Source organism: Ceratotherium simum, chromosome 24 (assembly GCF_057802395.1).
Source record: "Ceratotherium simum simum isolate JZ-2026a chromosome 24, ASM5780239v1, whole genome shotgun sequence".
NCBI lineage: Eukaryota > Metazoa > Chordata > Mammalia > Perissodactyla > Rhinocerotidae > Ceratotherium > Ceratotherium simum.
Window position 1 is genome coordinate 11,983,052 of NC_141923.1, and position 62,469 is coordinate 12,045,520.

A 62,469-nucleotide genomic window follows, 5' to 3' on the forward strand; every position below is an offset into this window, starting at 1 on the left:
ATCATGTGTCAGCTTAGTTGAGGAAAAGAAAATCAGGCTTAGTTGATTTCCTAAGAGCAGTTGATTCAACCAAAGTCCATTTCTCCTTGAGGCATTTTTTTTTTTTTTTCAGAAAAGAGTCCCTGGAATTAACATGGCAAATTATTTTAATAATTGATTTTAACTAGGTCATGCAATCTTAAGTAGCGGGCCTGTGTCTGATTCATCTCTAGTATTCTCAGCCCTAGGACAGTGCAGAGAAATGGAGAAGTGCCGGGACAGATGGGATGTTGTCGGATAATTGGAAGGGAGGAATGTAAGCACCGTTGTGTAAGCTCCAGGAGGGCAGAGATTTTTGTCTGTTGGGATCATTGTTGTATCATAGCGCTTGGAAGAGTGCCTGACACACAATAGGTGCTCAATAAATAATCTCTCATTTAATGATGCATGCATACACGTATAGATAGGCCGTGTGGATTGGAAAAATGAATTGTGGTTGGTTTGTTGGATAGATAAATGTATAGATGGATGGATGGGAGGATGGGTGGATAAATGGAAGCATAGATGGGCAGATAGATCAGAGGATGGATAATGGAGGAATGGGTGGATGGTTAGATGATAGATACGTGAGTGGCTGGCTAGGAGCGTGGATGGTTGAATGGATGGATGATTAGCTAGTTGGATAAATGGATGGATAAGTGGACAGATGGGAGGGTGGATGGATAAATGAGTGGCTGGATAGACAGACGGATGCATGGGAGGATGAATAAATGGACAGATGGGTGGCTGGTTGGATGGATGGTTAGATAGGTGGGTGGACTGGTGAATAGATGAGTGGATGGGTGGATGGATATGTAGATGAATGGGTGGTTGACTTGATCATATGACAAAATAAATGGATAAAAAACGATTGTGTGATTGCCAGAAGAGAGCACAGCCTTCCCCGTGGGTAAACGTAGCTATGTTGCAAAACTGTTAGTGACCAGGATGGTTTTGGTCTCCTCACAGGGTTTTCTGATTTGCGGTTTCCTCCTCCCCTCTGAGTGTCTCTCCTGGAGGCTGGGCTGAGAAGTGGAGGAGGATGGCCACTGAGATCCGTGCTCGGGGCGGACAGCGTACCATTGGGCACGAGGAGTACAGCCTGTACAGCAGCCTGAGTGAGGATGAGCTGGTCCAGATGGCCATCGAGCAGAGCCTGGATGACAAGACTCGGGGCCCTGCCACTGCTGAAGCCACCGTGTCCACACGTGCCAATCGCCAACCTGCCCATTTCTACCCATGGACCAGGTGAGCGAGGAGAAACCAGCTGGGTCATCCATCAGGTGCAGATCCCAAACACTGTTAATCCAAGGCCAAATTATCATGATCTCTAGGCTGCACTTTAACACCTTAATGCCTTACATTTGTTATCTGAACGTACTGAGCTCTGATGGTGCCAAGTGCTGTGTGAGGTGCTAATCCTGTTAAGGACCTTCTAGGAGGCTCTATGCTATATTCCCATTTTACAGATGAGGAAACTGAAGCTCAGGGCTGAGTAACTAGTTCAAGGTCACACAGCTAGTAGATGGTGTTGCAGAGATTGGAACTATCTGGGTCCAAAGCCCATGGCTTGGCCTGCACAGCTGACTCTATGTTTGAATACAGTAAAACCAATGTTCTGAGTCTGGCCAGAGCTTCCAACCCCGTCTATGCAGCCTCTCTGGGACAACACATCTGAGACGCAAACGACAGCTACCCAGCAGAGCCATCCTGCCTCCTTGTTCTGGCTCCCCCGTCTCAGCATGACCATCCCAGATGCAGGACCATCTAGAGCAGCACCACGTCGCGCCAATAGAAATACGGCGTGAGCCACAACTGCGGCTACACATATGCAGCTGTGAACATCCTAGTAGCCACATTACAAAGAGGAAGAGGGGAAATTAATTTGTGTCTAAAATATTATCATTTCCACACATCACCGATATAAAAATTGTAAATGAGATTTTCACATTCTTTTTTACATGTCAAGGCTTTGGAATCCACTGTGTATTTTGCACTCACAACACCTCTCCATTCAGACTAGCCACATCTCAAGGGCTCACTAGCCATATGTGGCCAGTGGCTACCGTACTGGACAGCACAGACCTAGAGGACACCTTCTCTGTAGGAGGTGGAGCCAGAGAGGTAATTAGGTCTTGGATCTTAAAATGCTTTTAGAAAAGAAATATACACATTTTTAAAATGTTTCTGCTCACCAGTGAGTCCAAGTCAAGTGTGTATTTTGGGGTTGGTGGAAGGGGCTTGGGAATTGCTGTGACAGTTGTGTTGGTGTTACCTTGGGGCACGGGCCTCAAATCTCATTGTCTCCAGCAGCCAGCTGACTCCCTGTGTGACCTTGGGCAAGTCACTTAACCTCTCTGAATCTCAGCTTCCTTCTCTAATAATAATAATAGTAACAACAGCAGCAACAATAAATAGACTTTTTCCAATGTCCAGTCCCAGTTGACAGGGATGAAGGTGGGTGACAGTCCATCTCAGCCCTGATGAAACCTACCAGGGCGCTTCCCAGGTGACTTTGGCCCTTACTAAGGCTGGACCACCTCTGCCGGGCAGGCTGGGCAAAGGCCTGGGAGGCCCAGCCCTGAGGAGCTCCTTCTAAAGGGGAAGGCAGGCAGCCTCCTCGGGCAGCTGGAGGGAATGTGAGGCTCCAGGTTACTGAGCTGCCCCAGAGGACGCCCCATTCTGCAACCCAACCAGAAAAACAGGAGCCCAGAGCCGAGGACTCCTCATGGGGGTGCTCTCGGAGGCCTTGGTTCCTGTTCTGGCCAGTTCAGCCGGAGTCAGACCACAGGTTCCCCTTTCTCAGTAGGGCATCAGATAGACAGAGAGCACCCTCCCACCTACTGGGCCTGCAGCACAAGCCGGCACGTCCCGGGGCGTCTGCAGCCTTCTCCCCAGCATGGGGGCCCCACCCAGGTGTCCCAGGGACACTTAACATCCTTAGAACTGAAAGGGCTCTTGAGGTTGGGTCCTGACCCCCTCCTTCCTCTAGAGGGTAGGGAAGCAGAGACCCACTGTGGGACATAAACATTCACCCAGTCTCCTAAAAAAAAAGCTCTCACAGAGGGGCTGGCCCGGTGGCGCAGCGGTTAAGTTCACACTTTCCGCTTTGGTGGCCTGGGGTTTGCGGGTTCAGGTCCTGGGTGTGGGCCTACTCACCGCTCATCGAGCCACGCTGAGGCGGTGTCCCACATAGAAGAACTAGAAGGACGTACAACTAGGATATACAACTATGTACTAGGGGCTTTGGGGAGGAAAAAAAACTCTCACAGAGAAGTGAAATGACTTAGCCAAGGTCAAGTGGCGCTCACCTAAGATCCAGGCACAAGTAATGTAGGGGAGAAGGATTCGGCCTTCATCTCACCCTTGATGTGACCTCAAACCTCCTAGGTTTGGTTCTGCCCCTTTGTCTCTGGAAGGAGGCTGGGCTTGGGCCCTGCTGGGGAAGTAAATCCCTTTACTCTGATTTTTGTGTGTGTGTGTGTGTGTGTGTGTGTGAGGAGGACTAGCCCTGAGCTAACATCCGATGCCAATCCTCCTCTTTTTGCTGAGGAAGATTGGCCCTGGGCTAACACCTGTGCCCATCTTCCTCTACTTTATGTGAGACGCCACCACAGCATGGCTTGATAGGCGGTGCGTTGGTGCGCGCCTGGGATCCAAACCTGCGAACCCCGGGCCTCCAAAGCAGAGTACACACACTTAACCGGTGCACCACCGGGCGGGCCCCCATTACTCTGACTTTTAACGTAATTCTCCTCCTCCTGCCCCGAATGCACACTGAGTGCTTCCCACGTGCCCGGCACACAGCCATTCAGTGATCCTTACGAAAGCCACACATGCTGGATATTTCTGTGCCCGCTTTACATATGACAAAACATGCGCACAGTAGGACCAGGAACGGAACCACAGTCTGGCCTGATCTGAAGTTCAGACGTGTCACCAGCTCTGCCGATTCTGCAAAAGCCTCTTCTGTTTCCTCTCCCTCCTCCACCTTGAAGTGGGGTCGGTCTCACTACATCCGCCTCCCACCCACAGAGACTCAGGGTCCCCAGAGACATGAGACACACAGGCTTGTGCCTGACACCAGACAGGGCATCACAGTACGTGCAGGACCCGACAGAGTCCTTGTTTGCTTCTATCCCTGAATGTCACAGTTTCCATCCAAATAGACTCAGAGCAGGTGTAGGAACAGGATGTCACACATGTCCCCAGAGGTCCCACATGGTTGGCTCCTTCTCATCCTTCAGGTCTCAGATAAACTGTCACCTCTGCAGCAAACCCTGCCTGACCACCCTCCCAGGTCAAGTAGGTCGCCCCTCTTATCCCTCTCCGGACTGTTTGCTTCACCACCCTGACTCCGACTTACAATTTCTATGTATTTGTTTCTGCCATTAACCTGTGACCTCCTTGAGGGCAGGGGCCTCACCATCTTCCCTCCTGTGAAGCCTCATGTCTAGCACACAGTGCCTGACCCATGGCAACACCCAGTAGCTGTCTGTGAGTGAATAAATGGGTGAATAAAGGAATGAGCGAAGAGGCAGCAGAGGAGAGTGGAAAGAGAAGTGGGTTTGGAGGTTCGAATCCTTCCTCTGTCACTTACCGGCTGTGTGACCTTAGGCAAGTTACTTAACCTTTCTGAGCCCCAAGAGCCTTATCCCTAAAATGGCAATAACAGAAACGTGCCCAGCCCACCGTGCGGTGTTCTTATGAAAAGCAGATGAGATGAGGTAGGTGTTGGAGCCTTCCCCACCCACATCCTGCAGCGTGAATTGACCTCCCCCACCTCCTCCCTGAGTGCCCACGTCACGACTGCCTCTGCCTCATAGCCAAGCTGTCTTGTCACCCTAGAAAGGCATTACCTGGCCTCCTGAGAGAGTCCCCAACTGCACTGTGTGACCTCCTTGGGGTCAGGGAGCAGATATTGCTCACCTTTGTATCCTCAGGGCCCGGCAATTGTAGGTGCCCAGCGAATGTTTTTAGGCAAATAAATGCACTTCAAAACCAATAACATTCTCTAGGAACATAATTTATTGTTATCATCTTGTGACCAAAATGGTGACCGTGGACATACAGGTCAATTGAGTCTTTGGGATCCTCGAAATGAAAGCCAGGTCAGCATCCCACAGAAAAGATAGTGTTCCCTCTTAAAGCCATTTTCCCATTGGCTTCTCTCCCACCACAACGTAAGGGATGACGTTTGAAACGTGCCTGAGGATCCTCTGCCAAGCGTTGGCCCACTGAGGGCTCCCTAAAACGCAGATCCAACTTCCCGGCCCACGGAGAAGTAGCGTCCGTGCACTCATGCAACAGGGGCCCCAAGGTTATGTGATGGCCAGCTGGAGTGGATCCAGGAAGCTGGGTCTTCACAGTCTTTGAACTTCTGCATTCTATTTAAGGTTACATTTCTAAGAAGACAAAGGAAGAAAGCATGAAGCAGGAACTTGCTTGGGCCGATGTGTGCACAGCAGCAAACAATTCAAATCAACCTACCCACACTTACTGTGCATTTATGATGTCAGTCAGGCCTGGTCTTTGCTCTCCCCAAGCTCAAAGTCTAATGTGGGTAAAGGCCCAGGTACATAATGGCCCAATAGGAAGGGCACAGCAAAGATACCTGCTTAGTTTCAGAGGGACACAAAAAGTATCGATTTACTTAGTCAAGGAGTGGGCTTTGCAGGATGAATAGGAGTTCACCAAGCAGGCTAGAGGAAGCGAACCTCTTTGCAGTTTCCTCATCTGCAAACGGGAGCCGATTACATCTCCTTCACAAAGTGGACTAGAGGTTGAGATGAGATGCTTTGTGCCACGTCCCTAACACAAGTCTTGGCACATAGCTGGCGCCCAACACATCTCAGCGATGGAGGAGAAGGCAGAAGTTGCTGCAGCTTGGAGTCCGTGTTCTCCTCCACGTGTGATTCCTCTCTGGCCAGCCCAGAAATGATGGACTGGCCAGTGGGTGAGGGAGACACAGAGCTCGCAGGGTGGGAGGCTGACTCCGGAGCCCCGCGGGAACGAGGGTGGGGGGGGCTGTACCGTATGAGCCCCTCCTCTCTCCACCCAAAAGGGAGGGGGCTGGTTCTCCAGGAATCTGAGGTCTTGGTGTGAAACCACACAACACCAAGAATACCATACGGGATATCACTCCTTCATTTGTTTGTTTTGTTTTGTTTCATTTGTTTCATTCATTTAAATTTACCCAGTGCCTACTGTGTGCCAGGCCCTGTACTCATGACACCTGTGCTTGACATGGGGTTGGTGTGAGGACCAGACGAGAGAGCACATACAGGACCCAGGCCCGGCAGTGGGCATGGGGGAGCCTCTTGATTTGTTAGCTCCCTCCCCTAGTAAGATGTCCGCTTGCCACCTGCGTTCAGCCAGGTCCAGCCCAATTTAACACCCTTCCTGGGGCTGGCCCGGGCTTCTTATTAACTCAGACAGGCCTCACCGAGAAGTTAGGAGGTATTGCCATCATAGCCCTGCTCCCCACTCTCACCCAGCCTGACCCGTGTCTGAAGCCAGGACCAGCTGGACTCCAGGAGAGGGCTGTCGGGAGCTGGGTGACAGGGATGCTCTCCTGACCCCCACCTGCCCGCCCACACAAAGGACAGGGGCCCTACCTGGGCCTCCTCCAGGGCATGACCTGCGCCCACATCCCGCCAGGCTCCTCTCACTTCTGATGACTCAGGCCTGGTGGTTTTCTCTGCTGGTAATTCCCCCGCTCTGGGCCCGAGGGGAAGTGGGGCCTACAGCCTGATGGCAAGAGCACAGAATCCAGGCAGGGGCCTGGCTCCGCCTCCAGCTTGAGACTCACAACCCCGCAGCTCTGAGCACCCACCCTGCCTGCCCCTAAAACCAAGATAACACACCCGATTTCGGGGCTCCCAGAACGAGTCCTCCTGCCTCTCTTTCAGCCTCTCCCCTGCGGCTCTCTGGTTGTGTGTGTCCTTGTCTCCCACCCCGTTGGCCTCTGAACATCTTGAGGATCAACAAAGAGAAGTGTCCTATTGATCCGCATCCCCAGGCTCTCGTTCAGGGTGTGGCACCGAGCAGGAGCTGGGAAGTTCTCGTTGCGTGGAACTCGTCTGTCTGTTTCCTCCTCTGCAAAGTGGGAACCACACATCCCCTGCCTCCATCCAGGTGGCGGGGAGGATGGACATGAGCGATGCCCTGCACAGTTGTGAGGGGATGTCATCGTCGCCATCTCGCTGCCACCCCACCAGCCCCACTGTCCCCTTGTCGCTGGTATGATTATGCCATCAGAGACAGGTCCTAGTTTTAGGGTGGTGTGTGGGATTTTACCGGCGCTTATTACCTTGCTAAAAACATTCTAACAACAGTGAGCGATGAGAGGTCGCACATGGACCAATGATGAGGGTGCCCAGGACCCCAGGACCTTGGGGAGACAGAAGCCCAAGGCTTTGTCAAGACCCCAGGGCAGGGGACCGCCGAGGCCCCAGGCTGCTGCCCACCCTGCCCAGCACTCTCCCCTTTCCAGGGCCAGGAGCAAGCGCGGATAATGACACTGAACCAGCAGCTGTCCGGGCCGAGGAGAGGGGCCTTGGCAGGGCCAGGCTCTGCCCTCCTCCCAGGATGTGGTCTCTCAGGTCTGCTTGACACGCTGAGTCTCCACGTGAGTTCACTTCAGCGGAGGCCCCACGGCTACAGCAGCAGTGAGGAAATCCCCCTCTGGTCCTGCCTGCTCACTCTGCAAATGAGGAAACTGAGGCACAAGGAGGGGCAGGGGCTTCTTGGAAGCGGCAGGACCTGTCAGGATGGAGGCCTTGGAGCTGGGGAGAGGATGAAGATGCGGGAGGAGACCAAGCCTCTGGAGGAGGGAGCGCCTGTCAGGAGCTCCGCGGACAGACCGAGTCCGACTCTGCTCCGCTCGCTTACCTGCCGTGGCCGCGTGTGACCCGGGGGCAGAGAGCCACCTCTCAGAGCCTCAGTGTCCTCGTCTCTAAAACCCAGCAATGTGGACACCCGCTCTAGGGTTAATGAATGAGGACTGACGAATGGGGCTTGTTGTGGCGCCGAGCTCGACCTAGTGGGCGCTCAGAAGGTAGGCAGTGACGAGTGGGAGGGAGCGAAGGAAGGTGGAAGATGCTGACAAAGAAGAGAAGGAGGAAGGGGGCTGGCCTGGAGCCCCCTCGAGATGTCAGCTGTCCTTCCCTTCTCTCTCTGCCCACTTGCCCCTCCCACCAGGCCCTGGCCTTGCTGCGGGTATCTACGGACCTGTAGCTTCTGACCTGTCCTGGAGAGGGTGGGTCCTTCCCAGGGTCACAGTTCCATCACCTCCATGCCCCACGGGGTGCTGGGAAGCAGTAGCAATGTCCTCCCCAATCCCGCTGGGCACGCCCCAGAGGGGCACAGGAGACCAGACCTGGCCTGCTGGGGTGTCCATGGCACCAGGGCCTGACCTGTGGGGCTGGCATGAACCCCATGTCCTGCTCTCACTACGACCCCAACCAATCCAGACTTGTGGAGTGCCCACTACACCCCCTTTCACCCCTCTCATCCTCATAACAGCCCAACGAGGTAGGGAAACTGAGGCTCAGAGAGGCGGAATAGTGATAAAATAAACGGTGGACACGTGTCAAGCCCTCCCTGTGCCTGGCCCTCCACTAAGCATTTCACACCGTTCACTCACTCAGGCCTCACCAGCCCTCTGATACTGGGCTGTTTGGAAAACTAAAGCCCAGAGAAGTTCAACCTATCCAAGGTCACACAGCCAGGAAGTGTCTGAGCCTGGATTTGAACCCGCGTCGGTCTAACTCCAAGCCCTGGCCCCAGCGAACTTCCTCACGCATCCTTTTGCTGTAAACTCTATACTCTTTGACCCTGGGGTGGAAGGACGCTCTAATGAGGAGCCAGCGAGGTGGGGGTGGGGGCACAGACCTGGCTTGGCTTCCCAGCTGTGCTGCCCTGTCCCCCCACCCCCACGAATCTCTTCTCCATCCCTGTGGGAGCCCCGAGAATGAACCCCTTTCATCCTGGAACCTGACCACTTCTCACATCCTCCTGGGTGAAGAATGTCACCTTGCTTCATATCTGCCTCCCGCGTGGTTGGCTGGGGACGGGGGCCTGCAGGAGTGGGGGTGAGGTTAACCTCATTGTTGTCTTATATGGTCATTTAAATCTCCCAGGGCTTCCTCCAAGGGCCAAAAATAATCCGGAGACACAGCAGCTGTGTCCAGCACACAGAGAGGACCCAGCCATCTGCTTTGGTTCAGAGCCCTGTGTCTGTCTGTCAGTCTCGCCCTCTGGCTCTCTCTCCATCCTCTTTTCTGCCTCTGGCCATGACCCGCTTCTCATATGCAGAGTATTTTTCCCTCTTTCACTCCTGCCCTGCACCCTCCAGGTCCACTGTGCCGCCGGAGAGCCCGCCGGCCTCGGCCCCCAGGGGCCTGTTCCAAGAGGTCATGAAGAAATACAACCGCGGCAAGGCCTCCCAGCTGGCGTAAGTGACCCCCAGCCTGGCCCCTGAGACCATCCAAGCTCACTTTCCCAACTGGTTGGTGGGGGTGGGGAGTGGGAAGCAGACCCACAGCCCCCAGGAGGGAGGACACTCTGGAGGGACCTCCCAGGCACGCCCCTCTCAGGTGTGTCTCCCTGAGCCCAGCCGCTCCTGCTGAACTGGGCTAGGTGGTCACAGACTCTGGTCCCCAAGGAACTGCCAGCCAGGCTGTGCTGGCGATTAACCCCTCAATGCCCCCAGAATTCTGTGTGCTGGAGGAGCCCCGAGGGGCTCAGAATCTGGGGACCCAGCAAGAGGGAGATCGGGGAGACAGCCCTAAGACCTCAGAAGCCCCGAGGGGCTCAGAGCCAAAGCCGAGGACTCAGCCACACCTCTGTTTGTCTCAGTTTCCCCCATGCCATCACCGGCGGTATATCTGAGCACATCCACACCGCCCACACCCACAGGTTTCGTTTTGCTTTGTTGCCTTTATTTGTTCAGTGCCAGGTGCTAAATCCTGAAATAATCCGAGTGGCAGCGGGGGTTCTGTTTGCCTGGCACCAGGGTGCTGGGATGGGTGCGTCCTTGGAAAATTGCTCTGTGCTGTTCTCTTCTCTGCTCCACTGTACTGACCCTAGAAGCAGCTAAAGGCAAAAGAGGGGCCCCATCGCTGGAACCCCTATTCCTTGCTCAGTTATGTGGCAGAGAGGGGAGGAGGCAACTGGGCAACGTTTTGTTTCTCCCTCCAGCCCTTTTCAGACCCTGCTGCCCTCATTTCCTTGGTGCTGTGGGGGAGATTTTGACAGCCTGGAAAAGAAAGCCCCAGGTTCTGGTCTGGGCACCACTGCCTCTTCCTGTGTGACTGCTTGTGAGTCGCTGTCCCTCTCTGAGTCTCCCTTCTCTGTGAAAGGAGGTTGGAGAGAAAACAGAGTGGCTTCCAGGGTCCTGTCCAGCTCCTTAGTCTCCGATGGCCTGACACCCCTAGCAACCTCCCCTACCCTCGGGGCGGGGACTTTGGCTGAGACCCTGAAGAAGCTGTCAGAGTGTGTGCCCGAGAGCCCCAGGGTCTTTACGCTGCAGCTGGATGAGACCCACACTGGGCGGCGGGTCCTGTGAGTGTTCTCATGACACTGCCCACCCCCCACGGCCACAGGAGCCCTCCCTGTGTTTCTCCCCCCAGCCCTCCTCCCTTCCACTTCAGCTGGGGCCCCGCGGGAGACCTTCCAGGAAAGACGGGACACATACCCCACTGGGGCTTTTCCTGACGCCAACGGGGGCTGCTCTGGCCGCTTGTAAGAGGAACGCCTCAGGTGGCAGTGATGGCGTTGTTGGGGACTTCAGGGCTTATCTGGTCAGTTACCCATTGTGCTTGCCAGGTCTGTAACTTAACCGGCATTTGCACTCTGCAGCTATTAATAACCAGGGAGGCTGCAAGTCAGGAGGAAGTGCCGTTCACGCTGGAGGAAGCAGCGGGAGGGTAAAGGGGCTGGCCCTGTACACCCTCAGGGCCTATCCTGGTCCCTGACACAGGTGAGGGCCCTGGGGACAAGGCCTGCCTCCAGTCCCACCTTCTCCATCTGGCAAATGGGACCATTTACGCAGAACCTTCCCCAGGAGTGGATCTGGAGTCACAGCAGTCCTGGTCCTCACTGACTCTCCAGGGATGGAGGGAAGAGGGCTCAGGGAATGAATGAATGAATGAATGAGCAAAGGAATGGCTTTAATGAGCCAGGAGAAGAGGTTAGCATTCCCATTAGCCCTGAAGCCTTTTTGAAATTCAGAAGTTTTAAATTGTAATGGCTTCAAATTTATTAGTCCTTCAAGTACTTCAGTCCTTCAGCAGCTAAAAGTTCTGGAGGTGAGGACAAGGGTCAGGAGCAAGGATGGGGGTTGGGAAGAGCCCAGAGAGATGCTCACTGTAAAGAGTCCCCTCTGAGGTCTGTGCCTTCGTCTCAGAGCTGCCCGAAGTGCCAGAGGGCCCGAGGGTGGAGGACTTTGTAAATGCTGGGGCACCATGCTCAGGGAAGGTGTTAATTATCGCTGAAACCTCCCATGGGTTGGTTATCCATCCCTTCGGAGGCTGGCATTGTATGCCCGACTCCTCTTGGTAGAAATGGTCTTGGTGTAACATTTGATGCAGCCACTGAACGCCACAGGGATGGAGGGGTCCCCTAATTCTCTTTCAGCCACCAAGGAGCTCTGTCTAAAAGAGACCCTCAGTTTCCACCTACGGAAGTGAATGAGCTTGCCGTGTTTCAACCTGTTTCTTGTCGAGTTTCCCTAAATGGTGCTGGACTTGGGGATAAAGACGTGGAAATGCTCCAGGTCTGGGGGGCGCACAGGGGGGTGGAGCACTGGCAAGGCTTGATCCAGAGCCCCTACACTTACCTTATGGGCCAATTCTTGCTCCAAACACTCAAAGGAAGCCATTGCAAAGACTGTTTCAAACAACATATAGATAAAATTCCCAAAGGAACAAGCAAAACTCTTATAGGGAAGAGGCTGTCTTTTGTAAATAGAAGAGATAAAGGAGTGAAATAATTGTTGGGGTTCCTCGGTTCTGAGTCCTTCTTTCCTCCCTCCCTCCCTCCTTCCTTCCTTCCTTTCCTCCTTCCTTCCTCCCTCTCCCTTCTTTTCTTTCTCTCTCTCTCTCTTTCTTTCATGCAGCAAATATTTATTAAGCACATGTTATGGACCAGCCACTGAGCTGGGCCCTGGGAATCAAATCATGAGGGAGAAAAAAGACACCGTCGCGTCTTCTTGGAGCTCCTAGTCCGGTGGGGGAGACAGAGAGGGTGAAATAATCATCCAAAGACATAAAGGGCTGTGGTTGTGTGAGGGCGTGTGGCCGGAGGCAGGGAGAGGCTGACCTGGGCAGGCAGGCTGAGGAAGCCATGATGGAGCTGGGAGCTGGGGGGGCCAAGGTCAGGGCTGAGGTTGGGGCAGAGTTCCCGGGCACCCCCATGAGGGTTAGGAAGGATTATTCTCCTGGCTGAGGAGGACGCTGGCTGCAGGGGCTGAGCACCGGCCCCAGACCAGCAGGGACGAGCAGGACCGAGCGAGCCCACAGCCCGCCCCTCTCCTGGCCCCGGGCAGGCCCTGCATTCATTCCCTCCGGGAGAGAGGCTGCCGGGCTCTGCCTCTGCCCTGCCTGGGGACTGACCCGGCCCTTGCTCTCACAGGCCCGTGGACCCCGTGCTGAAGGCCATCAAGGATGGTGATGACGAGGCCTTGAAGGCTATGATCAAGGAGGGGAAGAACCTCGCAGAGCCCAACAAGGACGGCTGGCTGCCGCTGCACGAGGCAGCCTACTACGGCCAGCTGGGCTGTCTGAAGCTCCTGCAGCGAGGTGAGGGGCGGGCTCTGGGGGCGGCCAGAGCGGGGACGGGACTCAGGGGCAAGGGCTCGTTCCTTCTACAGCTTCATGTTCTTCGCCCCACAACAACCTGGGCAAGGGGGCAAGGTGAGGGTGTCACTCTCCTTGCAGAGTTACAGTCACCAAGTTGGGAGAGGAGAAGTGACTTGTCCCCATCCCACCCCCAACACCCCCACCCCGACCCCCCATCCCCTGCTGCCTCCTCTCCAGGCCTCCCAGGACAGGAGAGCCTAATTCCTAGAAAAGGAATGAGGGTGGGCTGACTTTTGGGAGAGCCACTGCCAGCTTGTTCCAGAATGTTCCAGGGGCTGATTTGGTGTGGAAAATACTGCAGCTGTGCCTGTGCCCCGCCAAGGCCATCCCTCACAGCTGTGGGACCCTGGGCGAATCGCGCTTCCTCTCTGAGTCTCGGCTTCCCCCCAAGCCATAAGTGGATGGATACCACCTACAGGCAGGAGTTACCTCTGCCCTCAAGCAGCATGGACCCCAGACAGCCCACCATCACTCCAGGACAGACACAGCTGCATGACACTGAGCTCCCAGCAGCGGCTGGTGGGAGTGTAAGAGAAGGACAGGGTCATTCAGAGAAGGAGGGGACTCATCCAGGGAGGGCTTCCCAGAGGAGGTGACATCTGAGCTGGATTAATATGACCAGGAAGCTGAACCAGCCCTGTAAAAGTGACTGAGTCCAGGGCCAAGAGGATGAAGGTAGTCTGGATGGTAAATTTAGGAGGATGCCACACATGTCTGTCCTTGGAATGGGGAGGAAATGGGGACCCCCACTGTGTTGTGAGGGGGGATGGGTATCTTCATACTTCGTGAATTTCCTGGTCTGTTCTCCCCAGCATACCCAGCAGTCATCGACCAGCGCACCCTGCAGGAGGAGACGGCCCTTTACCTGGCAACGTGCAGGGGACACCTGGACTGCCTTCAATCCCTGCTTGAGGCTGGGGCTGAGCCCGATATCTCTAACAAGTCTAGAGAGACACCGCTCTACAAAGGTGAGGCCCCTGCTGGGGGGGTCCAAGAACTAGGTGGGCAATCAGGAGCATTGCTCCCATAGGGCATAACCCTGAAGGGGTCTACTTTGAAGAGGGCGACCTTCTTTGAATGTGTATCTTATGTAATTGAATCATTCATTCGTGCACATATTCAGTCAACATCCTCCAAATCCTCCCATGGGCCTGGCATGCTGAGGAGCACTGGGGACTCAGACATGAAAAGATACGTTCCCGGCCCACGTGCTTTCCCAGTCCGGTGGGCATCGACTCACAGACAACGTGACAGTCAGCTCGTGGTTGGCCCAAGGCACCTGGGAGCACAGCGGAGGGGCCCTGACGTGGGGGGGGTACCCATAGGATGGGGTGCCTGAGCTGAGCCTGAACAGGAGGAATTTACCAGCTGGACAAGCAAGGGGAACAGCACAGGCAAAGGCAAAGAGGCATGAGAGAGAATTTGCACCTCTGGGATGTTTAAGAAAAATAAAAACGCTTGGCTTACTCAATACGTCATCAAGGACATACCCTGGCCACCCTAGCAGTGCCCAGAGTCACAATCTGAATAATTACAACAGCATTTGTTGAGCGCTTACTCTGTGCCAGGCTCTGCTCTTTTGTTTATATCCATCTACATGTGAGGTAGGCCTGCTAGTACCCCCATTTTACTGATGAGGGCCTGAGGCACAGAGACTGAATGAGGTACCAGGATCACACACCCAGCCAGGGACAGAGATGGGATTTAAACTCTGGGGTGGCCGGATGCCAGCACCACACTCTGACCACCACATTATAAAGCATCTAGTTCATGCCCACATGCTAAAGCAACCAGCCTTGCGTCTTGCAAAAATGATAGGGCTTTACACTATGAAAAACGACAGAAATCCCCGATTTCCCATGTGTCTGTATGCAGCACCTGGAACATTCCGTGGGAAGCAGGAACCAGGTAGCTGGTAACTAGGTCCACTGCAGGCTCACGGTGGAAGCATCTCCCAGAACCCATGTCCACCTGGGCACCAGAGCCGTCATCTGGAGCCTCGGCTGTCCCAGAGAGAGTTCCCAGGATGCTGGGTGACTCACAGCCAAAGCGTGGGCCCTGGACTTGTATGCGCTCCTACTGTGTGCTAAGCCCCGTGCTGGAGCCTTCCATGCACTACCTCACTCTTCTCCCACGGCATCCTCTCAGGAGGGTTTCATTACCCCCATTTCACAGGCTAGGCAACCAAGTCTTCAAGAGGTGGGGCGCTTCACCTGGGGTCCTATTTGAAACCCTACAGGCAGCCCCCTCTTCCTTCTCACCCCCCCGCCCCCAACTGGCTCGGAGAAGCTTCCAGGGGTGATTAATTTGGACAAGTGCCCAGCCTCCCTGGTGAAAACTCTGGCCAGAGCCAAGGGTGCATTTAGGGTCTAGAGAGAGGAGGCTGAAAAGCGAGGTTTGAGGGCCGGCCCCGTGGCTTAGCGGTTAAGAGCGCACGCTCCGCTACTGGCGGCCCGGGTTCGGAACCCCAGGCGCGCACTGACGCACCGCTTCTCCGGCCATGCTGAGGCCGCGTCCCACATACAGCAACTAGAAGGATGTGCAGCTATGACATACAGCTATCTACCGGGGCTTTGGGGGAAGAAAAAGGAGGAGGATTGGCAATAGATGTTAGCTCAGATTCCGTCTTCCTCAGCAAAAAAAGAGGAGGATTATCACGGATGTTAGCTCAGGGCTGATCTTCCTCACACACACACAAAAAAAAGCGAGCTTTGAGCAGATTGAGAAAGACTTGATGAGCTGTACTCAGAAGATAAATTCTACCCCAATTTAAGGGAGCAGCCTTGAGGAGGGAGGTTGAGAGGGAATATGACCCTGTCCTCTTCTTCCAGCCCTGGCAATGGGGAGGACTGAAGCAGGCAACACTGGAAAGGAAGACGAGTTAGGGGCATCCTGGAACATTCCAGGGACAGAGACTCTGGACCTGACTACCTGGGCTTGAATCCCAGTTCTGCCACTTACTTCTGTGTGACCTTGGGCAAGTCACTTAACTTCTCTGTGCCTAACACACCATCCTTTAAGGGTGGTTGGGAGAATTAAATTAGTTAATCCTGTACAGGGCTTAGAACAGAGTCTCCGGCACAGGACCAGTGCTATATACACATCAGCAAACAGCATGTGAATATGGGTATTACTATTCCTTTTAGCGTATATCCGAGGTTTAATGCAGGGACTGGAGCTTAGTACAGACCCAGTGGGTATTTGTTGAATGAATGGCTGATGAACGAATGGGTGAATGGACCAATGAAGTCTTGGCTGGCCGGGTCCTGCCAGGGGCCCCGCTGACCGTCTTGCTTCTCCCCGGGCACAGCCTGCGAGCACAAGAACGTGGATGCCGTGAGGATTCTGGTGCAGTACAATGCGGACACCAACCACCGCTGCAACCGAGGCTGGACGGCGCTGCACGAGTCCGTTTCTCGCAACGACCTGGCGGTCATGGAGATCCTGGTGAGCGGAGGCGCCAAGGTGGAATCCAAGAACGCCTACGGCATCACCCCTTTGTTCGTGGCTGCCCAGAGTGGGCAGCTGGAGGCCCTGAGGTTCCTAGCCAAGCACGGTGAGTGCTTAGGGTCCCTGGGTCCTGGAGCCCCCAAGGGGCTCAGCTGGGAAGGACCTCAGAGATCAGCTCTAAGGGAAGGCAAGTTTAGGTGTCATCTTGTGGACATGCTCTGACTGAGTTAATAGTATCTTGCTGGAGTACTGTGTTGAGAAGGATTCTGAGGCTGTGTCTAGGCTCAGTGGGAAACATGCTGAGATCTACAAGTGATGCCTGCAGTTAGGCACAAACCTGGGGGGAGTGGCACATGTGCCACATATTTGCCGTCTCTAATCTAGCCCAACATCCTTGTTTTACAAATGAGGAATCTGAGGCCCAGAAAGTGGAAGTGACTTATTTATAGTCACGTAGCACATTAGCGGTAGAACTAGCCAGATCTTGGTCTCTTGACACCCCAGCCACTTCTCTTCCCATCACGTCACACTTTAGGGCCAGAAGGAACCTCAGACAATGTTTGGGTCACCTCCTCATTTTGCAGGTGATGAAACCAAGGACCAGGATGGGAAAGTGATTTGTCTAAGGTCACAAAGAAAATTAGTGGCAGGGCTGGCATTTGAACCCTGGTCTGTGCACTCTTTGCCTGTGAAAAATCTTTGTTCTCTTAACGGGACAAAGATTTGCCTACATTACGATGTCCCAGTAACGGAAGACCCCGAGACAATGGCAGATGTTCTTTTGGTTAAAGAGCATTATATTCTGATCTCCCCCAAGAACACTTTTGATTTCCTCTCTCTCTCCGCGGAAGTGACCCTCCCTCTCTAGCAACAAAGAGGCCAGAGGTAAGCCAGACCTTGGGGCTGAGTTGGAATAATTTGTTGAGGACCTGCTATGTGACAGACACTGTGCTAAGCATGAACACAGAATAGGCCAATGGGGTTTTCTCCATAGTTGTAGAAGGTCGGTGGTGCCCTCATCCCATTTTGTAGATGAGGAGAATGAGGTTCAGAAAGGTTAAACGACCGGTCGCAGTTGGAGCCTGGATTCTGACCGTGTCCATCTGACTCAACTGCATGCTCTTTGCACTCAGCCACGCCACCCCAGGCCTCCAGAGTTACCACCGTGGGGCTTCACCCAGATAAGCATCCACTTACTCAGCATGTGCCTGAGCCGTTGGGAAAATAGACCCAAGGCACCTCCTTGCAGCCGGGGACAGGTCTGGACTGACAGCTTGAGAACAAAGGGGCCCAGGCAGGGTCCCGGGAGCCCAGGCCAGGAGGCTGGGCGGAGGGAGGGTGCTCAGCGGGTGAGGGGAACGGCTGACTCTGAACCTCCGCCCGGCTCTCCTGCCGACACTCTGAGTCAGGGTCTGCTCCCTTTGTGAGCCGAGTCCATTTTCAAATCCAAATATTTTTCTTGTGTGAGCAGGCGGCTTTGCTGGCGGGGTCCGGGCTTCCAGGGGGCCTGACTCCGAGAGCTCGGCAGGGTTAGCGCTGCTCGCCGACTATCCCTCGGGGGGTGGAGGCCTCTGTGCCCGGCCCCTCGGTTCTGGAGAACCAGCATTTGCTGAGCCCCTTCTCCGTGCCAAGCATTGTGCAAGAGACTGTCTCAGTGCACTCAGGCTGCCATGACAGAACACCACAGACAGGGGGAGCTGATAGACAGCAGGGGTTTATTTCTCACAGTCGGGCGCTGGGAAGTCCAAGATCAAGGTGGTGGCAGATTCGTGTCTGGTGAGAGCCTGTTCCTGTTGACAGACAGCCATCTTCCTACTGTGTCCTCACGTGGTGGAAGGGGTGGGGAGCTCTCTGGGGTCTCTTTCTTTAGGGCACTAATCCCATTGCTGGGGGCTTCACCCTCATGACCGAATCACCTCCCAAATGCCCTACCTCCTAATACACATGGGGATTAGGTTTCAACATATGAGTTTGGGGGACACAGACATTCAGTCCATAGCAGACATTTACTTACATGATCTCATTTACTCCTCCCTGATTATTAGGTACTATGATTCCTGGTCACAGATGAGAAAAAGGAGGCTCCTAAAGGCTGCCCGGGGCCCCAGAGCTTGTCAGCCATGAGCCAGAAACTTCAGCTGGTTCTTGGCTGTCACAAAAGCCTGTGCTCTTTCCTGTAGACCACAAATCAGTCATCAAAAATAAAAAATTACCAGGAAGCCTGAGATGAGCAGAATGCCCAGAGAGCGAGGAGCCGTGGTTAACAGGTGCTTTTGATTTCAGCCTTACTGACAGTTCACTGCTGGCTCAGCTCTATTTCCCTCCAGAATAAGGAGCGCCTGGTGATCAGGCTGCACTTCTTTTTGCAGAGAAACCCCTGAGTTCTCTCCATTGCCACCAGGAGATGGAGAAGATGTAGGAGATTGGGCTGAAGGGAGACTGTCCCCAGGCTTGAATCTCCTTCTCATCAGCATGGGGTAGTGTTTTCTTCAGAGGAGCCAGGAAGTAATTCCTCTCTTATTCCTTGAAACGGAAGGCAAGAAGAACAAATCCCAATTAATAAAGTTATCGGGGTTTTCTTTACTGGGGGCTCTGTACTCTCCTACAGCTGTGAGGGCCTTCCTCGGGGCAGGGTCTGGATCCTTTTACATGGAGTGAGGGTTAAGAGCATGGCCTCTGCCATCAGACCATCGGCCAGGGCCTCTGCTGTCAGACCATCTGAGTTCAAGCGTTGACTCTTCGCTTATGGGCTGGGTGGTCCGGGGCAGGTGCATAGGCTCTCTGTGCTTCAGCGCTCAGACAGCTCATGAAAAGCACAGAGCCCAGCACACAGTAACTGCTCAGTAAACGCCAGCATCACGGCAGCAGCTTTCAGCCTCTAGGAGGCTTCTGCTCCGGCCGGCAGGCCCCGGGGTCTTGATGTTGCAGAAGGGAGCTGGGGGTCCTCCGGGTGGACCCCTTCTTTCTTAGGGTCGTTGTTAAATGATCCCATGTGTCACGGTGGTTAGCACAGGGGCCGCCAGCTGGGTGTCACATCAAGGACAGTGATCGCCCCATCACTCACCGCCTCTCCGCCCCCAGGCGCTGACATCAACACGCAGGCCAGCGACAACGCGTCCGCCCTCTACGAGGCCTGCAAGAACGTGCACGAAGAGGTGGTGGAGTTCCTGCTGTCGCAGGGCGCCGACGCCAACAAGGCTAACAAGGACGGCATGCTCCCACTGCACATCGCCTCCAAGAAGGGCAGCTACAGGTCAGCCCCGCCCGCCACCCCCCACGCGGCTCTCCCCCGCCCGCACTCGGAGCGGGGCTCCCAGGCCCAGCCCACAGGGTTAGGAAGGCCCAGGAGAGGTCTAGTGGAAAAAAGGAAAACCACTCAACAGTCAGCAAGCTAGAGGGAATGCCTACAACAGCAGCAACAGAAATGAGAATAGCACACACTCACGTAGCCCTGCTCATCACTTCACATTATAAACTTATTTAATCCTTTCAACAACTCTACTTTCCACAATTCTTTTAACAAATCTACTGAGGTAGATATGATTATCTTTGTTTTTCAAATGAGAAAGCTAAGATGCAGAGAGGTTGGGCGACTTGCCCAAGGTCACACAGCTTGTAGATAGCAGGAACTCACCTGCTCCAAATGTCACATCTATAGGAATTCCACTCAGGGGACCAGATATGAGTCTGGAGTAGTGGATATTTCTGTTGGGGGGGCAAAGATAACCAACCTCTCAGGCAATTAGCAAGCACGCAGGGGATATCTACGATAATACAAATAGTGCCAGTGATGACAGCTAGCCTTTACTGAGCGCTTACCATGTGCTGGGGACTTTGAGCGAGATGAGAGAAGCTTCAATTCCCAGGGGGCAATCTGACAGGAGGGAAGATGCCCACGCACACGCGTGCACACACACGCGTGCACACACACAGAAATTCATGGCATAATGAAAGAGCATGAAAGGTAAGCTCCGTGGTGGTACTAGAGGAGACAGACTGGCGTGGGCTGGAAGCAGAGATGTGCTAGAGCTGGCTCGTGCTAGAGCCGGATTGTGCTAGAGCTGCCTCTCACCAGCTCACGTGAGCCGATTATTCACATCAATAGCTGAAATTGGCCTTGGTGAGAGTATTTACACCACGGAAATTGGTGAATGATATAAATCAGGGCCCCCTTTTCCCCCTGGAGAGTCAGTTGTTAAACATCTACCAGCACCACCACTAGCTGGAGGGGTCAGAGAAGACTCGCCCGGGGGCTGAACTCTAGCTGCCTGGGAAGGATGACAGGGCCCAGTAATTTCCACCTGACCAGCATTCCCCAAACTTTGACAGTTCACAGACTTTCTTCCTAATTTTAAACATCTATATTCTCATTGCTTAGTATTTTCCTTTAAAGACATTTTTACTTAAAATGAATTTGTTTTTAAAAGGAAATGTTTATCACACTATCATTTTGTTAAAATTGCTAAACATTTATCACACTATTATTTTGTTGAAATTACTAATTTACAATTAATAAAAAAAACTTCTCACCTAAAATCCCATCTGTGTACCCCAGATGACACACTTTGGGAAACTCAGCCCTGTCCTCAGCGGGGAGAAGAGGGAGAGATATAGATGGGGCCTGTTGGCGGGTATTGGTTGTCTTTGCTAAGGCAGAGGGAAATGGGGGTGAGAGTGACATCCTAGAGAACAAAATGGAGACACAAGGAGCCCCAGTTCCTGCTCTGCAGGCTGCCCGCACAAATGACCAACCAAAGATGCCCTCCCGCCCCACCTGCAATGCATGCACAGAGGAGACCCAGCCTTCTCAAGGCAGATAGACCTGGGTTTGAATCTCTGCTGAGGCCATTGGGCAAGTCGCTTAACCATTCTGAGCCTCAGTTTCCCCTTCTGTAAAATGGGAAGTAGTTACACCTGCCTCTCGGGGCTGTTGTGGAGACTGGTGACATGGACATATGCAGATACAGAATGGAAATAAAGCACTCAGCAGAGCACCCGGTGCATAGTAGGTGTTCAGTGGGGCTGCACTCACTCTCTGACATAGGGAGAGTACATCCCATCATTTTTCAGTTAAGCCAATGGAGGGAAGAAAGCAACAAGGCGGGCAGTGGTGATGGGCAAGACGGCATCTTTCTCTTCCGCTCTGGAAAGATGCCGCATCAGTCAACTGACGTGGTTTATCTTAGCCTGACCCCAGAGAGATCCAGGGGAAAGTGAGGGAAGGGGCTGGCCCTCGGAAATCTCCCGCCCTCTGGCCCCCCATACTTGCCCGTACAGCATAGGCACCCTGTGCAATTTTTTAAATGACACAGAACAACTGAACCTCCAGGACAGAAGGAGCCCAAGCCTGTATCTTTGAAAAACACCCTGAGCCAGCCAGATACAGCCCAGCCACGCCTTCGGGGGGGACCACTGATCTAATCCAACTCCTGATTCTGCAGAGGAGGGAGCCCAGGCCAGAGGTGGGAAGTGGCTTGCCAGAGAGAGGCAGAGCTGGGACTGTAGTGTGGCATCCTTCAATCACACCCGGATGCCGTCTACTGGAGCCAGATGTCGGCAGTCTGGCCCCAGCTGGGGGGGCAGTTTGAAGGAGCCCTGGGTGTGCCTAAGGGTGGCCAGGGAGCCAGGCCGGTCCTCTCTGGAACCACCTGCATGAATGGTTTATGTTCCCCCAAAGACTCCTGCTTTGGATTCATGCTGGCCCCCAAAGCAAACCCCCTGGTTACTCACCCTCTATTCTCAGGCCCCATTTCCTTCTGCCTCCAAGACTGAGACGGGCCAGGCCATTTTTTGAGGGCTGCCCAACACAGGGTTAAAGCCAGGTTCCCAGCAGCTTCTGCCACTCCCTGAGCATGTGGCATTAATGGGCCGCTCCACGCTGACCTCCCATAGGCCGCTCGGGGATTTGATGTGACATTCCATAGGCGTTCCACACTCAGCCACCTGCCAACACCCCCTGCCCGTCTGTAGCCTGGAAAGCAGCTCCCAGCAGCTGGTCTCAGTGTCCGCCAGATGGTGCCTTCTCTTCTGCACATTTAACTGGAGGGTGCAACATGCAGGCATGGCTGAGAGAGGAGCCCCCAAGATCCCAAAGTCTTAGTCACCTCCAAGGCACACTTCTTATTTTTCACTTCCAGTTTAGCAAAGGCACCTTATAAGATGAAAGTTCCACCCCAAAGACAGATTTATTAAGAAACTGTTTGTATTAGACAAGATGCCCCAAGGTTCCTTTAAAATGAATGCAGAATAGCACCAAAACCAGCATTTCTCAGCCTTGGCTACACATTGGAAGCCCCAGGTGGGCGGTGCTTTAAAAACCCTGATGCTGGGGCCCCACCCTCAGAGATTTCAACATGGGCCGTCTGGGCTGCGGCTGGGCTGCGGGGTTTCTAAAAGCTGCCTGGCTAATTTCACGGTGCAGCCCAGTAGAGAAACAGGATCATGGAGTCTACTTTGTGGCAGATGTGTAACAGATACTTGTATTTTGGGCCTCATTTCTGACTCCTTCATTTTTAAGTATTCTTTCTCCTTTACTTCTAATTTATACTCCCTTTGCAAGCCACTTAAAACTGTTTCTGGAATAAGGCAGAATAGAGAACTGTTAATACATTAAATTAAAATGCAGTTTAAAAAGCATATTCACAAGCAAGTTAGTATCCCCATTAATTAGAAGGGAAACTGAGGCTCAGAGCGCAAGGCCTGTTGGGAAATAAGAGGGGAGATCTCAGGCACAGGGCCCTTTGCCCACCCCCATCCACTGCAGGACACTGCTTTGCTGCCCGTGTCTTCTGGAGAAAAATGATGAAGGTTTGCATCCAAGTTTCTCAAGACCTGGTGCATGGGCCACCTGCATCTGACTCCTAGGCCCCTCCCCAGACCTGCGGCATCAGCCCCTGGATGGGGCCCAGGAATCTGCATTTTTAGTGATTCCCTGAGCAATTCTGAGTTGCACTATGATTGAGAACGGGCAGTTTGCATCCTCTGCAAGCGCTATTCTCTCTCTGAAGATCCAGAAACCTCCAGACCTGCTCATTCACTGCAGGAGCTGCTGTGTGCCTGTGCTTCCTCCTTCACGGAGGAACTGCTCCCCGGCTCCAGCCCCCGGCATCTCCTGAAAAAGCCGCAGACTTTCCCCGGGAAGGATCCCGCGGGGGCAGGAGTCCCACTGTGCCCTGGGGAACACCCTCAGGCAGATTCTCCCCTGGTGTAGCCTTTTCTGGCCCCAGCATGAGCAACACACGGGCTCAGAAAAGAGGTAATCCCCCCAACACACACACACGCAAGCGCACACACACACGTCAGAGGTGACAGTGCAGCTCAGTGGTATTGGCAGCGGAGCATCTGTGGGCGGCTGGTTCCCTTGTGAAAGTCAAGTCCACCCTCAAGTTTTATACTGAACACTGACGAAGGTCACACCACCGTGACCCAGTGACCTGGAACACCTCCGTGTTTGGTGTAGCAGGGCCGTGCGCTGCAATCACCATGGTGGCCAAGACGCCAACAGCCACCATTTACTGAGGGCCTACTACACGCCAATCAGCTTAATGTGTAACATCTCACTTGATCCCCTAAAGCAGCCTCTGTGAAAGATATCATTAACTGTGTTTTGTAACCTGGGCATAGCAATTGCAGCTTGCTGGGTTGTTAGGAAGAGTAAATGAGCTCACAGGGTCATTGCCAGGATTGGATGAGGTACAGGTGTGAAGCACATAGCAGTGGTCTGCAATATCATGGTGATTATTATTTAGGAGGGTAAAGTGCTCACAAGTCCTAGGGACTCATCCTCCTCAGCATCTCTATTGTTATGATTAATTACCCTCTGTTATAGATGTGGTTCAGAGAGGTTAAGTGACATGCCTGAGATGGCCCAGCACTGAGAGGCAGAGCAGGTGTGGCACCCAGGTCCACTGCCCTATGTGGGACCCCACACTGCTAAGGACAGCCTGCTTTGGCACAAAGCTCTCTGCTCTGTCCCCTGCTGCTGGGCTGGGGTTGAGGCAGGACACCAGAGCCGGGGACAGGCAGTGTGGCAGGACAGAAGCCTTGAGGAAAGTAGCATCCTGGGTAGGGAGCCAGGGCCTGGAGCAAGGAGAGTGGGGCTGCCTGGGACAGGGAGAGTGGGATTCAGTTACTGGTGGGTCCCAGGAACAAGACAGGGGCTCAGTCATCAGGACTGGGATCCAAGGTCACCTGCTGAGCTGCTGCTCTGGGCCTGCTTGGAAGAGCCCTGGGCTGGGTCAGCTCTGGTCTCAGGGCCTGAGCTGGTAGGTGCAGCCCCCACACTGGAGAAAGAGAAGGGAGAGGCAGGAAACCAGGCCTCCAAGACAGCGAAGTTTCTATTCGGCAGTGGGCACCTTGTTCCTCTTCATAAGGTGCGCTTTGAGCACCTGTGGTCCCAGGAGAAGTGGGAGAGCCCCAGCCTGTTTGGTGGGGTCGCCCCCTCATCCTCCTGTCTTCCGTGCCATAAAATGGGCTGGAGGAGAGAAATAATGATATGCAGTGGGGCCGCCAACACTCCCAGGGCTGGGGTTCTGGAGCATCATGGAAAGGCCTGGCCCTGGGCAATGTGGTCACCTACATTCTGCCCTGGCTTTGCCATCACCTCTAGTCCAACCTCACTCTCTTGCCCACCCCACGCCCGGGCCTCAGTGTCGCCCTCTGTGAAACAGAGGGCTGGACACACCAATCTCCAGCTCTGTATACTTTCTGACTGGTGGAGTCCTACGGCAGCGTATGACAATAAGATGATTCTACTGCGTTATTAAGACGATGCTTCATGGGACTCTAGGCAGCATCCAATCGCATCCCCACATTTCTACCACTTTCCCTTGGTTCGGCAGGAGATTGCTGGAGACCAGCTGTGACCCGCTAGAGACACCAGCCCCATCTGGCCGGCGGCCCCGGCAGTGCCTCTCGCTGTTCTTTCCCGTGCCTCGGCATGTTACGGCTGTTAGGGAGCATTTGTTGGCGATGGCCGTGGTCCAGGGTGAGGCCCCAGCCCTGCCTTTGACCAGCACCTCTACAGAGCGAGGTCAGGCCTCCCGTGCCTGCACAAATAGAAATTAGGAGGCAATTAGCCCCCCTGGGTGTGTGAATTTCCTTTTGAGGTTTTAGAGGACAGATTTTAGGCAAACACAGTATCACTTACAATAATAATACTTTCCACTGAGATACTAGCGGGAAGTCACTGGCATCAGATTTCCAGGAAGCCGGGAAGCCAGCGTGCCAGGAAGCAGAGACGCGTGGGAACAGGCCTGGTGGCACCTGTTTGCCCAGCCACGGTCACCTCCTTGGAGCCCTCACAGGGCCGTGAGGTCACCTGTCAGCAAGGATTGGATGGATTAGGGTGTAGAATTACGACGGTGGCCGGAGCTTGTTCTTGCAGGTGGCAGAGGCTGAGGGAAGAGAGCAAAGATAAGGGGTCAAGAGTCCTGGGGCTGAGCCCCCCACCTGCTTTAGGATCTTCCATTAGTCACTTTCTCTCTCTCAGCCGCATCTGTGAAAGGGAGGCCACAGACTTGCTCTGGCTACCCCACAGGGCCGCAGTGAAGGTAAAATGGGGCAGGCAAGTTAATGCATGATAAAGAATGCAAAACTCCATGGCATCTCAGCTGTGTCCCTGACTGCTACACAATAAGAGGGCAGTGGTTAAGATGTGGGCAGGGGGGAATCAGACTGCCTGTGTTCAAATCCTGGTCCATCACTTACTGGCTGTGTGTCCTTGGGCAAGTCACATACCCTTTCTGGGCTTCCGTTTCCTCATCTGTAAATGAGGATAACACCAGTACCCGCCTCACAGGGCTGTTGGGAGGATATACAGTCACGTGTGCATAATGACGTTTTGGCTAGCGACGGACCGCATATACGCCGGTGGTCCCATAAGATTAGTACCATACAGCCTAGCTGTATAGTAGCCTGTACCATCTAGGTGTGTGTTAGTAAGTACACGCCATGATGTTCGCACAACGACAAAATCGCCTGACAACGCATTTCTCAGAACGTGTCCCCGTCATTAGGCGACACGTGACTGTAATAGATTAATGCAGGTTATGTGCTGAGAGCAGTGCCGGATTCAGCGGGAGAGAGAGGAGTCAGGGCTCGAAGGAATTGCCAGCCTCAGCAGCGGCTGATCCACCCTCTCCGGGCCACAAGCGGGGCAGAGAGCCCCGGAGAGGCTAGAGTCCGCCTTCAGGGGAAGAGGCCCTGAGACTCACAAGAGAGGGGAGCACGTGACCTCATGGTCACTGAGGGCTGCCTGGGACCTGGGGCAGGAGGGGTTGGGGCCAGACACATTTGTCCCTACCTGTCCCCCAGGGCCAGGCGGCTCCACCAGGGCCCCAGGGTAGCAAGACAGGGATGCAGGACAGCTCAGCCCTGAAGTCAGAGGAGGGCACAAATCCTGGTTTGCCTCTCCTGATGTGTCCTGGACAAGTCCCTCAGTCTCTCTGAGGCTTGATTTTTCTCATCTGCAACGTGGAAATGATGAGACATACTTTGCGGGTTGTTGTAAAGATTAAACCAAGAAGTGTTTGTAAAGCCTTCAGATGTCCCCCGGCACATAGTGAGCCCTCTATGTGGATACGGCTGTCTGTGACCCCCCAACCCCACCCCACCTAGGCAGGGCAGGGTCTAGCTTCAAACTTCACCACTAGGCTCTACTGCCCCCTGCAGGGAGTAGCTTGGACATTTGTGGGGTTTGGGGGCTTTCCAGTCAATTCCTCCAGATAACTGAGCAGGAAATGGGCAACGCTCCTTAGCCTGAAATAAGGCAGGGAGAGATTCTTGAAACCACAGTCCAGTCTGGCTGAGGTTTCTAAGAACTCAGATTTTGGAGACCAGGGATTCTGGGTTTGAAGCCCAGCTCCACCTCTTATTGGCTGTGTGGCTTTGGGAAGGTGGACGAAGCTCTCTGAGTCTGTTTCCTTATCGGTAAAGTCAGGAGAGCAGCGTAGACCCACCCTCCCCAAAGTGGTAATTGTGAGAATGGCTGGATGCACAGCACCCCCTGCTGGTGGGCCCGTGCCTCCCCGCACGGTAGTTGTGAGTGGCTGGGCCTGGCCCCTCAGCGCCCCCTGCTGGCGGAGCCCCGACGTGCCGGCCGCCCCGTGACCCGCGCATGCCCGCCCCGCCCGCAGGATCGTGCAGATGCTGCTGCCGGTGACCAGCCGCACGCGCCTGCGCCGGAGCGGCATCAGCCCGCTGCACCTGGCGGCCGAGCGCAACCACGACGCGGTGCTCGAGGCGCTGCTGGGCGCGCGCTTCGACGTGAACGCGCCGCTGGCGCCCGAGCGCGCGCGCCTCTACGAGGACCGGCGCAGCTCGGCGCTCTACTTCGCCGTGGTCAACAACAACGTGTACGCCACCGAGCTGCTGCTGCTCGCCGGCGCCGACCCCAACCGCGACATCATCAGCCCCCTGCTCGTGGCCATCCGCCAAGGCTGCATGCGCACCATGCAGCTGCTGCTGGACCACGGCGCCAACATCGACGCCTACATCGCCACGCACCCCACCGCCTTCCCCGCCACCATCATGTTCGCCATGAAGTACCTGTCGGTGCTCAAGTTCCTCATGGACCTCGGCTGCGACGGCGAGCCCTGCTTCTCGTGCCTGTACGGCAATGGCCCGCACCCGCCCCCCCCGCCGCCCTCCAACAGGTTCAACGACGCGCCCGCCACCGACAAGGCGCCAGGCGTGGTCCAGGTAGGGGGGCGCGCCGGGGGAGCGGAGTGCCGCCAGGCCAGGGCGCTTCGGAGGCAGTGTGGACTAGTGGTCCATTCACTTTGGAGGCAGCAGAGCATAGCGGTTAACGGGCTTTGGAGGCACTGTGGACTAATGGTTAATGCGCTTTGGAGGGCGTGTAAACTAGTGCTTAGCACACTTTGGAGGCAGCGGAACCCGTGGTTAGCATGTTTTAGAGGCAGCAGAACTTAGTGGTTCACATGAACAGTGAAGTCCTTTTGGTTTGCTGTCCTGGGGAACTTAAGGAACCAACAGTGGAGCAGGAGATGGGCGGGGAACTCGGCAAAACTGACGGGTTCATCGCCGCCAGCAAACCTACACCTGGAATGTGATGCTGAATGACCAGGATCGGGATGGAGGTGCGAGCAGGCTGGTATAAGGACAGGTGAGCTGCAGAAAGTCAGAGACCCAGAGGCAGGACCTGTCCATGGTGATGACTTAACAAGTCAGAACTTACAATGAAAGCCAAGTTAGAAACACACTCCTCCTGGAGAGAATTATAATGGCTAATGGCCATCATTTATGGGCCACTTATTGTGTGCAAAGAAGTTTATGTTCATATTACCTTAACTCTCATAAAAAACCCTTGAAGCTGGTGTCATATACCCATTTTCTGGACAAGGAGGTTGAGGCTTAATGATGCACCTGGCCCAAGTGGCTCACCTCCCACTTTTTGCAGCAGAGGCTTGTGTCGATGAGAAGACAACTGCGTCCTAGCCTAGCTGTGCCCACTGTCTCCTAGGACACGGCCCTGCCCTCACCAGCCTCAGGTTCCCTCCTGAAGGTGAGCTCGCTGAGGGTGAGCCCTTGGTGCTAGGCGTCCCAGCGCTGGTGTGTGCTCTCTTTCAGTTCTGCGAGTTCCTGTCGGCCCCGGAGGTGAGCCGCTGGGCAGGACCCATCATTGACGTCCTCCTGGACTATGTGGGCAACGTGCAGCTCTGCTCACGGCTGAAGGAGCACATCGACAGCTACGAGGACTGGGCTGGCATCAAGGAGAAGGCAGGTAGGGGCTGTCACTGCTGCTGGCAGGTCCCCCTGCCTGGCTCAGGCCCAGGACTTGGGGCTTGTGACTGTCAGTAATATTCATTGGGCACCTACTCCATGCCAGGCTCTGTGCTGGGTGTCACCTACAGTGTCTCCATGACTTTGTTTTGTAAATGAGGAGACAGAACTTCAGAGAGGTGATGCCACCTGGGCCAAGTTCTCACTGCCAGTTAGTGGCAGAGCTTGGATTCAAACTCAAGTTTGGCCAACACTGAAGTCCCTCCTCTAAATCTTTGCAGGATATTTTAAACAGTTCCAGCCCTCTGAAGGGGATCAGGGCCTTTGGAGTACGCTGCCCATGTTTTGCGCCACTGAGAGGCAGTGTGGTGGCGTAGAGGAGAGAATGATGGTCTAGGGCGTCTCTGACTGTAAAGTGCATAGGAAGCACCTGGGCACCTTGTTAAAAATGCAGATTCTAACTCAGCAGGTCTGGGGCAGGGCCTAAGAGTCTGCATTTCAGCACTTTCCCAGGTGGTGCAAGTGCTGCCAGTCCACAGACCACACCTGCAGCCGCTGGTCTAGGAGGCAGACCCCTGGAGCCCTGGAGCCAGAGGCTTGCTGGGTGGCCGTGGGAAGGTCCCTGCTCTGGGCCTCAGCATCCCCATCTGAATGGAGGAGGGTGGGCTGGCTCCTTGTCCTGCCCCTCCAGCTCTGCCTGCCGCAAGTGTTTGCGGGTGGGAGTGCCTGGCACAGTGAAGTGGGGTTTGGCCACGACCCACCTGCCGTGTGCAGTGCAGATGGGGCAGCCTGGCTAAGTCAGGCCAAGCATCCAGCTTAGGCATTATGGGGCTCACCTGGGCAGGTGAGGCGTCAGAAGCACTCAAACTGGGTGCTGCAACTGATACTGAGAAATGGCCGCCGGCCCAGAGGAGTTCTCGCTACCCCACGGCTTTCCCTGGCTCAGAGGGGTCCAGTCCTTTCTCTGGCCAAGTGTGTGTCAGTCAACAGCAAGTCATCATTATCCCACCGCTGCTGCTGCTGTCCCCGGATGAGCCTGTGCTGCCTCGTTGCCTGCCCACTGACTGTGCAGGTGTTCCATGCTCCATTGAATCCAAACCTACTGCAGGACTTTTCATTTGCACAGATGCCAGGGAAGCACTGGAATTAGGGTCCTTGATAAAGTTAGTGGGGCAGCGTCGGGGGGAGGGTGGCATTGACTTGCCCACTCACTGGGGGCACAGCTCTAAATGCACCATGAACATTCCTGGAGTTCATGAATAATTGGTTGCTGTCACCATGATCCTCAGCCACTAGAGGGTGGAGCAGTCCTTTCTTGGATGTCGGCCCCATTCCTCGCCGTCCCTTCCTCCTGCCCTCCCCTCCTCCCGCCCTCCCTAGAGAAAGCAATCCCGGACAACTAGACCCGTGTCCCCGGGAAAACTTGCAGAACCCATCAGTGTGTTCTAAACATTTGTTGACAGGTAGAATAAATGGTTCTTAACCAATACCTATTTTGGTAACTTTAAAGCCCACGCTGCATGTGCAAAACACCCTCCATGTGCTTTTCATTTAATGCTGTGATGGTGACACCATTATTCCTGGAGGAGGGCAGACAGAGACTGAGAGGTGCCACGATAAGACTCCGAAGCCAGCCAGGACGCCAGCCCAGCCCTGGTGGTCCTGTGTCCTCTGCCCCACAGTGGGCTTTTGCCTTCCTCCCCACAAGCTCAGTCTTCAGTCAGCTGAGAAAGGGGAGGTGTCAGAAATGCAGCGATGGGCCACCTCGGGAAGCAGCGCACAGCCGCCCGGCCTCTCTGCCCTCCCCCCACATTCCGTCTGCATGCCCATCTCCCTGGGCGGATCTCACCTGGGCGGCCAGGCCTCCTCGGCTTGACACCACTGTTTCCCTGGCTTGTTATGCCCCTGCCTCACCTGGCAAAGTCCTACCCACCCATCAACACCCTGCTCAGATGCGCCCTCTGGTGTGGAAGCCTTCCCCAGCACTCCTGGGTGGGCACCTCTGCATCTCTGGCTCGAGCATGGGGCCAGGCACAGCAGATGGGTCCGCGTGTGTCTGCTGAGTGCGTGAATGAATGAATGGCATTCTTTGATTCAACAAACACTTTCCTTTTCAGCAGGGACTGGGGTTGCAAAGCATGGAGGAGTCCACACATCCCCCACTCTCTTACCCAGACACAGTGGTTGGTCACCCGCCACATTTCAGGGTTCATGGACGCAAACCCTTTGCTGGTTGCAAAGAACCAATCAGCATCTCTCTTTCTCTCCTTTTTCCAGAACTTCCGAGACCTCTGGCTCACCTTTGCCGGCTGCAAGTTCGAAAGGCCATCGGGAAATACCGTATAAAACTCCTGGATACGTTGCCGCTCCCGGGCAGGCTGATTCGGTACCTGAAATATGACTACAGCCAGTAGCCAGTGCAGGAGTGACTCCTCAGACTGTTTCGCTAAGTCTCAGGACAGTGGTGTCCCCAAATCCAAGGGGACCTGGTGACAGATGAGGCTGTGGGCGGTCTCCCTCTCTGCTGGGGCAGCCACCGTGACCTCGCCAGGTCTCTGGGCCGGAGCTTTGCCCAGAGCAGAGGACAGAATGTGTCAAGCAGGAGAAAAACCGTGTTTGTTTTCAAACTGAGTAGATCCAGACCTTCTCTGCCATCGGGATTGGCAGAAACCTCCATTCCTGGGGCCGGGAGAGGGGGGCAGGGCAGAACTTGGGGTGGTCTGGGGAAGGCGCGGCCAGCAGAGAAGCTGCAGCTGCAGAACTTTCAGGAATGTCCGCCTTTCCTGGACGACCTCACTGCAGAGCTGTCCCCATGCCCCATCCCCTTCGCTCTGTGAAACTCTCCACTTGACTTCTGAGCCTTCTCCCGAAGGTGTGGCTGGGTGGGGGGTGGGAGACCCTCGGTCCCAGAGGGCTTCCTCCGGTACAGTAAATGTTGCACAGATGACACCTTGCCCAGTGAAGTCCCTCTCACCAGACCTTCCCCAGGGCCTGAAGTCCTCAGCCCTGCACTTGGCGGGGGTGGGGCAAGGGCTGGGGACAGGGCACACAGACCCCTGAGCGTGTCACCTTGGTTTGGGCCTCTCAAAGACCCAAGAGAGTGTGTCCTTCAATCACTGGAAGAGACCTGAGAGCGCGAGGGGAGGGGGCAGGTTTCTGCCCTGTGATGGGGTAGCTTTTCTCTCCGCCTTCAGTCACCATGGAAACAGGAGCTTCACCACAGGCAGGGTCTCGGTGCCTACAAGTCCCCCGATACCCGGGATGTCTTACACACACGTGTTCCCTGGTGCTCCGTCTTCCTGTTCTGCTCACCCCTGTTTTGCTACAAAAGTTGAGATACTAGGGGAAACAAAAATCTGAATACTGGCTACTCTGAATGAAGGTGCTGGAGTCATGGCTGTTGTCAACCCTGGCGAAGGCACCAGACTTAAGAGGCGTGAAGCCCTGTCCCCTCCGTTGCCTCCTTCGGTCCCCATGTGCCTCTGTGGTCGAGCCGGGCGGGAGCTGCCAACCGTTTTCGGGTGGCACAGGTGAGAGAGCTGAGGTTTGGCACAGTCATAGCCCTTTCTCCTGGTCTAAGTCCCATGCGCTGAGACCACTGGCACACCCTGTTTCCACTGAAGCTGCAGTGGTCTCTTCAAAAGTGTGGTTAAAGCCAGTGGTGCGTGGGCCACTCTGCAGGCCACCAGAGCAGGTCACCTCGCTCAGAGCATGCCCCGGGTCGCGCCCCAGGATCTGGAAGAGTCTTATGCAAGGTCAAACGCAGTTTCTGGCCTTTGGAAAGTGAGCGTCTGGGCCGGTGGGGGAGCACTGATTCCAGGCTCGCTCTCTGAGGCCCCGGGTTCCTCATCGTTGTGGCCCCTGGTGGCCTTGCTGGCTCTGACACACTGGGTTTCCATGGGACCAGTAAGTCCCAGTGTCTGCCTGAAGAGGAAAAGTCCACCAAGCAGCACTTTCCGACCGTGGGTCAGAGGGGACTCAGCCATGCCTTGCCCACTCCCTCTGGCTACAGATGGGAAAACAGGCCCAGAGAGGGAAGGGACTTGCTTGGACATACACAGCAAGTCCCCGGGGTGCCAGCCCAACAGTGCTTGCCCAGGGGTCTATTCTACCTTGCTGCAGAGATCATGAAGAAATCCCAAAGGAAACCTGTGTCCTTCGACTGGGGATGTTCAACTGGGAACCGGCAGGAGAGGGGCCCAGGGGAAGTGGCCAAGGAGGGTTCAGTGCATCGTCAGGGAAAACCCTGACTTAAAAACGCCTTTGCTGACCTGGCAGCCAGAGGGACGGACTTTAATCTCAGATAGGGAGTGGCAGTCAGTGATGGGACAGAGCAGAGAGATGTTGTTCGGTGCATCTGGGGTGGGGCTGGGTATCAAGCGAACTCTTAAACTACAGCATTTCTCAGGTCACCTTATGTCCTAGAGAGTCCCAACAGGCAGTGACCACAGGAACTGGGCAGGTGGGGATGCTGGTCTGAGGGAGGCGCCCTCTGGAGGAGGTGAGGCTGAGGCGGGAGGTGGGAGATGTAGGGAAGGAGGCCTCGGTCACTGCATTCAGCATCAGCACCATTTATTTGTGGGATGTGGGGCCTGGGATGCACCTGTGCTGCATTAGAATATTGATGTATGTCCGTGCCAGTTGGTCACAGCTGCTGATCAGGGCCCCTCCCCACCAAGAGCCTCGCCCAGCCTTGACCTTCTCAGGTCCCTGCCCCCACCTCCCCACCACCTAGCCACTCAAGGGTTAATGCCTGGCTGCTCCCAGGGGCCGGTTCTGACTGGTCGGTGCTCAGGCCATGCGGGTTGTCACATTTTTGACCATCACTTCTGTCAGGAGGACTTGACAGCCTTTACCCTCTGCAGAAGCCACCCTCTCATCCCCCGCCCCCCGCCAACCCCCATGCTCACCCAGCCTCCGGGAGGATTTCAGCCTCAGAGGTGTCTGCGCAGCATCACCAAACCCTTAAGATCCTGAAAGAGGTTCCGTTTCGTGAGCAGGAGCACGTTTGACCTGGTGCTGGGGATTGGAGGCTGGAGCGGTGGGTGAGGTCCTGGCTTCACTCTGAACCGACACCAGTCACTTTGTGGTCAGGGGACCATCTGCTGCTCTACTGTGGCGGATTTTTTTTTCAATACTAAAGCTTTCTTGGATGTGTTTTCCCCCAACTTACTTGTTTCCACGCGGGGAATCATGGTGCCGTGAGCTTCTGTTGAGCCGCATCAGTGAAGGTTTCTGCTTCCAGACGAAGCCTCCCTGCTTTTGCGTTTAAGGCTTTGCCAGGTCTCCCCTGGGAAAAGCTGAGCCCAAGAAGGCAGCACCCCGAAAAAACACGCCTCGCGGAGCTCAGCTCCTTCTCCAGGGAGGGCAGGTGGTTGGATGGCCCAGGCGCCCGTTCCCATGGGCTGCCCTGTCCATAACCGTCATTGAAATATTGGAGTGGCAGGACCTCCAGACACCACCAGATAATTAGAGGTGACTCCCGGTCGGTGCAGCTTTTCGTCACTTGTGTGGTACTAGAGTGCCAGGCGCTCACGTCATTCCCACAACTACCCACGGGGCAGGTCTATTTTCAATCACGTTTTTCAGATGAGGAAATTTCGGCACAGAGAGATCAAGTAACTTGCTCAAGATCACACAGCTGGTAGAGGGCAGGGCCTGGATTAGAGCTTTTAACTCCCTGCTGTATAGTGTGGAGGGGCTGAGCCCCATCAGAATGGATCCAGAAGGGCCTTGGTGATGATGTTCAGGGTTTGAAGGGAGAGAAGGGCACACACCTCCTCCTGGTCCCCTCCCTGCTCATTAAGACTAGAGCAGCCTGAGGCAGGGGTCCCGGCTGAGGACTCCCTATCCCACATGCTGCATAATTACTCAGAACAACTCTGGCTGTGTCAAGCGGCCTTCATGGCTCTGAAGTCCTCCAAGACCGTCAGACATAAACCACCAGAAACTCACCAGCTTCCCAGAGAGCGAGTGCCCCTCCATGTGGACGCCCCACTCCAGAGAACGCCTGGAGTAAAAACGGGCAGGGTGGGAAAGGCCCCTAGCAGTTGCTGATCCTGGAGCCTTGTGTTAGGAAGGATTCTGAGGCCATACCTGGGCCCTAAAGGAGAGTCTGTGACCAGGAGATGATACCTGCCTTGGGTGCAGAAGTGGAAGGTGCATCTGTCTCTAACCTTGACCTAGTCCCCTACTCTACAGAGGAGGAAACTGAGGCACGGGGGGCATTAACTTGCTCAACATCATGCTTCTGACCAGGGTACCATAGTCCCCAGCCAGGGCTGTGCCTACACCGGTCTCAGCTGTGAGAACTGCGCTTTGATGGCGTGAGTGGCTCAGCACCCCTGACAGGCACGCGCGCTCTCAGCCATGCAGCCACATCGCAGGCAGCGGAGCAGATCCTGGGCCAGGTTGCAGGTGGAGGCCCCTCCAGCGGCTTTGCTAGTTGGGCACTATCAGGGCAAAACCCAGGACCTCTCCCTGCCTCCAGTGCCCGCTCTGTGCACTGTCGCAGGCAGAGGCCTTCATCTTCCCTTGACGGGGCGCCTAGTGTATGCCAGGCGCTGTACCAGGCCCAGGAAGAGAGCCAGCAGTGGGTAACCCAGGAACCTGAATTAGCTAGGATTACTGCTCCTCCCCCTTTCTTTTTTTGGCCAGGGATATAGAAACAAATACCGTGTTTAAAAGAGAAATAATTTGGTCCAACGACCTGTTATTTTGTCCAGAAGGGGCTCAGCTCCTGTTTGACCTGATTTTCCCTCTGACCAGGGTCAGGCGTGCCCACCTTGGCACAGCCTCTGCTCTGAGGCCATAATTGGAGTGGAAGGCACCACAGAGGGGACCATTCTCATTCCACCCCTCATCCTGCAGGTGGGGCAAGGAGGCTCCTAGAGGAAAGGTCCAGTCCCATGTCCCAGGGCAGAGCCAGAATTGCAGCTCCACCTCCCCTGGTGCCAGCCTCCCTGTTCTCCAGAGCAGTTTGGACTCTCTGGGGATCCAGGCCTCCCCCAGCCTCTGCCCTCTGACACGGGGAACAAGAGCATCCTTCCCTGGCGGCTTACCCTCACTCTCCTTCCTTTGAATTGAGCTGTTGGCCCCCAGTGCCCATTCCCAGACAGCTCAGAGGTCGGTGAGCCACTCCTGGTCTCCCCCACAGCCAGTGCCCTCCATAAGCAGCCCTCCGCCTGGGCACAACCAGCATTTCTTAGGCCTGGGACCATTCAACTTCATGACACCCAAGATGTGGAAACTGCAAAAGAAATATCTTTATTCTTTTAACCTTTATATTTACAAAGAACAAAACAGAACTGAGATTGGCTTACACAGTGGGTGGCAGATGAACAGATGAGGAACTCTGGCTTCTGGGGTGGCTGGTAGCAAAACCCTATGGCCCGAGGTCTGCGCAGGGATGGCGGGATGATCTGTCAGGTCCTGGCCTGGCTGGGGAGGGGCCAGCCGCGCCCGTCCCGCAGCTCCCAAGGCTGCAAGGGCTGACCCGGAGACTGCCTGAGAAGCCCCTGCCCCAGTCCCGCCCTCCACCTCCCACATACACACAAAGGGAGGCTTCCCAAGAGGCCACACCACCGCCCAGCCCACTCCACACAAGGAGAGCTCCCGGGGCCCCCAACACGCCTGCAGGCCGGAGGTGGGAGCCAAGGCCCGCCTAGCCCGGCTAGAGGTAGCCAAAGACGTTAAAGATGGGTGGGGGCATGGCTGGCTTGGTGGGGATAGGCTTCAGAACCACGGGTCTGTACACCTTCTGCCCTGGGCTGTCCACATCCTTGCAGAAGTGGGCCAGCTCCCCCGGGGAAGCCGGGCTTTTCCTCCACAGGCCCAGGCTGGGGACCGAGCTCTGAGGCAAGGCGGCTGGAGGGCCCGGGTAGATGGGCTGTCCGTGGTACTGGAGGGGGCAGTAGTTCCAGGCATTAACACGGCCCACCAGGGTGACCCCAGGCATCTTGAGTGGCTCCTTTTCAGCGGGTGCCCTTGGGGACGTGGGCACTGGGGCCAACTCGGGCCCCATGGGCTCCAAGCCCTTGCAGGGTTTCTTACCCTCATAGGGAGCTCCCTCCCTGGGGCCCAGTCCCCCCTCCAGCCCCAGGGGGTAGCTGTGGGTGGGCCGTGGCTCTTCCCAGAAGGAAGCGGGCAGCTGTCTTTTCCTCATGGGCACCTGGCCAGGCCTGGCAGCTTCTGGATTCTGCCCCTGGAGGGTCTGCTCCTTAGAGAGACATTCTTCCCTGTAGGGGTTCCCCAGAGCCTTCTCCTTGCAGCCCCCACCCCCGCCGGGGCTGGAATCCTGGCCAGAATCAAGGGGCAGCCTCCCGGGCCGGTCCTCGGGCCCCCTTCTCAGGTGAGGCTCGGCCCCTCTGCCGGGGAGGCCCCGCGGGAGCCGGGAGTACTTCTGGGAGAAGCGTTTGAGCTGCTTCTGCAGGTACTTGCGGTGGTCCACGGAGCGGCGGCAGGGCGCGGACTTGTCCAGGGCCGCCTTGATGTCACTGGACGCCAGGTTCACAAAGTTCAGCAGCATCTTCACGTCACTGTCGGACGCCATCGCCAGGGGACCACTGCACGGGGCTTTCCATGAAGAGAGTAGGTTCTGCAGGGTCTGGCTGCTCCAGAGAAGGGCACAGAGCGGACCTGGGGAGACACACAGGCCGTTGAAGTCTCTTCGAGAAGCCTCACCCAGCCGTCCCCAAAGGCCACATGGCTGCAGACGGTGGCCCCAGCCCCAGACCCCTCAGCCCTAAACAGAGTCCTGGGTAGTGGGATTCCCATCCAAGCCGCTAAGCATTTCCTGAGCGTCTGTGATGGGACAGCCGCCAATAGAACCTCCTTTAGTTTTCTTGGGTCTGATGCCCTCCACTTGCAGCTGAAGCTCAGAGAGGTCACGCGACTTGCCCAAGGTGACCCAGCTACAAGTGTCATTGCTGGGGCTGGCGCGCAAGTCCCCGCGCTCCCAGCCCACCCGTCTCCAGCACGCCACGCTGCTAACGTGCGCAGCTTGCCAGCAAGGTTTTTATTTTCTGAGCTGAAGTGACTGCTCCACTTTCAAGCAAGGCCAAGCCCCCTCTCTCCCTGGTGGTGCCCTCCTCCTCCACCCCCGCCCCCAGCCCTGCTAGCATTACCCCCCTCCTCGGTCCCCACGCTCCACCCCCAGCTCTCACGCAGGACAGGCAGGACCCCTGTCTGGCACTCAAGCCCAGGCCTGCCTGGCGGGCTGATCTCAGGCTGTGGGCAGCAGGGACTCCCCTGTAGAAGCATCTGCAGCAATTTCATGCCTCCTCCGCCACCACTCGCAGCACCTCGCCCCTCCCCCAGGCTCCAGCCTGCCCCACACCCCCACCCATCGGGCTGAGCCGCTCAGGCCTCCACACTGACCGAGGGTGCGGGCCCCGGGCCCCGGGCCCCACCAACGTGGCCCGGCAGGTTCCCTGCCGCAGACCTGGGCCAGGCCCGGCGCGGCCGGCGAGCTCCGTGCGTCTGGCTGGAAGCGGTGGTGCAGCCCTCGAGTGGGCTGAATGGAGACTGAGTCCCCGGAGCTGGGGGGCCCCTCAGGCCAATCAGGAGCGCCTCTCCAGATACAAAGCATCCCAATCAGGCGGCAGCGCCCCGTTCCCACATTCTTTGCCGTCACAAATTGTCACCATGGGGACCATCACAAAAAAGACAGCTCCCAAATGCAATCATTTCCCGGTAAATTTCTACCCTTCAGCCCCACTCTCTCCCTCAGCCTCCACGCCCCTCCGCCCCTTGACCTCAGTTCCCTGGTTTCTGGAGGGGGCAGTGTGTATGCGTGTGTGCATGTGTGTGTGTGTCTGTGTGTGTGTGTGTGTGTGTGTGTGTGTGTATTTAAAAAGTCCAGGATTGAGGAGGGGCTGGGCCCAGAAGAGATGGGCTTGCAAACCTCCCCCAAAGACGCCAGGCCTACAGCTGCCATGCTCCAGTGCAGACAGACAATCGGACGGGGTAAGCTGGGGCGGGCTGCTTTCCCCGCTGTCCTTGAGTGTTGAGTGGTGCTCTCCTCTCCCTCTCTGTCTCCCCATTCCCCCGTCCCGGGGCACCGGGCCCTGGTGGGCCTGTGGGGGCGGGCGGCACACTGATGTCGGGAGAGGTGGAGGAGGAAGGACTCTAACGAGGTGCCGGCATATCCATGGGAAGGGAGCCGGAGCTCTCAGGAATCTTGTCTTTATGTTTGCTTCCTCAATTGAGCTGCACAAAGCCTGAATTGCCCATTCAGCACGGCCGGACAAAAGGTTGGCGGTGCACGGTCCCCTTGCATTTGTAGTCAAACAGTTAGGGACTTAAATCGAGTCGTCATGATGGAGAAAGAGGTGGACAAAGCCCATAGAATTGCCATCAGCAAACATTTTCCTGTGTCATATTAGCCAGTCTCCATGGCTCCCCCTGGCCTGGGGACAATGGCACAAGTTTGCACACTTGGCTACTGTCACCGTGCCAACGCCGGCAGGGCCGCAAGCAGGGCCGCTCTGAGCGAGCAAGGGAGCCCCGAGCAGGCCGTTGGCCCTGCCCACCGACTGGCCAGAGGAAAGGTGAGGCCGCGGGCGGAGGGCGGCTGCCTGGGAAATGCTGATGGGCGAGGCCCCTGTGCCAGCCAGCGCAGGGGGCCCCTCTGCCTCCAGCCTTTCTCCTCACGCTCTGCCTCTTCTTTGCCCTCCTCTTCTCCTTCTCCTTCCTAGCTGTCTCCCCTTTCCTCTGCCACCTTTTCCTCCTGTCCCCCCGTCGGTCAAATGGCTGGTGGTCTATTCACCAACCCACATCTTTGCACCACAACCTGAAACGCCAAGGACTCCTCTCTGAGGTCTCGCTGCCCAAATGGGAGCACTGGCTGGGCAGGCGGCCTCACCCAGGAGTGACGGTCCCACCCCCTCCTGCTGGCCAATAGGCAGCTGCTGCCGGCACAAGGCACCTGCCCACAGTGGCCTGGCTCCAAGCCACCTCCCCCCCGGCCTGAGGGTCCCTACAGGCCAAATAAAGGGTTTGGAGGAGATGGCCCAGCACGGACCAGCTGTGACTCAATTTAGGCATTTAGGAGAAGGTGCAGTGTTCTCCGTGCCCCCTTCCACTGCGGAGGGGGTCGGGGAAGTGTGGCCTGAGATGGAGGTGACCTTGGCCTGGAGCATCCTGGATCATTGGCCATCACATGGCCTGGAGGGTGGCCCCTATCTGCAGTAGCCTTTGCATAAATGAGAGCTAAACCGTCATCATTTTAAACCCATGAGATTTGGGGGTTATTTGTTTCTACCGCATAACCCAGCACACCCTAACTGGTACAGGCAGGAAACGCCCTTTCTGCTTCAACCACCCTGCACACACAGCTGGAGAAAATGCCCAAGGTCACCAGGTTAGGCTCCTGCACCACTCCCGTCACGGCTTCCTGCTGCCTCCTGCCTGGGGCCAGGGTGCACAGCCGCAGGTGGGTTCGAATCCCTCCCTAACCCGGCGCCGACCCACTTCCCGCCTTCTCCATTATTCTCTGCCAGGAGACTGGCCCAAACCAACCTGGCTCCGTTTCCACCCTGGCCTCCCGCAGGCCATGTCTGCTTGCGCTGGCCCCTCTCTCTGGGACACCCTCTCCTTTCTAAGAGCGTCGAGACATTCTTGAGCCACTCCGCCTGGATCTCAGCTTCCTCTGAGGTTCCACGGCACCTGAAGTCATTTCAGCCCGTCCTGGCATTGCCTGCTTATGACGCCATCCTCCAGCTTCTCAGCCAATAATGACCCCCAACAGGTGGGCGAGCTCCGTGGGGGTCGAATCCGTATCTTAAAACATCATCCATAGCTCTTACCATGGGCTGTTCTTCCCATGTGTTCCTCCCACTTTTTGAGGAAAGAAGAAAGAAAAGAGGAAGAGAGGAAGAAAGGGAAGCGCACAGTGGAAGGAATAAGACTGATGCCTGTTGGACACCTGACATGTGCCAGGAGCCGCGCTCGGTGATCCCGTGACAGCTCTGTGAGGGGGTCACGGCTGCGTTTACAGATGAGGCCCGGGAGGGCACGTTCTCTCCCCCAGCCTCGCAGCTAATGCCTGGCAGAACTTGAACTTGGAGCTGGGCCTGTCTGCGTGCGGCCCGTGTGGGTCCCACCACCCACATTGCTTCCGTGAGCTCCGGCCGGGTGGAGGACCTCCCAGACCAGCTTCTCTACAGAAATCTGGCTTCAGCTCTGCAGTCCCTCCGTCAGGACAGGACTCCAGCTTCCGGCTCAGGAACACAGGAGCTGAAGCTGTGGGAGAGCGGTCGAGGGAGAGGAGGCAGCTGTGGCTTGAAGGACTGGGACCTGGGAACCGGACCAGGGCCCCATGCTGACCTGGCCACACCCCAGCCTCAAGCCTGGCCTCTGGGGGCTGCCTTTGACCCTTGCTGGGGAAGGCTCCTGCATGTTTTTCTGATATGCTGTATAGACAGGTGGAGAAACATCACCAATAAGAATCATGCCTCACTCTAGAGAGCTCTGTCACCGTCGTTCTCTCAGGTGGTCCTGCATCTGGGCAGGGAGGGAATTGTTTTCCTTGTTTACAGTTAGTGACACACTCAAAGACAAGCCTCAAACCTCTGATTTTTTGGGCCCAACTCAGGGCTGCTCAGCCAACTCTCTCCTCTCGGCATTCTTCAAGGCCCAGCTCAAACACCCAGGGAGACTTCCACCAACTCCCAGCATTGTGTATGACACCCTCTCCCATCCCTATGCTTATAGATTCAAAGATGAAGTCTAACCTCCTTAGCTTCACACAGAAGGCCCTTTGTAATCTGACCCCTACAGTCGCTTCTCACTAAATGTTTCATGAATTAAATACTTTGCCCATTCCACTGAATACAATTCTTCCCGTGGACTGGAAACAGCTGCTTCCTGTCTTGTTGTTTTGTTTGTTGTTTGTCCCACCCACCCAGCTCCAGGTGCAGGAGCAGCATGAGAGCAGAGAACTCATCTGCTGGTTCTCCTCTGCATCTCCAGTGACGAGAACGGCCTTGGCACAGCACAGGCCTCCATGAGGGACCCTTGTGGTTGCGATGGTTGTACCTGATGCTGAAGTGTCTGTACTCCTTCAGGACTTCCTGCCTCGAAAGCAGGAAGCACCGTTTCACAATTGCACCCCCCTGCGCCAGAGCAGGGGTTCTAAGAAGCTCTGGTAAGGGCAAGGGAGCTGTGTTGACCTGAACTTGAGGGTCCCTTCCCAACCTTCTCCCGTCGCTGCCAGGGATCTCCAACACTCCAGCCGTGCTCAGCCGACCTCAGGTCCATTCACACCATTCAGCGTCAGGGGCTCCCACCTTCCTGTCACCTCTGTTCAGCACCTGCCATGTGCCGGGGACCAGAGCGGGCGGAGCCGGGCTTCCTGGGCTTGCTCCACTGTTCCCAAGGCAACTTGTCGGAGGGGCGATCGACTTCGTCTTGATAACGAAACAGCCGTCTTCTGCCCACCCCTCAGTGAGGGAGAATGACATCCTACCTTGCTTTAATTTCCCAAAAAACCACGAGGAGCCACTCATCCAGCATCTCTGGATGTCATCTGACATAACCCACTTCTAGGATTTAGGCAACACAGGCGCAGGCTGAAACTGACAGCGAGAGGAGGCTGTGGACAATGCCAGGCACAGGCCAAGCCGGAGGGGACCCGGGGAGGTCATCCGGGGTGGTGGGCTTTCAAGTCGCTTTTATGCAGAGAAGCCCATTCAAAAAATATTATGTGGGGGTCGGCCCCGTGGCTTAGCAGTTAAGTGCGCATGCTCCACTACTGGCGGCCTGGGTTCGGATCCTGGGCGCGCACCGACGCACCACTTCTCCGGCCACGCTGAGGCCGCGTCCCACATACAGCAACTAGAAGGATGTGCAACTATGACATACAACTATCTACTGGGGCTTTGGGAGAAAAAAAAAAAAGGAGAAGGATTGGCAATAAATGTTAGCTCAGAGCCAGTCTTCCTCAGCAAAAAGAGGAGGATTAGCACAGATGTTAGCTCAGGGCTGATCTTTCTCACAAAAAAAAATATACATATACTATGTGGGAGTCCAATATGTAAAGAAGTGACAGCAAGGTGCTGTGAGTATAGATTTGTTTTATACACGCAAATGCACACTTTCCACTTATATTGCAAACAATGGATTAGAACAATGAGGCTGTTTTGATGACAGAGAACTTTGAAATTAGGCGTGATGGGTTATGGTCTGACATCAGCCATACTTTGTTTTGGCTGCAGAATATTTAGAAAATCTTGATTTAGAGAAAGAAGCAGCTGAAATGGTAATTTTTTTTAGAGCCTATCTTACAATCTCAGGACAGTTATCAAATGAAAAGGAATTCCCTGAGAATCTTTCTATCTAGTTCTCAGAGGAGTTAACCAGTGAGCTGCCCAGGTTAACCAGTGGGCAGCTTAGGGTGTCAATTTGTGAGTTAAAAAGCATTAGAGGGCCGGCCCTGTGGCTTGGTGGTTAAGTGCGCGCGCTGCGATGCTGGCAGCCCGGGTTCGGATCCCGGGTGCGCATCGAGGCACCGCTTCTCCGTTCATCCTGAGGCCGAGTCCCACGTGCAGCAACTGGAAGGATGTGCAGCTACGGCACGCAACTATCCACTGGGGCTTTGGGGGGAAAAAATAAAAATAAATAAAATCTTTAAAAAGCATTAGAGTGTGTGTTTGTTGTTTGGGACAGTTTTTAGAATGTAATATTTTAAATTGTCAAAAATAAAATTTAAAGGAAATTTTACATTTCCACACTTCTGTAGAAAGTTCCAGAAGATGGGCTACATTCTCATTTTAGAGGTGAAGAAAGTGAGGCCCTGGTGGTGTCACCCAGGATGGCAGAGCCGGGTAGATGCAGGACCAAGTCAGCAGCTCTGCTCCACCAGCTGCCCTGTGCTCACACTGATGCCAGGCCATAATAATGTGAGCTCAGAACCCAGCTCCACCCAACCCTCGTGCCTTGATGGAAGTAAGTAACATGTATTAAGCTGTCTGTTCTTCTCCTGTGCCATGATTACTGTCTTTAATAGATAAGGAAACTGAGGCACCAATCAGCTAGGAAGCTTGCCCAAGTCCCCCTGTCAGTAAATGACAGAGCTGGGAAAGGGATGCTGGCAGCCAGATCCAGACCCTTGGTCGTGACCATCACACGATGCTGCTCCCTACTGTGACTAGTAACCAATGCACAGGCCCTAACTCCTGCCCAGGGGCTTTGCTATCCCAGGAACACAGACATGCCCGGCCTCCCCTCAGTCCAGGAGGGTTAGGTCCCAGCACCCCAACTCGGGAAACATACAAAAGCTACAAGGTTGGGGGTGGGGACACAGCGGCCCGACCAGCAGCTCTGTGGACATGTGAGGCAGACATCACAAGATGACTTACGTAACCTCTTACATAAAGGGAATATTTCCACCAAAGGCCAGCCAGAGGCATCTGTCAGCTGTAATCAGGGCAGACCGGCTTCCCTCTTCCTTGGAATGGGAGGTGTCGAGTTGAAATAAACCCCTCTGGCTGCCAGGCCGAGGGCTTCCTGCTCTGGCAACCTCCTCTCTCAACCGAGGGTGAGCACCAGCATGGCTGTGTCCTCAGAGCAGCCAGAAACCTCAAGATGACCCGAAAAAGTCACAGCCCAGCTCAGGCAGTCCCTATGCCCCTGGCCACAACCCAACAGCAGTGATAGAGACAACTGTCAGTGTGATCAAGTCCCACGTTGGAAGTGGTTTCACCACATTATTACAGCACAGAGGGGAGACTGGCTTTGGAGATAAGATCCCTGAACTCTGCACCTACCTGGCTGTGTGATCTTGGGACAGTCACTCACCCTCTCTGGGCCTCAGTTTCCTGGTTGGATTACAGCAGCAGTTCTCAGCCTCCTTGATGCACACATGGACATTGGTGTGGGGCTGGTGTGTCACAAGTCAGTGTTACTTATAAAGGTTCCAAACTTGGCAAATGATGCACTTTTTCCTAATATAAATTGGAGCAGATTCAATGTAATAAAATCAGATGAACCTCCTTGCATTCCCCCGTGCTTTCTTGAAAGGAATATGAATGAGCTGGTAAGTGTGAGGACCCAATTCTCCAGGAATAGAGGATAGCACATGAATTTTCATTCATCACATGGGGTCTCAGGAGGGGCAGGGTTCAGGGGAAGAATTTTATGTCGAATGAGTGGTGAGAGCAGACATCCATGTCTTGTTCCTGACCTTAGGGGAAAAGCATTGAGTCTTTCACCATTGAGTATGATGCTGGCTGTAGGATTTTTGTAGATGCCCTCTAGCACGTTGAGGAAGTTCTCCTCTATTCCTAAGTTGCTGAGAGTTCTTATCATGAATGGGTGTTGAATTTTGTCAGATGAGTTTTCTTCATCAATTTATATGATCATGTGGTTTTTCTTGTTTAGCCCATTGATATGGTGCATTACATGGACTGACTTTCAAATATTGAACCAGCCTTGCATTCCTGGAAAAAACTCCACTTAATTGTGGTGTGTAATTCTTTTTATATATTGCTGGATTTAATTTACTAATATTTTGTTGAGGGTTTTTTGCTGTTCTCTATGTTCATCAGGTATATTAGTCTATAGTTTTCTTTTCTGTACTGTTTTTGTCTGGTTTTGGCATCATATTAATACTGACCTCATAAAATGAATTGGGAAGTATTTCCTCCTCTTCTTCTTTTTTCCTAGAAGAGAGTGTGTAAAATTGATGCTAATTCTTTAAATGTTCGGTAGACTTCTCCCATGAAATCATCTGGGCCTGGGAATTTCTTTTTTATGAGATTTTTAACTACAAATTCAATTTCTTTAATAGTTACAGGATTACTCAGATTGTCTTCTTCATATTGGATAAGCTTTGGTATTTTGTGGTTTCTAAGGAATTGATCCATTTCGTCTAAGTTGTTGAATTTATGTGCATAGAGTTTTTCATAGTATTCCCTTATTATCCCTTTGATGTCTGTTGGGTCTGTAGTGCCCTCCCATTTCATCCCGATACTGGCGATTTGTGTCTTCTTTCTTTTTTGTTAGCCTTGCTAGAGGTTTATCAATTTTATTGATCTTTTCAAAGAACAAGCATTTTGTTGATTTTCTCTATTGTTTTCTGTTTTCAGTTTCATTGATTTCTACTCTTTATTATTTCCTTTCTTCCTCTTTCTTTGGGTTTACTTTCCTTCTCTTTTTCTAGTTTCTTGAGCTTAGATTGTTGAGATTTTCTTTTCTAATGTAAGAAGCTAGTGCTATAAAATTTCCTCTTGGTGCTCCTTTAGCTGCATCTCACAAATTTTGATATGTTGTGCGTTCATTTTCAGTCAGCTCACTGTGTTTTTGGTATTTCCCTTGAAACACAGGGCCCTGTGATGGTTAATTTTATGTGTCAGTTTGACTGGATCATGGGATGCCCAGATATCTGGTTAGGTATTATTTTGGGGTATGTCTGTGAGGGTGTTGCTAGAAGAGATTAGCATTTGAGTCTGTAGCCTGAGAAGAGGGCATTGTTCTTCCCAGTGTGGGTGGGCACCATGCAATCTGTTGAGGGCCTGAATAGAACAAAGAGCAGAGGAAGGGAGGATTTGTTCTCTTCCTGCCTCCCTGCTTGGGCTGAAACATCAGTCTTCTCCTGCCCTCAGACTCAAACTGGAAGTTCCCCACCAACTTTCCTGGGTCTCCAGCTTGCACACACAGATCATGGGACTTCTTAGCCTCCATAACTGCATGAACCAATCCTTCGTAATAAATATCACTCTCTCTATACACACACACACACACACACACACACACACATATGTTTCTCTGGAGAACCCTGACTAATCACACATAATTATAAACCTGTTGGTTGTTTAGAAGTATGAGAAGTACGTTGTTTAATTTCCAGTGTTTGGAGCTTTCTGTTATTGATTTCTAGTTTGATTCCGTTATGGTCAGAGAACATTGCTGGTATAATTTAAATTCTTTTAAATTTGTTGAGGTTTGTTGAACCACCCAGGATATGGTCTATCTTGGCAAACATCCCACAAGGACTTGAAAAGAAAGTGTGTTTGGCTGTTGTTGGCTTGAGGGTTCCATAAATGTCAATCAGCTCCTCTTTTTTGTTTGTTTGTTTGTTTGTTGTGAGGAAGATCAGCCCTGAGCTAACATCCATGCCAATCCTCCTCTTTTTTTTTTTTTTGCTGAGGAAGACCGGCCCTGAGCTAACATCCATGCCCATCTTCCTCCACTTTATGTGGGACACCACCACAGCATGGCCTGACAAGCAATGTGTCAGTGCGCGCCCAGGATCCGAACCCAGGCCGCCAGCAGCGGAGCGTGTGCACTTAACCGCTACACCACGGGGCCAGCCCTTCAATCAGCTCCTCTTGGCTGATAGTATTGTTCAGTTCCTCTACATCCTTGCTGATTTTCTGTTCTGTAGTAGTTCTATCAGTTCTGAGAGAGGGCTGTGGAAGTACTCAGTTATAACTGTGGAATTGCCTATTTCTCCTTTCAGTTTTATCAAGTTTTGCTTCATGTATTTTGAAGCTCTATTATTTGATGCACAAGCATTTAGGATTGCTATGTTTTCTTGTTGGTTGACCCTTTTAGCATCACGTAATGCCTCTCTTTGTCCCTGGGAATTTTATTTGCTCTAATGTCTACTTTATCTGATATTAATATAGCCACTCCTGCTTTTTAAATATTAATGTTTGCATGATACAACTTTATGCTCCTTTTACTCTCAACCTGCCCATATAGTTATATTTGGAATAAGTGTCTTATAGACAATATGCGGTTGGGTCATTTCTTTTTAATCCACTCTGCCAATCTCTTTTAATTAGTATATTTCTACTATTTAGGCTACAATTGTTGATAAGTTAGGTCTGTCATTTGTTTTCTGTTTGTTTGAATATATCTCTTTGCACAGTTTTCTTTAGTGGTTGCTCTACTATTTCGGTATACATAACTTGTCGCAGTCTATTAGTTTCGACGTCTTACCAGCATTCTTTTCCTAGACAAGTGCTTCTCTACCCGATGCCCAGGCCCTTCCTCAGACCAACAGACTCAGAATCTTTAGGATGGGAGAGCTGTCATTAGAATGGTGTTTCTAATGTGCAGCCAGGAGGGAAATCCACTGCCTGGATGCTCTCTGAGACTCTTTCCAGCACAGATAAACTGGGCAGGTGTAGATTTTCACAGAGTCGTGAAACACGTCAGGTCCGAGACCTTACTATAGTTTCAAGACTAGAAACCACTTTAGTACAGTGAAGTCTCACTGAAGAAAACCTGCGGATGAAGTTAGTAAGGATGAGACAGAGAAGTGGCAATCTCTAAGAGGAGGGCTCTGCTCTTAGCTATTGCTCAGTTTCTCTAGAAGTCAATGCTCCCAATTGTTCTAGAGGCTGGTCATTCACGAAATACCTGCTGAGACCTGAGTCACTGAGTGAGCGTCAGGAGACTGGAGGCTTGGTACCCCTTTCCCACCATGCCTGGGGCCAGTTCCCAGCCGGGGAACCAGCCTTTTATCACTCCCCTCACAGATGGCACTTGGATGCCAACTGTTCATGTCTACCCCCGTGCAGACATCACTAATAGAGCCCAGCACCCTTTCCCGTGGAGCCCTGCGGTGGCTCCATATCTTCAGCCGCCTCCACCAAACAAATAACATAAAACCTGTGTTTAATCTCTGCCCAGCTTATGGGCTCCTTGAACCCTCTTAATCCTTTATACGTGCTCATTCTTCACCTTCCTGTGCCTGGAACCACGGTCAGCTCGGAACACGCTTAGCCAACACCTGGTTGACTTTAATAATTAGATCTAGCTTCAGATGTTGCTGGTTAATTAACTCCTTCTGGTCAGAATCAATGTCCTCTCCTGCATTCTCCCACGTCACATGGTTCCACTCTATATCCTCCATCCAGGGGCTGAGCAGCAGGTGGGACTGAGGAACATTTTAAGGCAAATGTGAAGGGTGAAGCCTCTCAGGGAGCCGGGGAGCGGGAAGCGCTCTGGGCGCAGACACGCCTGGGTGGGAGCTGGCTCCACCACTTCTTGGCGTGGGACTGTGGGCATGTCACCTGGTCACACTGAGCTTCCGTTTCTCCCTCTGGAGTGAGGACACGGAGAGCTACGCGGACCCTTCTAAGCACAGACAGTGCTCAGTGGTTAGGTTCCAAAGCATTTAATGAGCACCTACCATGTGTAAGACGTTCTGTAAGGTGCTGGAGATACCGGAATGAATCAGACACCCGTGCGAACAGCCTAGCAAATAGTTTATTGACTCTTACTATATGCTAGACAGTGTTCTGAAAGCGTCATCTGTATTAACTCCTCCATAATGAGGTGGGGTTGCTATTATCCCTACTCTACAGATGAGGAGACTGAGGCCCAGGTGGACCGCGTGACTTGCCCAAGACCCCACAGCCAGAAAAGGTGATGCTGGAGTCCAATCCGAGCAGATTATTATAGTTTTATGATCACTCATCATGGTCAGTAAGCTCTGAGCCTCAGGTTCCTCATTTTATAGTGGAGCTAATGGTAGTTCCCTGGCAGGGTGGATAATGAGAGTTAAGAAAGATCATCTGTGAAAAAGACGAACAGAGTACCTGGCTCATAGTCAGTGCCCCTCCCTCACCTTCCTTCCCCTCTGGGCACAGTCCAAAGAAGCCCAGGTGAAGCTCGTCTTGGGCACATCCCACCTGCAAAGAGGGGCTGATGCGACAGGAACAACACAGCAGGAGTGTCTTTGCGCCTCTGCTGGGCCTCCCCAACAGACCACTGCCCCACCTTCTCGCCACTGCCCTGTGCTGATTCCTGCCACCCTGCCACAGGTCCATTACCTTGACTGTATCCTCTGGCACCTTTCTGATGCGTCTCTTCAACCGGCCCGGGGTGCCAGCCAGGAATGAAAAGTCCGTTTAATCTCAACTGCCAACTCGGATTTGATTGGTGATGGCTGGCGGGTGCCCTGTGGAAAGATTCCGAGGGCACGCAGGGCTCAGCAGTTAGAATGCCATGATCGGCTAGTGATGTCTTCTGTGGGCGTGGATGGAGAGGGGCTGGCTGTGTGCCAGATGTCCCTGAATCCAGTTCGAAAACACAGGATGCAGAGCCAGGGGTGCGAAGCTTGGCATTCTGGTAACCCAACCCCTGTGATTTTAATCAAGAGAACAGAGCCCCAGAGAAGGGCAGTGACCCCCATGGGCTCAAGCTCTCCCACTTCCCAGGTCAGAGTTCATTGATTCGATTCGACAAACTGAGCCCAGGAGTGTTAGGATTTTGGAGAATGGAGACAGCGAGAAGTTTAGTGCAACGGAGAGAGGAGGTCCGTGAAGGGAATGGGTGAGATCAGGTTAGGAAGAAAGGTTGTCCTCCATGTATATTTGCATGTGATAGGCACATAATAAAAGCTTGTTGAATGAATGAATGAACAAATCAGATCATGGGGCATAACGATTGGTTGGCTTCTGAGCCATCTGGGGAACTCCCAACAGCCAGTCACATGACAACCTGTAACCAGCAGGTTCCTCCTCAGAGCTCGGCCCTCCTGGCCATGGCTCTTTGCACAAGCACGCTCTCCACACCACAGAGGAGCACGTGGCCCCTGGGAGTGGAATTTCCTCAGAGAAAGGTGATGGGGGCAGGGGCCTAACTCCCCTTGAATGCCCCAAGGTACCGAGAGCTTTATATCCGCTATCTCATTTAATCTCAATGATAAACAAATGAAGGAATAACTGAAACTTTCTGAGGTGGGCGTTGTTCCTCCCATTCGACAGATTAGGAAACTGAGGTTTGGGGAGGTAGAAGAACTCTTCCTGGTCACTGAGCCAGGCGGCAGAGGAGCCGGGCTTTGGACTCAGTCTGTGTCTACACCACAGCGCCCCTCAGAGAAGGTGGCAGGGGTCGAGGGGCATTGTCACCTCTCGTCTGTCTCTTCCCTCACGGATTCCCAGCTTCCCGCCTGGAGCACCTGTCCCACTCTGGTAATATACCTGGGACTCCTTTTTGTCACCTAACTTTTATTTTCTTACCTCTGATCACTACTCTGTCTGTAGCTCAAATCCAGCCTGAAACACACTTTAAAAAAATTCTCTGAATAAAGTCTTGCCACAGGAGAGGGACCTTTGCATGATCAGCAAGTGGGCCATTGGAGCCTGCCTTGTGCACTCTGTTCCTGGGCTCCCTGACAGGGTCCTGAGCGGGTAAGAGGGGAGTAGGAAGAATTACTACCACAGTGAGTTCAGTAGCTCCCTCCCCTCTGCTGCAGCACCGAGGTCCCCTCGAATGTCGATGTCGTCCCAGTGCTTGGCACGCGGTAGGCTCCCCTCGGAGCGTCTTTGTCACCTGGAAGCAGAGGTAATGCATGCACCTTCGGAGTCAAACAACTGCATCCCAGTCCTGCCTCTGCTAGTCCGGCAGGTGATCTCACCTCTCTGGGCCTCGCTTTTCTCATCTGTAAAATGGGGTAATTCTGGTCACTGTGCTGGCTTGCTGGGACCACAGAGAAAGATGGGTCCCAAGGATGACTTGGGTCTGACCAGGCTATAAGACTGACCAGGGAGGTGGTGGGAGGAGCTCCCAGTAGTGCCAAGGGCTTGACCACAACCAGCCCCAAGTTCAAAGACGTCTGTGAGGGGCTGGCAGGGACAGCTCCCACCAGACCCTGAATGAGGACCCACAGTTCTGGACGATAAGGGTGATGGGAGCAGCGCCCCAGCCCCCGCAGACCCCTCCTGCAGGCTAAAGGGTGAGTGGAGGTGGTTTCAGCTCTGTGGGGAAGCCGTGGAGGGGATTCTAGGGGGAAGAGAGCGTAGGTAAGGGGAGAGGTGAGGATGCCCCGGGTGTGGGCCAGAGGATGCAGGCCACTCCCAGCGCCAGAGCGCTTGATGATTTCTTGGGCAGTCCCAGCCAATCCTGCCCAGAGCAGCAAGTGTGGCAGCAGATGTGGGCTCAGCATGTGCCCAGCGAAGCCCCGAGATGGGTGCTTGGCCACAGTCTTAGGACAGGGTGCCTAGATGCACTCCAGGCCTCTTCTCTCCTCCTCTAAGCTCCCCCCCCCGGAAAATCCTGTGGGTCTCAAGGGCCTTAAGTAGTATCCGTAGGCTGATGACTCCCTGTTTAAGTCTCCAGCCTGGACCTCTCCCCTGAACTGGAGTCAAATCCAGCAGCCTCCTCGCCCTCTCCCCAGGGATGGCCAAGATGCTGCAGCTTGCCACGTCCAAACTGAGCTCGTGGTTTTCTCCCCAGCTCTGCTCCTCCCACAGTCTTTCTTCTCTCAAATGCTGGCAGCACTATCCTTCTAGTTGCTCAGGCCCAAACCTCGAAGTTACCCCTGACCCCGCTCTCAAACTCACCCATCGTCAGCCCAGCCTCTTGGCTCTGCTTGCGAACTACACCCGGAACCTGACCTCTTCCCGCCAGCTCCCCTGCTCCCACCCCGGACCAGTCTCCCACCGCCTCTCAAGTCACCGGGATTGTTTCAGCCTCCCACCTGGGCTCCTGGGTCCCCATAGTCAGTTCTCACCCAGCAGCCTGTGCCCCTTTTCAAAAGATAAGCCGGCTCAGAGCGCTCCTCTGCCCCTCTGCTCCCCCACTCCGTCCACTCCCATCTCACTCAGAGCGGCAGCCCTCCAGTGGCCACAAGATCCCGCGTGGCCTGCACCCCTCCCAGTTATTTCTCTCACTTTATCCCCTCCATCACCTCCCTCCTGCCCCCCTGTTCTCCTTGCTGCTCCTCAAACACCAGGCGAACAGCCACCTCAGGGCCTTTGCATTTGCTTTTCCCTCTTCCTGGAATTCTCTTCCCCTACATCAGTGGTTGGTAAACCACTGCCCACCACCTGTTTGTGTAAATAAAGTTTTATTGGGACACAGCCATGCCTGTCCCTTGACGTATTGTCTAGGCTCCTTTGCGCTACAGCAGCAGAATGGAGGGGCTGTGACAGACACCAGAGGGCGCACAAAGCCTGAAGTACTGACTATCGGGCCCTTTACAGAACAGCTTTGCCCACCCCTGCCCTGCGGATTTCCAGGGCTCATTCCTTCACCCCCTGTGCGTCTCTACCCAATGATCCTCCTGGTGGGTCCTTCTCACCCTCCATCCTTTCCTCCGTCTCCACTCTGTCCTTCTCCATCACACTTACCGCCATGAAGCACCCTGGACATTAACCACTTACCTTCTTGATGGTCTGGATGCTGCCACTAGATGTCGGTCCCACGGAGGGGAAGGACTTGGACTCTTGCTCACAGCTGTGTCCCAGTGCCCAGGACAGCACCTCACACGTAGTGGATGCTCAGAAAATAAGTTCTCAATGAAGGAATGTTCCCCATTGGCCCAGTCCATTCCTCTGGGCCTCTGCCTCAGTTTCCCTTGCCATGACGCTGGGGCCCTGGCAGCTTTCTTGCCAGGTCTCTCCCCAAGGAGGCTGAGTCCTGTCATAAATAATCACAGTCCCCAGAGACACCCAGCTTGTGTTCTGACGAGTCCTATACCACTTCCGTCTTGTGGACGTCTCCTCATAGTAAAAGAAGTTTAAAAGATATTCTACAGTAGGGGGGGTGCAGAAATGGTGGCATTTTAAATGATTTCATATGGCAGGTAACACTCACTCTTAACACAGGAAAGCACTGCATTATAATGGTGTGATTCACAAGGTAGTTACAGGGCTTATTTTCAATGTTAATTAATTAAATTCCATTAAAATATTAATTAACATCTATTATAAATAACTAATTTAAAAATAATTTTAAATTAATGTTAGCTTAGATATTAATTAACAGTGCCCAGCAGGACACAGGTGAATGTTGGAGAGCCACTCTTTCTGATTTTTCTTCTTCAGTTTTCAAATGGTCCTCTCATTTGGAGAGAATGTCCAAAGTCTGGTCCACAAAAAAAAATAAAGTCCCAAACCCCAATGCTGGGGAGCCCTCCAACCCCCATGAAAGCACGCTCGAGCAGTTCGGGGGAGCATCGCCGTGCCGTCAGCCTCACCTCCCCGCTCCCACCCAGCCCTGCCCCCCAGGGCCCCATGAGAGCCTATCAATGCCCTCCTTGGGGAGCTGATGTTCTCTGAGACCACTAGGCACTGGCCAGAGCTTTACATTCTCCATGAGGAGACACACAGGGGCTCAATCTCACCCGCCAAATCCTCCAACAGCACTGTAGGGTTCCTCTGAATAAACCCATTCCACAGAGGAGGAAACTGAGGCGCAGGGTGATTCGCCCAGGTTCACACAGCTGGGAACTGGCAGACTGGGATCTGAACCCAGGCCCATCTGAGCCCGGGAGGCTCCTCGCCTCTTCTCATCTGTATCTTCCGAAGGACCAGCCCCACGGAGACACGCCAGCCCAAGGAACAAGAGACAGAGTCATTTATGAACTTCTTGGGCATGCCCAAGACACCCCACGGGGGCCCCATCATCTCAGCCAGCCCATCCGAAATGCGGGTGTGCCAGGTAAACTGAGGCAGCACGGGGCCCTGGACAGGAGTTAAGTTCTGGGGTCAGCCAGATCCACTCCTTGGTAGGTAGTTGGCCCAGCGAACCCTGTTTTGATGGCTGATTGGGAGTTGACATGATTTCTTCTCCCGCGAAGACTGTGCATTTTGGATATGCGGTTACCCTCAGCCTGAATGCCCTGTCCACTGACTCTTTACTTCTTGTCTTGGCTGCCTGCCAGGACCCTAATGGCTCCCGTGAATCTCTCTTCTCCAACAGACACTGTGAACCACAGACAGAGAAGCCAGGGACCTTGGGGACCATGAATAACACCATGGAGTTGGAGAGAGGGCCTTTGGAGTCTCAGATCTGGCTTCAAGTCCTAGTTCTGCCACTTACCAGCTGCGTGACCAAGGGCAGGTCACTTAACCTCTCTGAGCCTCAGTTTCCTCTTGTCAGGCAGCGCCTACCTGCCGTGTCCTTGGAGGAGGCTAAGGTAATACACGCCAGTGCTTAGCCCTGGCCTGGCCTGTGGTCAGCATTTCCATTTGTGAGGGCCGTTCATGTCATCTGATCCCCTTATTAATCTGATGAGGAAACTGAGGCTGGCAGGCGAAATGGCTTGCCCGAAGCAACCTGGGGGATTAGTGGCAGGGTCAGAACTAGCATCCTGACTCCAGGACCAGCGCTCCCACCCCGTCTCCGGAGCGCATTTTCCGCACCCTTGGCTGAGAGGAAAACGCAGGATTCTCCTCTGAGCGCTCAGCTCTGGCCTCAAATGGCCACGAGAGGGCGCCCTTGGAATTGCTCAGGGTCTCCCGTGTTTCCGGGGATGGGGCCGGTCAGTCTGTCTGCCCCCAAGTGCATGGCCTCTCATGCCCGCAGCCCGTGCTCCCGCCCCTTCAGAATTCCGCAGAGAGCTCAGCACCTTGAAGGTATTCCAGAGCCTCTGCTCCTTCTCCTTCCCTGCCCCTACCCTCCACCCACCGGTCCCAAGATTATCTGTTCTCTTTTCCCAGAGTAGACTTGGGATCCTCGGAAACCCCATGTTAGTTTTGCCAGAGGGTCCACGTTTGGCTTCAAGATTACAGCCATGTTGTTTGTTGTTTCTTAGCATCCACCCACACTCCCATCCATCCACCCACAAACTTCTGCTCCGCACCTGCCGGGTGGGAGGGGCCAGGCCAGGGAGCTAGAGGAGGCAGAGGGGAGTCCATCTATCCGTCGACACAGCCCTGCCTCATGGTGGGCGCAGTCAAGTGGGGAGACCGCCATAGTCGTAACACCTGAGGACATGACACTCTTCAGTGTGTCGGTTTAGAAGCAAACAGAAGGGCTATGGCTGGGAGCCCCAGGGCTGCTTCTGGAGGCCATTGCTTCTGATTTGCGTCCTAAAGGAAGCCAAGGAGTTGGCCAGGCAAAGACCTATGGCTCCAAAGAAGCCATCAGGGGAGACCCACACCTCTGCGTGAGGACCCTCCTCGTCTGTAAATGGGAATGATAATTCCTCCTCTGCCTCCCTCGTAGAAGGAAAGAACGTACAGGCGAGCAAAAATGGAAGCAAGGTGGAAACTAAAATACACGCCAGCGTGGGGATGTGGATTTCAGCACCAGCATCTTCGTCTTTCCCAGGTTTTGGTTGGCCTTCGGCTCTATCCAGTGAGCTTCTAGTTAGATTCTCCAGCACGCACACCCCCTCAACTGACCTGATTGTGGGTGCACTTTCGAGACCACTCAGGTTACTGGGTCACTGATGAGAGTCCCTGCAGGGCTCCCACGGCCGACCCCGCCGAGGCCCGCCCTCCCCTCTTCCCTGCCCTGGGAAGGGCACTTCAGGTCCTTGTATAGGGCCTGTTAGAATAAAAACAGGAAGTTGGGCAAGCCAGGCAGCCCTGGAGGCCATCCCGGAGCTCTTAGAAGATTAAAGTCCGTGAAAGCGATCCCAGGCGGCTGTGGCGCACTGCCCTCTGCACCCCAGGCGCTGGCCAGGAAGGCCTCTGAGTCAGGGGTGAAGAGTGCTGTTTGAATGTTGGCACTGCCCATCGCCCCTTTTCCTTCTTTTTAGACAACACAAATGACAAGCTGTTTCTGAGTTTCATTCTCCAAACAGAGTCCTGTTGGTCTGGGCGGGGCTGGGATAACAGGTGAGCCCCCTCCATATTCCAGCCACCCCCTCACAGGGCCCAGTGGACCACTCTAAACATCACAGAGAGCACGTTTATGTTCCCAAACCTGTGGGTCTTGCGGGACATAACACTTTGTTTTGTGTTCTCTCCTCACCTCGCTGTGCATAACCTCGTTTGTAATTCCGCGGTTCTTCCAAACCCATTCTCCCTCCCTGAGAGCAGGATGGAGCTGCTTCCTCAAAAATCACCTGGCATCTCACCCAGGTGGGCAGAGAAACATCGCCAGAGGCCAACTGGCCTCTCTGGGGGCTCTGGTTGGGCCAGGACCCCCCGTCACAGGGCCTGCTGGGGGTCCTGGGCTCTGCGTCCGGGATCAAGGGCTCAGTAGGGTTTGGGGAGGGTCTTTCCCTCCCTGACCAAGGAGAGGAGGGGGGCTGCCAGCTGCTGCTGGAGAGGCTGGAGGGTTGCATACCTACCATGCACTCCTGCCAAACCTCTTTCCTATGAAAGCGACCCTAAATACCCATTTTAACTGGATTTCAGCTGGATTTGAAGGTTGAGATATGTTAGAATTTTTAAAAAGTCTAATAACACCCAGTGCTGTCAAGGATGTGGAGAAATGGACACACTTCAGCACTGTGAATGTGAGTGTAAATTGGTATTGACTTTTGGAGGGTATCTTGGCAGTATCTGTGAAATATGAAACGGATATGCCCTTAGACTCAGCAACTCCACTCCTGAGTCAGTTCTACAGATATGTGCATGGGAGTTCAAAGAGTGGCACGTGAGGATGTTTGTGGAAATGTTGTTTGCAACTGCAAAAACCAAACAAACACAAACAGAGACAAAAAAAACCCAAACACTTGGAAGTTCTACCATATGGTAGTGCTGGGTAGTGCTTTGTAGCCACTAAAGAATGGCATTAACCTGCAAGTGCTGACTCAGAAGGACCCAAGATGGATGATTTCATGAAAAAAATAAAGTATAGAATTACATATATAGGGCCGGCCCTATATATGGTTAAGTGCGCACGCTCCACTACTGGCGGCCTGGGTTTGGATCCCAGGCGTGCACTGACGCACCGCTTCTCCGGCCATGCTGAGGCCACGTCCCACATACAGCAACTAGAAGGATGTGCAGCTATGACATACAACTATCTACTGGGGCTTTGAGGGAAAAAAAGGAGGAGGATTGGCAGTAGATGTTAGCTCAGAGCCGGTCTTCCTCAGCAAAAAGAGGAGGATTAGCACGGATGTTAGCTCAGGGCTGATCTTCCTCACAAAAAAAAAAAAAAGAATTACATATATAGTGTGGGTTGAAAACAGAAAAGAAAGAAGAAAAGGTAAAATAAAATAAAAAAGAATTCTTGGGAACAGTCTGGGAGGAATGCACCCCAAATTGATGACAGTGGGATTTATGAAAGGCTGTAGGATGGCAGAGGGTTGGAGTGGATTTCATTTTTCAGTTTATAAACTTTCCTATTGTTTGAATTTTTTCTCAATGAGCACATATTTATGTATAATGTTTTTGACTCAAATATATATATGTATATTGGGTTTTGCTCCAGGGCACCCACCTCAGAATAGTCCTGCTCAGAACCTCTGAAGCGGGTTGACACTAAAATCATTCATTCAGCAAACACGTGCCACGTGATCCCCTGCCCTGCATAGCTCTGTGCTGGGTGCTAAGGACAGGAGGGATGTGGTCCTGCCCCCAGGGAGTACGCAGTCTCCTGCAGGGAAAGATGTGTGAACAGATAAGGACCTTACAGTGTGACAGAAGCTGTGACGAGGTTTTCACAGGGGCAGTGGGGGCAGGAAGCAGGCAAGGTCAGCTCCCCTGGGTGAAATCAGGGGAGGCTTCCTGGAGGAAGTGGTGCTTAGTAGTCTTAGAGATGATTGGGGGTGTATCAGAGGGCCCAGTGGGAGTGGGGGAGTCTTCTGTGGGGAAGCATCCCAGGTGGGGAGACGTGAACATCTAGTGCATTTGAGGGACCACAGGGAAGGGGATGGGCGATGAGGCATGAGAAGGGGCAGGGACAAGGGCAGAAACAGGGCTCACCTCTGTCAACTCCTAGTTGTTGCTCTGACACGCAGGGACTCAGTCAGCTGCCAGCAGAGGTCACTTGATCCTCTTCAACCTGCGGAACCTGGAGCCCACTGGAGAGTTGGTCGAATGGCCTCACGTTGACCTGGGGTGGTGTGCTGGGTGCTGGAGGAGGGGTAAATATTGGCGTGGTTAGAAGGGTTAGATAAAGGGGGTGGCTGGGGGTATGGACCCAGGATTGGTTGGAGGGTTTGTAATATGATTTTTGCACTGGATTCCAGGGGAGATGTAAACAATTGGCTGTTAGTTTGGCCCAGTGATAATGGATGTGCATAAATAGGTAAATGGGTAAATAAATAGACAAATATAGAATCTAAGTAAACACAGAACAATTGCCCAGGGGCCCCAGCCCCGGTGCGGAGGGGCAGACAACGTTAGATGGAAGAGGCAGTAAAGGAGAATGAGAAGGAGTCAGAACAAAGAGTAAAAAGTGACTCTCACTCCTGCCCCCGCCCCAGCCTCCCAGGTCCCCTCCCTGGAGGCAGCCACCATTTCCAGTTCCTGGCGTAGCTTCCAGAGATGGTCCAGGCAACTCCAGGCAGTGAGTATGGACACATCCATTCTCCTACCTTCCGTCTTGTACACATTGTACTCAAATGACAGCACACTCCGTCTGACCACAGGTCTAGGCTTGCTTTTTCCACTGACTTTATTTTAGTGATCCGTCCATATCAGTAGGTAAATGAGCCTCTTATTCTTTTGTGTGTGTGTGTGTGAGGAAGATTAGCCCTGAGCTAACATCCGATGCCAATCCTCCTCTTCTTGCTGAGGAAGATTGGCCCTGGGCCAACATTCGTGCCCATCTTCCTCCACTTTACATGGGACGCCGCCACAGCGGTATGTCAGGGCGCACTCGGGTGCGCGCACTTAACTGCTTGCTCTACCAGGCCGGCCCGGAGCCTCTTATTCTTTTTATCAGCAGCATAAAGACAGGCTCTTAACCGGTATCCCTGATTCTGGTCTCGCCCTCCCGAGGCCAGAGTTGTGTCTCCAAGCAGCTGCTCCAAGCCACGGTCTTTCAATGCCCCTGTGAAATTCTATTTGTTGGGAGGTGTGTTGCCAGTCAATTATAACTACTAGTACTTAAAGCACTCAAGTCGTGAATGATTTAATTCTTTTTCTGAAGGAATGAAATGAATGAGTGAACTTTTGGTCACATGTAATAGAAACAGTCCCAAACTGGGCGTCTTAAGTAAAAGGGGGAATTTATTGGCTCTAGGTAAGCTGAGAGGTCCAAAGTAATGTCAGCTGCAGGTATGGCTGGCTCCAGGATTCAGACAATGTCAGCAGGACCAGTTTGCTCTCTAACTTTTCCACAGTCTCCCCTCTGTCGGCTTAAGCTCCAGAATTCACTTGTAGCAAGATGGACACCAGTTTCATCCCTACCTCATCTCAGGTTCCAGGTCTCAGAGGTAAGAATAAGAATCTCTTTCTCAGAAGTCTCAGTGAACATCTCTCTGTGTCTCTGTATTAGTTACACAAGGCTAAACGCAATGACAAATAGACCCTAAAATTATGTAATAATGTCTCAAACTGTGAAACTGTATTTTACTCTCGTGTAATATTCATGGTGGACATTCCTGGTCTTTTCTCCATGTGGTTGTTCAAAGATTCTGCCTCTTTCCATCCTGTGGTTCCACTACCTCTAGGACAAGAGTCTGTAAACTTTTCCTGTAAAGGGCCAAAGAGTGAATATTTAAGGCTTTATGGGGCTCTTTTTCTCCTCCTTCTTCTTCTTCTCAACTCTTTAAGAACATAAAAATCGTTCTTAGCTTGTGGTTCAGACAAAAACAGGCCCACAGGCCTTAGTTTGCTGCCCCTGCTCCAGAGCCTTGTCATCTGCATCCAGACAGTGGAAGGAAAAAGAAAGCAAGTAGGGGACACACTCTTTTCTTCTGAGCCTTGGCCCAGCAGCACACGTCACTTCAGCTCACACACGTGGCCACGCCGAGCCTGGCTGTCTACCCAGGAAGAAGAGGGAACAGGTTTCTGGTGAGCAGCAGCAGTCTCTGCAGTCTTGGTGGCTCTTACAAGGTCACGCGATTATCCTTCAGTGAACCTGTAGGCGTGTCGGTTAGTTTTTGCTGCATAACAAGCTGTCTTAGTTTCTTAGGGCCACTGTAACAAAATACCACAAACTAGGTGGCTTAAAACAATAGAAATTTATTCTCTCACAGTTCTAGAGGCTGGAAGTCTGAAATCAAGGTGTCATCAGGGCCACGCTCCCTCTGCAAGTTCTAGGGGAGAATCCTTCCTTGCTCTCTCCTAACTTCTGGTGGGTGCCGGCAATCCTTTAGGTTCCTTGGCTGTGGCTGCGTCACTCCCATCTCTGCCTCTGTCCTCACATGACCTTCACCCCTGTGAGCCTCCTCTGATCCAAGTCTCCCTCTCCTTTCTCTTATACAGAAAGCAGCCATTGGGTTTAGGGCCCACCCTAATCTGGGATGACCTCATCCTAACTCGATTATATTTGCAAAGACCCTATTTCCAAATAACGTCACACTCACAGGTATGGGGGTTAGGACTTCAATATATCCCTTTGAGAGGCATAATTCAACACACTGCACAAGCCATCCAGTCTTCCCACATTGTGTGTGCCAAGCTGGCAGCACCTCCTTGCCTGAACACCTGACTCTGCCACACGTCTCAGTGGGGGAGTCCACTGATGGTACCTGATTCTAGGTAGTGAGCACCCTGTCTCTGGAGGTGTTCCGCAAACAGGTGTGTTAATAGTCACCTGTCTCACAGAGTTATGATGATGATAATGGATGTGAAGTCCTGTGGGAATGGCCCCGTGAGGGGCCCCATGTCCGGGATGGGGGAGGGGAGGGGCGGGCTCACATCCCCCCCAGGCAGAATCTTGTTGAGGATAAACCATCCCTTCTTCCCAGGTTACAGCTCAGTGCAGTGTTTTCCTGCTCAAGGCTTTTAGAAAGCAGAAGAAAAAATCCACCTTCACCCATATGTTAATCTCACTCCAGGGAATTCTCCGGAATGGAGAAAGAACCCAAATGGCATTTGTTTGCAGTGGAAAACAGCAGCAGCAGAAATGCCCTGTCAGCTGGAAAGGTCCGAGTCACAGTGCACGGCTCTCTCCCCGCGGCCGCAGCGCCTGTTACTAATACAGACGTAACGACGTTAGGCCTCCTGATTAAGTCAGCAGCCCTGGGCCCTGCCACCCCTTCTCCCGGAGTTACGGTCTTATTTTTCAATTAGGCTTTAATTTGAGCATCTTCGAAAAACGCCTGGTGAGCACAGGAGTCCAGGAGGGAAACGGGCCCGTTTCAGCCTGTCTGTTCCTTTTCCCCTGAAGCGGGCACGTTTCCAAGCTCTGGGAGTCTGGACCTCTCCCCAAATCCCGAAACTCAGAGTTGAAAAAGAATTATTTTAGCCCTACCAGAGTGTCATCAGTTGTCTCTAGTCACAACACAGAAGATTTTCAGAGCCAAGAGGACTCCTCTGAGGTCTAATCCAGCCTCTTCACTGACAAGTGGGGAAACTGAGGGTCAAAGGAGCTCTAACTTGCTTGGAGCGGAACCAGACCCGACTCGGAGATTCTAGATTTCTAAACCTGAATCCAAAGGAGCGAACCCCTCAAATGGGCGTTGTGCCACTGTGGAGCCATCCTGTCACCGTAATGAATGGAGGGGCCTTCCCCACTCAATGGCGCACAGACTGGGGGTCCTGGGGCTGGTTCAGGTCGGTCACTTGCATCCTCCTGGGTACCCGCCTGCAGTTCTGAGAGCTGCCACCAGGTGGCCCCAGGCATTGCCAACTGAGAC

The 62,469-nt window shown here is 53.8% G+C and overlaps 2 protein-coding genes across 2 annotated transcripts; one reads left to right on the forward strand and one right to left on the reverse strand.

The window, feature by feature from the left end:
- Positions 1-1,060: 1,060 nt before the first annotated feature.
- On the forward strand, positions 1,061-31,733 carry ASB2 (ankyrin repeat and SOCS box containing 2). The gene is made up of 9 exons (XM_004434228.2): positions 1,061-1,266; positions 9,377-9,475; positions 12,655-12,821; positions 13,694-13,849; positions 16,192-16,437; positions 19,413-19,584; positions 27,467-28,031; positions 28,920-29,073; positions 31,350-31,733. Exons 1-9 carry the CDS (start codon positions 1,061-1,063, stop codon positions 31,484-31,486), a joined length of 1,902 nt encoding a protein of 633 aa, XP_004434285.1. The 3' UTR covers positions 31,487-31,733.
- A 4,956-nt stretch (positions 31,734-36,689) lies between these two features.
- On the reverse strand, positions 36,690-37,697 carry FAM181A (family with sequence similarity 181 member A). Its single transcript, XM_014790511.2, has one exon. The coding sequence runs from the start codon at positions 37,621-37,623 to the stop codon at positions 36,745-36,747; it is 879 nt and encodes a 292-aa protein (XP_014645997.1). The 5' UTR covers positions 37,624-37,697; the 3' UTR covers positions 36,690-36,744.
- Positions 37,698-62,469: the final 24,772 nt, after the last annotated feature.

What these genes read in the sequence shown, in the direction of transcription:
- ASB2 (XM_004434228.2), top strand. Translation starts at nt 1,061, where the DNA reads ATGGCCACTGAGATCCGTGCTCGGGGCGGACAGCGTACCATTGGGCAC. An exon ending in GGCAAGGCCTCCCAGCTGGC is followed by an intron (nt 9,476 to 12,654) that starts GTAAGTGACCCC and finishes TTGCTCTCACAG; the next exon opens with GCCCGTGGACCCCGTGCTGA. An exon ending in GAGGTTCCTAGCCAAGCACG is followed by an intron (nt 16,438 to 19,412) that starts GTGAGTGCTTAG and finishes CTCCGCCCCCAG; the next exon opens with GCGCTGACATCAACACGCAG.
- FAM181A (XM_014790511.2), bottom strand. Translation starts at nt 37,623, where the DNA reads ATGGCGTCCGACAGTGACGTGAAGATGCTGCTGAACTTTGTGAACCTG.